The 60933-nt window shown below is 31.7% G+C and overlaps 6 protein-coding genes across 7 annotated transcripts; 1 reads left to right on the forward strand and 5 right to left on the reverse strand.

Annotated features, from left to right (window-relative positions):
* Positions 1-1707: 1707 nt before the first annotated feature.
* On the reverse strand, positions 1708-6496 carry LOC106777950 (crooked neck-like protein 1). Its single transcript, XM_014665792.2, has 7 exons — positions 5166-6496; positions 5005-5070; positions 4569-4713; positions 4266-4484; positions 2392-2584; positions 2083-2278; positions 1708-1983 (listed from the first exon to the last, which is right to left on the reverse strand). Exons 1-7 carry the CDS (start codon positions 6320-6322, stop codon positions 1872-1874), a joined length of 2088 nt encoding a protein of 695 aa, XP_014521278.1. The 5' UTR covers positions 6323-6496; the 3' UTR covers positions 1708-1871.
* Positions 6497-11888: 5392 nt separating this feature from the next.
* On the forward strand, positions 11889-22637 carry LOC106777613 (protein SPA1-RELATED 2). 2 transcript variants are annotated; one of them, XM_014665265.2, is made up of 8 exons: positions 11890-12105; positions 12440-14270; positions 14694-14851; positions 16006-16843; positions 18169-18315; positions 20604-20921; positions 21234-21293; positions 21644-22637. In XM_014665265.2, exons 2-8 carry the CDS (start codon positions 12534-12536, stop codon positions 21833-21835), a joined length of 3450 nt encoding a protein of 1149 aa, XP_014520751.1. In that variant the 5' UTR covers positions 11890-12105; positions 12440-12533; the 3' UTR covers positions 21836-22637. The 2 variants fall into 2 exon arrangements, with proteins under 2 accessions (XP_022631451.1, XP_014520751.1); XM_022775730.1 differs by lacking the exon at positions 21234-21293 and having other exon boundaries at positions 11889-12105.
* Positions 22638-23437: 800 nt separating this feature from the next.
* LOC106776526 (probable serine/threonine-protein kinase DDB_G0277165) lies at positions 23438-27326 on the reverse strand. The gene is made up of 3 exons (XM_014664007.2): positions 26957-27326; positions 24715-26692; positions 23438-24413 (listed from the first exon to the last, which is right to left on the reverse strand). Exons 2-3 carry the CDS (start codon positions 26675-26677, stop codon positions 23770-23772), a joined length of 2607 nt encoding a protein of 868 aa, XP_014519493.2. The 5' UTR covers positions 26678-26692; positions 26957-27326; the 3' UTR covers positions 23438-23769.
* A 10745-nt stretch (positions 27327-38071) lies between these two features.
* LOC106777252 (ethylene-responsive transcription factor CRF1-like) lies at positions 38072-40094 on the reverse strand. The gene has a single exon (XM_014664815.2). It carries the CDS (start codon positions 39282-39284, stop codon positions 38316-38318), a length of 969 nt encoding a protein of 322 aa, XP_014520301.1. The 5' UTR covers positions 39285-40094; the 3' UTR covers positions 38072-38315.
* A 7565-nt stretch (positions 40095-47659) lies between these two features.
* On the reverse strand, positions 47660-50765 carry LOC106776454 (probable inactive receptor kinase At4g23740). The gene is made up of 2 exons (XM_014663912.2): positions 49118-50765; positions 47660-48513 (listed from the first exon to the last, which is right to left on the reverse strand). The coding sequence occupies exons 1-2, from the start codon at positions 50235-50237 to the stop codon at positions 47906-47908; spliced, it is 1728 nt and encodes a 575-aa protein (XP_014519398.1). The 5' UTR covers positions 50238-50765; the 3' UTR covers positions 47660-47905.
* Positions 50766-53602: 2837 nt separating this feature from the next.
* On the reverse strand, positions 53603-58646 carry LOC106777026 (hydroxyproline O-galactosyltransferase HPGT1). Its single transcript, XM_014664524.2, has 12 exons — positions 58201-58646; positions 58013-58076; positions 57767-57816; positions 57492-57685; positions 56873-56936; positions 56737-56809; positions 56289-56412; positions 55860-55947; positions 55716-55766; positions 54785-54856; positions 54460-54572; positions 53603-54211 (listed from the first exon to the last, which is right to left on the reverse strand). Exons 1-12 carry the CDS (start codon positions 58311-58313, stop codon positions 54189-54191), a joined length of 1029 nt encoding a protein of 342 aa, XP_014520010.1. The 5' UTR covers positions 58314-58646; the 3' UTR covers positions 53603-54188.
* Positions 58647-60933: the final 2287 nt, after the last annotated feature.

Here is a 60933-nt window from a genome sequence, read left to right on the forward strand (position 1 = left end):
GACTCGCCATAGCCCGACTCTCATTTTAAAGTCCGGACGAGTCAAGTCTAGAATCTCACATGTTTAGGTTGTTTTCTATAAAATGTGTTTGCTATCCATGCACTCTCTTATGATCAAATGTTTAATCTGTTGCATGATGTTTATTTATATAATTAGCTCACCCTTGCCTTGTTTTTGTGTATGTTGTATGTTTCTCTTTTGCGATGATCATCCTTGTTGGATGTGAGCAGATGAGCATGAACCCACTTTGGAGGATGTTTTGGAAGACCAAGACAACACTGACGCTGCAGCTTAGTTTTTTTTTTGATTTATAATCTGTTGACCTTCTATTTGAATATATGTATCTATTTTGAAAAACTCTAGCATTTTCCCACGTGTTTTGTTTATTTAATTTCCTCTAGATTTCGGGATTTCTGTATTCACAACCTGATTAACTTTCCTACTCTTCAACTGCTCTCTTTTATTATCAATGTGGACATCTTGATTTTTAGACATGTATGGTATAAAATAGGGATGTCACACATATAATAATAGATAAGTTAGTACTTTTTTTTTTCATTTTATTAAAGATAAATAAGTGAATAAATTATAAATGCACAGCATTATAACATAAGAAAATAAAGATAATATCTACAAGTTTTATAAAAAATTCAGTGAATAAGTTACAAATCAACTTAGTTATAAGATAAAGATAGTACACATGAGATTATAATAATAATAATAATAATAATAATAATAATAATAATAATAATAATAATAATAATAATAAAAGATAAGGAAAATAAAATAAAGATTATCAAATAATTTCTTTTCACAATCTACTCAGTAATAGGAGATTGTTTGTATGAGCAGCTATTTGATAATAAATATAGGCAACGAGTTTTTGATAAGGCTCTAATATCATTCTCTAAGATATTTATAATACGTAAAACTACATGATAATGAGTTATGTAATTTTTTGAAAAAATTATGTAGTTAGTATTAATGTTAGCCTATGATAAAAAAAAAAGATAAAAGATAAAATTTTATCTAAACATGATAAGAATTTTTTTTTTTTACATTTTTAATAGTGAATCTAGCTAATGAATTTTTTAAAATTTTCTTTTAGATTTTGGTGTAAAGACTTATTGCCATACTTTCATATTGTTGAACCACCACAATCATTAGAGAAATTTTTTTAATTATAAATATAGTCAAAACTGCATTTAAGAATGAGATGAGAGTTAAATATTCGACCATTACATGGTAGTATACATTTAAAAAAAAATATCTGAAGAAAATAATATAGATTCGACTATAAATTATTTTGATAACCTACGAGAAATTTTTGGATTTTGAGATAAATAATTTAATTAGCGCTTAAAAACGTTAAGAAGATTTCAGATAAAGTTCACTTTTTTATTGTCTGCTATCGGTAAATCATTCAATTAATAAATTTATATAGTTAAAGACCATATTATATAATTCTTAAGGCAGTATAAATATTCGAAGAATAACAATTTCTTAATTTGTAATAAATTCGTCAGATTTAGAAATCTAACATGAGTTGATTGTTTTGGTTTCTAAATTAAAAATGAGTTGTAACTTGCAATTATTATTGTGTTTGTCAAGATTTTACCATAAATAAACTTTGTTGGCCCCATAGAAATTTTTCACACATGTTCCTCAAATGCACTTATCGGTCAAAACTTGAAAAGCTCAGGATTGCTACTGTCTGAGATCTCTATTTCTAAAATTACATTTCAAATCAAAGGGAATGGTCTAAGAATTTTATAATGTGAAGGTAGATGACACACTGTATTTGCTAGTTATACATGAACTAACTCTTCCCCAATATATATACACACTAAAAATATAACTACTATCATTTGTTAATCGTCGGAAGACAACTTTTGCTTCTTCCATTTGTAAGCAGCTTCCAAGATCTTGAGATTAGTTGTCTGGCTTTCTTCAGGGAACAAAAAGTCGATAAATTCTTCAATTCTGCAAAATTAAATTAACAGGAACGATGTTAGAAAACTGAATAGCTGTCACCATATAGAATGTGGGAACTATAGAAAGCATACAGAGATAGTTACATACCTAGTAGAACCATCTTCGGTGGCAACGTGCCTTCTCTTTTTGAGCTTCTTGGGCAGCTTAGACTGGACTAAGCTAACATCACCCAGCTCTCCAAATGTACTCTCCATGTTGAGCCATTTTTCCAATAACATTGCCCTTTCTTCTTTCAAATCTGGAGCCGATGATCTGAAGTAGTTGAGAGCCTTCTCAAACACCCCTGATACAGGCACAAACAAGATTACGACGGGATTCAGAAAACCATCTGACTTACGTTCAAAATAACTAAAAACAACCAATTAACAGCATAGGTATAGCACTGGAATCACATACTTCTAGCACGCTCAATGCATTGCTTCTTTTGTTCATGTTCCGACAAGTCTACATTGTCCACATCCATAGCTGTTGCCTCAAATTCAGCGTAGCTTATCCATACCTTCAAGTGCTTTGTTCTGTCAAGAAGCCTTTCATAAAGTGCTCTTGCTCTCTCAAATTCACCCTCAGCAGTCTCAAAGTCAATGAATGCCTGCTTTGTGTCAACAAAATTCATAGTTACATTATGACTAATGTGAATATAGTTATCGAGGTATGCAAAATGCAAGACATAAAACGAACAATAGAAGGCAAATAAGGAATGATGAAAAAAGAGGCTGTCACACCAGGGCAACCATGAGTGCAGCAGTTGCTAACATACAACTACTCAAATTTTTCAGTTGAAAAATATAATTAAATCAGCTACATTTATGAGATTTTAAATTGGCTAAAAACCTAATACAGCTACTTTTAAATCAGCTAAAAACCTAATGAAAGTTTAAGAGATTTTAAATTAATTTCTGTCGAACGCAAAGCACCTTTCGTCTCCTCTGTTCAGTCTGCTACATCATTCAACCACCAAGCTTGAACCACAATCTTAATTGCTGTCCTCACAGCAAATAATGTTTAAATCGAACCTCCATCTCTCTAAACCACTCATACCACCCAAAATGCGATTGCTACCCAAACCTCCACCATCAGTTGTGGGCACCTAATCGAGGTTATAATAAAGTTGGCACATCTCATCTAACCACTCGATGTGATCGTGAACAGGAAGGAGTCACTTCAAGAGGTTCCTAGACGGAGATTAACTATAAGTAAAGATAGAAAGTTCACGATAAAGTAGAAAATAGTTTTTCGTGCAATAAATCCTTGCTTGGACACAAGGACAGCTATAGTGTGTTTGACTACTCCTTCAGTAATTTAGCTTGTAGCTTTGTTCGGACAAAAGGGTGGACACTCCTTCCATGATCCTAAGGGGTGTGAAGAGTTAGTGGTCAATTTCCTCTCTTGCTTAGCTCAAGAGTTAGTGGTGCAAGAGGAACCTTTCCTCCCTTCGTTCTTGAGTCAAGAGAAACTATCAATCCAAAGACAAATCTCTTCTCCTAGTCTTCTTTCTTATTCTAATTCTTTCTTTTCCTTTGTGTGTTTCTTCTTCTTTCCTTCTTGGTTCTTCTTGGCCATACATAGGCCACCCACACACTTTACAACCACCACTCAAACCAACCCAAGCCAATGACATCACAAAGTCACATTTCTTAGATATTACCAAAATAAAAAATTATAAATCATTGACATCATAGTATTTTCATAGGTTTGAATACCTCTGTAATATATAGACCCATACACACACATATCGGTGAATTATCCTAGGGAATCAGTATCAAATACAATTCAGATACATGAAACTCAAAGGTCCAATCCCTTAAATTTGTTACAATTTTTCTAAAAATTATTTTTTTCCATAAATTCCAGGTAAAATAGTAAATTCTAGCATAAACACAACAAAATTGTGCACTTGTCACAGTTAATTTGCTGTGTTCTACATCGTCAATAATTCCTTTTCCCTTAATCATCAAATAATATCTACAAAGTACAAACATTACTTTCTTCTTTAGTAATTTCCCCATTTTTCATTCAACTTTTTACACGTCAAGGCATCATACAATTATAAAACAGAAAATAGTTTGCATATAAAGGCCTAAATTTTTACTTTTCTACCTGCTTTTTCAATGGTTTTAGTATAAGGCTCCTAAAAAAGCTACCCACCTATTTCCATAATTTCCCATTCCATTCAAATACGAAATTTAAATAAATCCTCATGCTGAATCGAGAATGATGTCAGACAAATAAATGTGAGTGTCTTGACATAGCACAAGAAATAAATTCTGTACCTTCCACAAGAGCTCTGGCATGTCCAACGCTGGTTGGGCAATTGCGAGCTCAAAAATTCCTCGTGCTCGTTCGGTCTCAGATAGCGATCTCTCCAACTCAGCATACTTGCTCCAAGCATAACAATTTTCTGGAGACCACTCCAGATATTTTTCATATAATTTTCTGCACCGGTCTATATTACCAAGTTGCAGTTCTATTTCTATATACTTCTTAAAAATCTGTTGTCAAAAGAGTAATAATGCGTTAAAAGTTAACCAGATTACAATTAAAAGAAGTTGTGTTCGTGTCCACGGATATATTACCTTATCTTTAGGAGCCTTTCCAATGGCATTTCCTAATATTTGTCGAGCAGCCTTGAGATTCAGTTGACGTATTTCAAATTGAGCTGCTAGAAGCCATATTTTTGCAAACGAAAACTTATTGTGAGGTATAAGGTTGAGGCACTCCCTGAACAAATGGAAGAAACAAAGAACATCAGCATGGCTAAGACTCAATAGCAGTACAGTAAATCTATGATACCAACAGTACAAAGAATTTGTCTTTTAAGTGATTTGGTAAAGGAAGATAATAAGCACAAGAAAATTGGTGAAAAAGTAAAAGCATAAATAGTAGTATGATTCATGAATCGTAACATTAATGAGTTGATGAACAAGATAGAAACTTAAACATGGTAGTGATTAGCAACATTCAAAGCAATATCAATACAGTTATATCCAAACTTTATAAACAGATGCATACCTGTATACATCCCTAGTTCGCTCAGCATCCCCAGCATCAAGCTCTTCATAGAGTGCATAATTAATCCTGAATTGCACATATACAATTAACAAACATTAGGAAAAAAAATTGTCAAAATAAGTGAATAAACAAAAAAGCAAAGAAATCTAAATCAAACATACCACAAATAAATATAGCGCTGCCAGTAGCGCTTCTCCTCCGCCGGGGGGACATTGGCTATGGCCCGCTCATAAACCTCCCTGATCCTTTCCTTATTCCCCACACTTTCCTCCAACCTTATGTAGTCAAACCAGGAATCATAATTCAACGGATTCTTCCTCACTTCGTCCTCATACTGAAACCTTCTCTTCCCAACGATGGCATCCTCTATCCCTTCCCTGTCCCCATACTGCTTCTCAAATGCCACAAATTTTCTATACAAATCTTCCGCCCTTCCCTTGGGAATATGATCCAGAGCAAACTTATAGATAGCTCTTGCACGCTCAGTCTCCTTACACCTTTCCTCAAACTCCGCAAAAGCAACAAATAACTGCTCTGCTTCCTCATCATCAGATAGCTTATCCACGGCTCTCTCGTACACGGTTCTAGCCTTCCCAACCTCGCCATTCTTCATCTCAAACTTGGCATAGCGTATCCAAGCCCCAACCCGAGGGTGGCAGTCAACAAATCGCTCGAAAATCCCTCTGGCGCGCTCAATTTCGTTGTACCTAAGCTCAAACTTTATGTAGGACAGCCATCCCTGCTGGTCCGGTGTCCATTTCATCCACCTCTCGAAAACCTGCCTCGCGCCGGCGACATTGCCTAGCATCTCCTCCATGTGAATGTACTTATACCACAGCTGATCCACCCTGGGCAGAAGCGTGACGGCGCGATCCCACACGTTGCGCGCGTGGTTTATGAACTTGTTCTTCATCTCGACCTCCGCGTACTTGAGCCAGAGCGTGTGATTCTTGTAATCCACCTCCAGCGCTCTCTCCCAAACGGAACGCGCGCGTTTGAAGTCCTTCTGCGATTCCTCCCACTGCGCATACTTGATCCACACGCCAATGTTCCATCGAACACGGCGGATAAGGTCCTCGAACTCTTTGCGCTTGCGAAGACGGTACTCGCCAAGCTCGGTGGAGTCGGTGATTTTCTGCTTAGGAGGGCGGATCTCCGCCTCTTGACGCTCCCGAGCCTCCCGGAGAATTTGCTCGGCGGTGATTTGGATTGGAGCGGGGGTTTTATTCTTGACCCTGGTTGGACGCGGAAGCTTCACCTCCGTGTCCTTCCGAGTGAGGTAACCCAGGGTTGGGTCCGCCTCTTTCGATGAAGACATCGTAGCAGGTCTTGATCAGCAACTTCTCTGGTGTAATGCAGCCCTGTGCCTGAACCCTAACCAGATGGGGAAGAACACTCTCTATCCTTCTTTTTTTTTCAGTTTACCTCGATTTGACCACTATTTGATTACACAAAGTATTAGGGTTTCCATGGCAGTTCCAAAAACGAGAGTATAAACTTTCAAAAATTTTCATGAAAAAAGCATGTTTAATCTTATTAATATTTTATGCTGTAATAATTTATTATCATATTTTATTATATTATGATAATTTAATATATTATTAAGATACTCTAACATGATAATTAATTATCTAATATATTTAAGACGTGTATAAATATTATAATATAATTATTTATTTAATATTTTTAAGATATAATTGTTTATTTAATATTTTTAAGATATAATAATTGATTATGTATGTTTATTTTTATTTATTTATGGTTTAAGAAATTTATAATCTTCTCAAAATTTGAAATTCTCTTATCAAGAAACAAAAACTTAGCTTTTGTTTTATACTTCATTTAAAGACTCCCCACTCCGGTAAAAATATTATTCTTTAACAAAAAATATTGAGGTTTATTTTAGCTATAATACTTTTTAAAAATATTATTTGCATGGAAAAAAAAAAATCTTCCAATGAAAGTAATACTGTTTTTGAAATGAGTATTTAATAAATTAATAAATCTCTACATTTTATACAAGAGAAGTTTCAATTAAAGGAAAAAAAGTTTAACCCGCTAATTTTATTTTTCTAATTTCAATTGAAGATGTAAAATAAGCATTTCAAAAATACATTTAATCTTATAGGTATTACTATCAAAATCTGCAACTATATTAACACAGATATTGGTATTAACAATTCTAATTATAATACTATTTTTAGTTTTTAAATCATTGAATACAAAAAGTACTCTTTTATATTATTTTTTTCTTTTAATTTTAATTAAAAAATTGTTTACGAGTCAATCTATTTTTCATCTCTAATAAGGTGAATCTATTTTGACCATTATCAAGAGTTTTTGTTATGATAAATTGACTGCATGTCAAAATACTGGGAATTCTAATATCTAAGGATTTGCAAGTGATGAAAGGAAATGTCGTTTGAGAGGAATAGTAATGAATTACGAAGATGGATTTGCAGGATGGAGGATGGAGAGGTTTCTCATCACTCGTACAAGGGAAGATATTTGAAAGGATTAGTAGTAAAATGTCAGTTTTGCCCTCGGTGTATTACAAAATTCCACTATGCAGAACCACTTCGAATAGCGTTGGCGATTAAAGGGTTTGGCGCGAGGAAGATGGCGACTCTGGAGCGACGACGGCGTCCGATTAAAGGGCAAGAGAGTATCAATGGAGCGAGGGCAACACCCGCCGTAACCCGCATCCTCAAAAGCGATTGGTTGAGCGGTGGCATTTTGCTGGTTCTGCGGTGGCGGCGTCCTCCATGATTGGTGATGGGCGGCGAATATGACGATGGTGGGGAATTGTTGGACTGCAAACAAAGTCCTACATTGAGTGAAAGAAGGACTGGTCAAGGGTTTATATACACATAGATATCTCCAATGGTAAGAGGCCTTTTGGAGTGGTACCAAAAGCAAACCCGTGAGAGCTTGGCCCAAAGCGGACAATGTCTTACCATGTGTGGAGTTCTATGTGTGTAAACCTTGCAGGTTTGGGAAGAAATAAAAAGATGGAAGCGTGATAGTTGACGATGGCTGGAAGGTGGTCCTTCGTGGAGGTGCTACATGCGGCTATCAACTTTTTAATATATATTTTTTAATTTTTTACTTTTTATAAACATTTTTATAATTAAATATAACATTAACAAATATCATTTTATATTATTTTAATATTTAAGGGTATTTTGGTAATCTTTAATTTCTATCAATTAAACAAATTTTTTAAAATTGTCATATCAAAATCATATTCTAATTCTCATAAACTTTACCTCTAAATTCACTCTCAATTACCTTCAAATCGATTCAAATAAACACACAAAAAATTATCCTTAAATTCTCTTAAATCCACTCAATCACTCTCCTCCAAATCATCTCCTCCAATTACTTCCAAGTGAGCACACCCTGAAGACAAAATATGTAAAGATGATTGTATTTTTTTTGGTCTCTTTGTAGCTCTACAATTAAATTGCAAGACATACATGAATTCTTTGAAAGGGCCTTTTAGGGAAAACACATACTTGAAAATTCTTAACCAGCAAGGTTTGTTCATCATTCTCTTGGGCTTAGATGTGTGTGACTCATTATCTTCCTTCTTAACAAGATATAGATTACGATAAGTAATTTAATTATATTCATGATAAAATTTATTTTTCAATAAAATAGGATGGTTGTATGTAGTCAATTTTGTATTATTGATTCTTAACACATACTAGAAAATTCCTCCTCTTATCCACAAGTGTATGATAGAAATTACAAGTTGTTAAAAACTATATTTGATCTTTTAATGACTTTTATATGGGCTATAACATAATTAATAGTTAAATTTTCTGAACAACAAAAAAAATAATGGAAGGAGAAAATATCCTGTTTTAAAAAGTTGCTTCGTATATATATACACACACACTAGATATTAAGAATCTGATACAAACGGATAAAAAACCGGGAATCCTTTTTGATATTTATTTTAACCAAATACATCGCCACAAGTTAATTGATAATTTTTTCTAACTTGAAAATGTTATTACAAAAAGAAATCACATTTACCAAAACCATATATATGATAAATTAGATAAATAATTTTACATTTTTCCATGTTTTCAATACTAATATTTAATATTTATTTATACCAAAGGTAATCCCATAATATGAATTATTATTACTTATATTTAATTAAAAAGTAAAAATTACAAAAGAAAGTTCACATGACTTGTATCATTTTCATAATTTAAAAAAGAAACTGCATGATTGCTTTTCCCTAGTTAAACCGCTTTATATGCTCAAATTGAACATTTTAACTTCTGATTTAACATTCAATTGAAGTAAACCAACAAAATTTGGAGACGAATTTTAGTACAAGGTTGGTGCTATTACTTTCCGTACCATGGAGTTACCATTTAGAAGAACCTTCACAAACATGTTCTTGACAAAGACAGAAAAATCGGAACCTTAAAACAGAAAATATCACAGATTAGTGGACGACGATGAACGCCCTTCTGTTTTGCACCTGTAGCACTATAAAGTGAGTGTACGTGGAACATCCATTGCCATTTGTCGTTTTTTTTTCTAAAGAGGAACCCTTGATGTGAATTTGATTTGATATTTTGTTTTTTCTATTTTTGTGTATAAAATTAATTTATTTAATCGTCAAATAAACCCAAAATGTACTTATAAAAATGGTGTTTTAAATTATTAAAAACATATTTAAAAAATATAACGAGACCAAATCAAAAACCCGATTGGATTAATCAGAATATCCGGAACACAAGGAATTAAAATTAACTATATATATTTTTTACAATTATAGTTTTATTCAGAATGATTTCATCACGTAGTATAGAAATTCAACGTTTCTTTGTATGCTAAATTTATCTGATAAAGTGAGAGTTATTATCTAATAATATTACAAATTTATTTTACACCGTAATTATACAAAACTAATTTATATAATATATAGATAAACATACATCATAATATTGAAGTGATTTTTAATTGATTAATATCATTCACTTACAATGATAGAATAAATCTAACCTAAGGATTCTCAAAATTTATCGCAAGCAGTTACAAGTATTCAAAGCTGATCAGAAAATATAATAAAATATATCCTTTTGATTACTAAAGAAACAAAATTGCAACTCAAAGTGTAAAGGTGTAAAGATATTTATTTCAATAAATTGCAATTTCTTTTTAAAAAAGAGACGACATGGAAATAAACAGAACCAATGAGAAAAAGAGAGTAAAAAAGTGAACCAAAACAATGATGAGTGTTGTTTTTTGTTTATAAAAATTCATAGAAATATTTTTACTATTTATTCTGAAAATTTAAAAATAAAAAACTATACACACACATAGAATTAAAGTAAAATGAAAAAAAAAATCTTTTAGAAAAACAATCAATTATATCTATTTTGTTGTAATTTTGAAATAAAAATTAGAACCGCCTAATAATCTGTATAATTTTGTCTTTAAATACTTTATATGAAATTTTAATTCATAACAAGTGCTACACTATTTATCCACATTAGCTCAAATGTATTTTGGTTTTACAAAAAGAAAACAATAATAGTGAGTAATAAAGAGAACAATAAATTAGTTAATATTAACAAATTACTAAAAATTCTAGATAGTTTCACCTTTAATTTTTCTTTTAATTGCATTTCAACTTTAAAAAAATACGTCAATTTTTTATATTTTTTATTTTAAAAAATAATTACTTTTGTAAATTACCTTTTGTCACGTGTCAAATTTTTTACGCCATATAACACTGTTAATATCACATGATAAAATTATATAATATTAGTTTTAATTTCAATTTATTTTTTATATATTTTTTAGTTAATTTAATTATATTTTTTAAAATAGAATAATATTTTCTTTTCCTAAATCGAAATCAATCAATTAATATTTTTATTAAAATTTACTTTTCAACGTCTTATATTATTACATATTATTACATATTATTAATTTATTTTTTTATAAGATTAAAACTAATATGTTATTAGTTTTTACTTTTTTTTATAAAAAAATTAACTAATATTATTTATACAAATAATAAATTTAGCATTCTTAAAGGGTTAAATATGTTTTTAGTCCTTATACTTTTGGGACGATTTTGGTTTTAGTCCCTTTTTCAAACTAAAATACAATTTAGTCATTCAACTTTAGAAAACTCTGGTTTTAATCCTTTTTACCAATTTTTTTTTTTAACTTTTTGCTTCAATGTTAACTGATAAACGCGTTTGAAACAGTTAAAAAATTTGGTAAAAAAAAGATTAAAACCAGAGTTTTCTGAAGGACTAAATTGTACCTCTTAGTTTGAAAGAGGACCAAAACCAAAATCGCCCTAGAGACTAAAAACATATTTAACCTTTCTTTTAATTAAGAAAAAATTTATTATTTATATAAATACTATATTAATATTTATATTAAAATTAATATATATATATATATATATATATATATATATATATGAGTTAATGATATATAATAATATGATTGTAAAAAATAATTCTTAATAAAAAATATCATAATAATATTTATATAATAATAAATTTAAGAGAAATAATATTGTTTTACTTTAAAAAAATTAAAACTAAATTAAATTCTTAATACACTTAGAAACAACATTATCTAACTACAACTATACTTTTATGTGTCCAACTAATAAATTTAGACGTGATAAAAGAAATTATTAAAAATAAAATAAAATTAAAATTAAAAAGTCACATATTTCGTGCCATTAACGTCCTCAAATTGAGATTTTTTTTCAAAAATTGAAACGAAATTAAAACAAAAAACAAAGCGAAACCAAGGAAAAATAAAACCGAAATAGTAATAATTATTTTATTTAATAACAATGGGAATGGGAGACTCGAAAGATGAACAGTTAGTCGGGTCGGGTGACTTGGTTCGGATTCAATAATGAAGCCGTGCACCGTTATCTTGAATTCACTTGTTCATTCATTCTTCATGATTCTATTGCTATTAGCCAATACTACTGGGTCTTTTTGTCAGAAGAGAACTTCTGCCTTTATTTCCTTCTTCTTTCCCTCTATAGTTTGGTACCACCGACTTTACCTCCAACCACAGAATCGCTTTTCTGTAAGTCCTCTTCTCTGCCACTCCCCTAGCTTCCACCCAACTTTTCCTTTCTCGCGCTTTTTTCTGCTCCTCAATTTAATTCCATTATTTACATGCTTATCTTTTTCACCTTCATCGTTTTTGGTATGTTTAATTTATTTATTATCTGTAATTGAAATGAGATTCACCTACGAGGTTATAATCATGTTCATTGTTCTCTTTATTTTTTTGAATTTCACTTTCCGAATCTGCAAATTTCATAGCATGTATTTTGTTCTTATTCTATTCTAATGGTAACTCTTATTGGTAATTAATACCTGTTTTAATAACGCGTTTTTTTAAATTTATTTGGCAGATTGGTCGATGTTGCTTATGAGCAGTTTTTGTTTATGTTTTAATGGATAAATTTTCTACTGTGGATATGTGATTGTTGAACTTAAAACTACATCATGGATGAAGAATTGGTCGATGAGGCAACCCAATTGGTGGTTGCTGAGGATTCACAGCGCCAGAACAAAGATTCACCACACACGGAATGCCGAAAAATCTTACAATCTCAAGAAGCCCGTATTCCTGTTAAGCATGACTACTCGCAGTTACCACCTCGGGAATATGATGGCGTTCTACATGGTAAAAGTATAGTTGAAGGTATTGACCACGCAGATACATCACAGCATCCTGGTGTAAGCCTTTTTATGGATGACGGTGATGCTATGGTTGAAGAATTAACAGTAAAAAGTTACAATGGCTCAAGCTTGGATATTGGTACATCAAACAACCGAGGGCAAATGTATGCTTGGCAGAACCATAGGCAGAATTTTTATCAGGTTGCAAGTAATTCCGGAATTGTAAATTCACTAAGTGATATCGGAACTAGAAATAGTGTCCAGGCCACATCCAGTGCTCGGGAGGATATCGGATCCTCATCTTTCCCGGAGATACTGGCTAGAAAATCTCTCAGCGATGGCCAGAGCAATGTCATGGAGCACTTGGCAGCTGCTGAAAATAAAGAGGGTGCAGGTGATGTTCGTCAAGGAATACGGACAAAAATTATATCCCAATCAGGATTTGCGGAGTTTTTCATAAAAAATACACTGAAGGGTAAGGGTATTGTCTATAGAGGTCCGTCGTATGATGCCTTCTGTGCTCAGTCCAGAGAGCAAAACCGGATGAAGACTAACATTGGCACTGAACAGAATCAGATGAGGACCAGCATTGGCATAGAGCAGAATCAGATGAGAACCAGCATTGGCACAGAGCAGAATCAGATGAGGAGAAGCATTGGCACCGAGAAGAATCAGATGAGGAGCAGCATTGACACTGATCAGAATCAAACTAGGACCAGCATTAGCATAGATCAGAATCAGATAAAGATTGGCGTTGGCACAGATCAGAACCAGACGAAGACTAGCATTGGCACAGATCAGAATCAGATGAAGAATAACACCGGTACTGATCAGAAACAGACGAAGACTGGTATTGTTACTCACTTGAACTCTAATCAATCTGTGGGCTATGGTTCGAAAACCACAAAGTTTTCTTCTTATTTTGGTGCTATGGCTAGATCTGGCAAGTCTGAATGTAATGGTGTGACTTTGAGAGAATGGCTGAAACATGGGCACCACAAAACTAGCAAAGTGGAAAGTTTGAATATATTTAGGAAGATTGTGGATTTGGTGGACAACTCTCACTCTCAGGGAGTTGCATTGCATAACCTATGTCCATCTAATATTAAATTGTCGCCATCAAACCAAGTCATGTACCTTGGTTTGCCTGTTCAAAAACGAATGGTGGATGGTGTTATAAATTCTGAAGTTGTCCACGTAGATAGTTCTGTTATTAGAAAAAGGCAGTCAGAGCAAGTAACATCTTCCTCTCATGAAATGGGGTCAAAGAAGCAAAGGCTTAATGAGAATTTGAGGGTTACTGGTGGTGACTTGGGTCTTGAAACTGCAAGTGATAGGAAACTTCATAGCGGATCACAGGATATTTACAATGAATATGAGGAAGATACCCAATTTTCTAAATATAACATTGGAAGAATGTCTAGCATTCCTCATGTATCTAATGCCGGTCAAATTCCATTGACTTCTTGTGAAAAATTTGAAAATAAATGGTACACAAGTCCCGAGGGAGGTTACACAACATCATCAAATATATACTGTCTTGGTGTCCTCCTTTTTGAGGTGTGTCAAGTTCATGATGCTTCCGTACATGATGCAATTTTCATGCATTCTTTTATAATGTTTATTCCTCAAATTGAAACATGTTTCTATGTATGTACTTGTGAAGTACACACTGAAATAAGCTTTTGTCTGTATACATTAGCTCAACATGGTTTCTTGCATTAGTATTGATTTGGAAACTTATTGGTTTTTCTCTCCTTTTTTTTCCACTTAATTGATATCTTCTTAGCAAGGTCCAAACCCAGATACTAAAGGTCATTATTTCTTAGCAAAGTGGTTGCCTCATTTCAGGCTGAATAAAAACTAGTGCGGGAGTTTTTGTGAAATTCTTTCCGGTCACTAAAATTAAGTTATTGGTATAATTGGAAGCAATTTGATGCATAGTACGTTCAGCAGCTGATTTTACTTGGGTCAATTTTTCAGTTACTTGGTCATTTTGAGTCTGAAAGAACGCATATTGCAGCAATGTCTGATCTTCGACATAGGATTCTTCCTCCAATTTTCCTATCAGAAAACCCTAAGGAAGCTGGCTTTTGTCTTTGGCTGCTGCATCCAGAACCGTCATCACGTCCAACAACAAGGTAGTATTGAAATATTGTCTATCATTGTTAATGTCAAATTTAATGAAATTATCATATGAAAAAAGGATTTCACAAACATCTGATGTACGTATCTCACTTTTTTTCCATTGCTTTTTCCATTTCACAAAACATGCCATTCCGTTTATGTTGTTGTTCCAGGAGGTATAAGCATATGCATAACATTTTCCATTATTAGGCTCATGCATTATATCTCATGTGATTATTTGTGTTATCACTCATCATAAGACCTTTGTTCAAATCTCCTCCCCCCTACCGGCAGGTTAATTTGGATGTTGTACTATGTTCTCCAACATCATGTTGGTGCCATAGGCCTCATTGACTAAATGTTTGAGCTAACTAACTAGATGATAGCCGTGAAGGAACTTACTTTATAAGTCAATAGTAAAAATATAATTCCCATATAACTAGATAATGGCAGCCACATTTTTTTCCATATTATTTATAAAAAAGTGTCTCTGAAGTTATTATAGACAGACTTGAAATATTTGTTCTGAGATTTCATCTCTATCCCTTCAATTGCAAACTTAATAAACATGTTTGATTCTAAATTGCATCTGCTTTGAAATTTGAAACATAGGAGGTTGCATTGAATGTACCAAGGTGAAGGGGAATAAATGGTCTAATCTTTTGATCATTTTAGTCAAACAGAAGCATTTGGAAAATTTACCGGAGGAAGAGGAACATGTTTTTGTAGAAGGCATATACGTGAAGTGAAAGAGGGAGAGAGGAACTTCTGATTTATTTGGGAGGGAACTTGGGTAAGGGAATCAGAATATGGAAGGAATTTTTGGCATCTGGTTTGTGTCCTAAGCTCTGCGAGCTATGGAATAATTTTTTTTAGAGTCGTTTTCTTTTTCTGGGTTTTAGATACATTTTAGTGTTCCACTATTAATTTGTGTCCTCTGCAATATTCAGTGAATGTTGCCTTTATGAGTTACTAGTTTTCTATTCATCAAAATTATTCAGAGAATTTTAAAATTTGATATTCTTCTCTTTCTGTCCTTGAATATATATTTATTATTGTTTTAGTTAACTATGCTGTTAGTTCTTAAATTATGGACTTCAAACCCCAGTTATACTCTATTGATATGATTTTCTAAAGTTATAACTTATTAACTTCTATTGCATAACAGGGAAATTCTTCAGTCTGAATTGATTAATGGATTGCAAGAGTTCTTTAGTGAGGAATTGTCATCAAGTATTGACCAAGAGGATGCAGAATCGGAATTGTTATTACATTTCCTTGTTTTGCTAAAAGAGCAGAAGCAGAACAATGCTTTCAAACTGGCAGAGGAAATCAAGTGCTTGGAATCAGATATAGGAGAGGTGGAGAGGAGGCACGACTCGAGAAATTCCTTGGTTTCCTCTGGCTTGCAGAATGATTACTCTTGTCAGAAAGAGATTATGCCTCTTAAGAAGGAATCTTCAAGTTTAGAAATGCTGCCCTCAATATCCCCAAACTCTAATTCAAATGAAGTGAGATTGATGAGAAATATATGCCATCTTGAAAGTGCTTATTTTTCCATGAGATCCAAACTTCAGCTTTCTGAAACAGATGCCTCAACTCACCCTGATAAAGATGTACTAAGAAATCGTGAGAACTGGAACGTGGCCCAAAAAAGTGAGGAACAACCTAAAAGGAGAGATACTTTAGGGACATTCTTTGATGGTTTGTGCAAGTATGCACGGTATTCCAGATTTGAAGTGCGTGGTGTACTAAGAAATGCTGATTTTAACAATCCTGCAAATGTCATTTGCTCTTTAAGCTTTGATCGGGATGCAGATTACTTTGCCTCGGCTGGGATATCTAAGAAAATAAAAATTTTTGAGTTTAGTGCACTTTGCAATGACTCTGTTGATATCCATTATCCTGTGGTTGAGATGTCAAACAGATCAAAACTCAGCTGTGTTTGCTGGAATAACTATATTAAAAACTATCTTGCATCTACAGATTATGACGGCATAGTGAAGGTATGTTTTAGAGAAGACTCTGTTTGAACCATTATTTGATTATTGGAAGATGTTCTTTGCTGTATTCATCCATTACTCCTATGTAATTGATGCTTTTCTGGTTCAAACTGAAATGCTCTGCCTTAAAAGGTTTACACACTTTTTCCCTAGATTATTCAGGTTAAAACTCTTCCCCTAAATAGATAGTTATTTTCTCAAGATTGATGGTCGTGTTTGGGTTCTAACGTCTATGTTTTTAGTTAGTTTTGTCATGACATGACTCAAACCTAAAGTTTACACTAGTAACAGAACAATAATGAATGATTTTATATAACATTTATATCTCTAACGAACCCACTTATCCAGAGTCCTTTGGGCTTAAATCATAGATAATGCACAAGCTCACCTACTTTCTGCTGAAATTCACATTTTATTAAAAAAAATTGGACAAGGATCAAACTCTAGACCACTTTGTCATATAGACTCTAATGCAATGTCATTAACTAATTGTCCTTAGAGCATAAGCTGTTAGGTAAAGACGAATGAACCATTTCTTATTATATCTCTATCTATTTAATTAGTTACATGTTAATGCCTTGATTTTATTTTAGCTGCTTCCCTGACTTTTGAAGTTGCATATACAGTATATTTTAAATCTGAAGTTTCTAGGGATGTCTTTATCCAAGCAATCTGGTTTCATAACTCCTAAAAGTTTACCTTGTGGAATTAGAATCTAGAGATGAATATTTATAATACATAGTCATGGATAGAGGAATTTAGAATACTTGGGATACTTTTGTTTTATTATTAAATACTATGAATTCATAGAAAGTTATAATTTGAAGGTAAAAACATGTGTGGTTATGGACATACTGATACCTTTATCCTCATAAAGTTTCCAGTATTGCACTAGCAAAACCGTAGGTACTACGATTTTGCATTTGTGGATTTTAAAAAAAGATGAAAGAATAAATAGTTTTCTTGATGGCTATTTTGGATCTTTTCTTCTATGATGTTCTCAAATAATGTTATTTTTTGCCGTGACTTTGTGCTACTGTTCCAACACTTCCTGAATCATACTCATTAGGAGGAACGTACCCACTTTTTCGAAGTACGTGGTTGTACATAGCATATGGTTTAGCATTACAATAGAGGCATCATTATTTACTTAAATATAGTATGGCATCCATTCACTTGATTGTAAACAGCTGGACCCATTATCATTGGGAAATGAGTTATTTTAGGGTTGGGGTGGCGGTTGAGAGAGTGTTACCATTTTTTTGACAGCTGTCATACTTTGACTTCCTGCGTTAGTCATGGCATTTTGTTATTTGATGCATTTTCAGTTATGGGATGCAAGTACGGGTCAAGAATTTTCTCAATTCACTGAACATGAGAAAAGGGCGTGGTCTGTTGACTTCTCTGTAGTATGCCCCACGAAATTTGCCAGTGGAAGTGATGATTGCACTGTCAAGCTATGGAGCATCAGTGAGGTAAACCCCCTTTTTATTTGCAAACACACACATACACAGTGCATATGCATGTAAGCATGTGCATGCGCAGATTTTGCTTGACTTCAAATGGTAACGAAGAAGCAAACTAGAACGTTGTTTCTTTTTGAGCTTTACTTGTATTTATGACCTAAAACATAACATGAATATTGTAACTTTTGATAGTCACTGTTCATTTGGGTTGATCATGAATTGGTTGACCTTTGTTAAAAAATTTCAGCTGGGGTTGGGTTCATTAGTTGATTTGGTTTGAAAATAGATAAACTCCTAGCAATTGGTTGGGTAATAGATTTCGAAAATTTTCAAATCTGACCTGAGCCGAACCTTTTCACAAAGTTTGAATCAATGTTATTAGAATTGTATGATTCAGTGCAATTCGGCTAGCTGTCTATTCATATCATAAGATAAATCTCAAATGACTTTGAATCCCATGTTCTATGAATGAGTTGGTGCAATTTCGTTTCATCAATGTTTAGTAAGAATTGTACAATTTAGCAATTCATTATTTCTTCTTTTATACTTTTCATTTACCAATTCTCGTGAAAAAAGTTGTAAAGTCATATAAACTTAAATGGTTAAATGAAAAGGATTTGAAAGAGTACATACGAAGTTATTGATCGATTTCTTTAGTATAGGAATCTATCTCACTCGCATTAAGCACTCACACGCACAACAAACTGGACAACAAAATTGTATATTATTCTTGTAATCAAAGAATAAAGATGTACAACACCAAACACTCAAGGAAACACCTTCCTTCCACAGGAACAACCTCCTGTCTATATAAAGAATATCAAAAGCTCCCCTTCACACAAGACTTCCCTCATTATAAAGGCCCCCCAACTAACAACTAATTCCTAATTTGTTTCCTTCCGTCCTGCACCCATTATATCTTATCATATTATATCCTATCATTAATTTGATAGATTTCTTCAGTCAAGTAATCAATCTATCACTTCCCACAGCTCTCACTCACACACAGATGAAAGAAAACGTTTGTATATTACTTCTGTAATCAAGACTACAATGTACACATCCCACACTCACAAGGGAGGACTCTCCCTCCACAGGATACAGAGGTCCTGTCTATACAAATGAATTAACCAAAAGCTCCCCCTCACACAAGACCTCCCTCCTTCTTATAAAGGCCCCCAACCAACTAACCAAACTAACAACTAATTCCTAATCAGTTATCCTATTTTACCATTCCTCTATGATATTTGTGACTTATTCATTCAATGCACGGACTCTATTTTCTGTTTCATTTCTTTGTTTTCATTCTTTCAAAATAGAGACTTTCACAGGCTCAGATATAACTAATTTTGTTTTATGGTTTATTTAATTTTAAATTGTTACATTGAACTCCATGCATTGGCTATATGATATATTTGAAATTATTTCCAGTTGTCTTCAAAGCCTATTATTTGATTATTATAAAACTTAGCTTGACCATTTTTTTCATCTGAATATTGATTTGATACCCTTGGTTTGGGTCCAAGATTTCCTCAACCTGACATAAAATCCTTGATCACCAAATGAGCCTTCTGTATTCGTATCAAGAAGATGAATCTAAGAATATCTTTTTGGCCTAACCAATTGTATGGACAAAGGTTTCTGTTAAATTGTTTTATCTTGTTTTAAATACAATTTTAATTTTAGTCGCTACATATAAGGCCATGTTAGATTTTAGACACTAGATATGATAATTTCTTTTTGGTTCCTCATCGATGGTAATGCACGAATATGATACAGTACAAGGCGTATGCGGTATGATATGCTTATTTGAAAAATAGAGGATGTTCGTCTTGACATATGCGTGATTAAAAATGTATAAAATTATTAAAACATGATAACGTATAATTGCAATTGTGCAGACTTAAATTAAAATTATATTTCTTGGACATTGTCAAAATAAAAAAAAAAATTGTAAATCATTATCATCATAAAAGTATTTGTTCTTCATGGGTTTGGATATTTCTTAGATACGTATTGAAGTATCCATACATGAAACAAGTTGAAGTATCAAAGCAACATATATAGTAATATGTGGCCCTTATTAGGAGATGGTATTTTTTTGGGACTAAAATAGTATTAAACACTTCTATCTTTATTTTTCAAAATAAATAGTGTGGCAGTTGAGACCTGTAGCCCGTAATGGATAGATTTTGCTTCACATTGTCTTTCCAAAAGTACAGGATGCTGTAAAAGAGTGAACTATAATTTCTTCCCATTAATTTATCGAGAGCTAATGCAATATAACTTTTTTCCAGAGGAACTGTTTAGGCACAATCAGGAATGTTGCTAATGTCTGCTGTGTTCAATTCTCTGCTCATTCCTCCCATTTGCTGGCCTTTGGATCTGCGGATTACTCAACATATTGCTATGATCTTCGCAATCTTAGAAGTCCCTGGTGTATATTGGCTGGCCATCGTAAGGCCGTGAGCTATGTCAAATTCTTGGACTCTGAAACACTTGTTTCTGCCTCTACTGATAATACATTGAAGATCTGGGATCTCAATAAAACCTCTCCTGTGGGTGCATCCACTAATGCTTGCAGCCTAACCCTGTCAGGACACACCAACGAAAAGGTTTGGTTTTAAATTTAATAGCACTTCGTATGAAGTGTCTTTAAAGCCTGTTTGTTACTCTTTCAAATTCCTTTGAAAATTTTACTTTTTGGGGGATTAAATGGAGCCTTAGATTATGGTTGATGTGATCTGAATATCAAAATCAATTATGAGATCCAGATTGGTTTTGACCAAAATGATTTGTTCAGTGCTGGTGACTATTCAACTACTATACCTGCATGTCAGGAATTAGATATGTTTTTGTCATTAAACTGGCCCATGTTTATGTTTACCTGATTGGTTAGCTGAAATCTTCTACCCCCTTCTTGACAGAATTTTGTGGGTCTGTCAGTGGCTGATGGATATATAGCATGTGGTTCAGAAACAAATGAGGTATATAACCCCTTCACTCTCCTTGAGATTTCATCCAACTTCTCATGATACCCTCCTTTTTTACCCCCACACTAATCTTCCTTAATTGTTTGAAAAACAGTATATATTACACGAACTCTTTTAGATGTTTGAAAAATATTATAACGTGTTTTCTTATAAGAGATGCTTCTATAATGGCAAAACAAAAACTAAAGAATTGTGTCCTCAAGAAATTTTACAATGTCAGTGTAATTTATTGTATTCGTAATTTATTTAAGGGCTAATATAGAAAACCGAATGGGACTGAATTTGTTATTATCTAGAAGAAAGTTATGTGTGTGTGCAGGCATCACAATTGTGTTTTTTTGCAGGTTTATTCCTACTATAGATCGCTTCCCATGCCAATCACTTCCCACAAATTTGGGTCCATTGATCCCATTTCTGGTAAAGACACAGAGGATGACAATGGACAGTTTGTTTCAAGTGTGTGCTGGAGAGGGAATTCCGACATGCTTATTGCAGCCAATTCAAGTGGATGTGTGAAAGTGTTACAGATGGTTTGAAGGAAAGGCTCCCCATGGCTGACTTTCTTACAGTTTTGCGAGTTCCTGGAGTGTCCTTGTCACTCAGGCACTCGGCCCTATCCCATGAACATGTTGGGAGCGTATAAAAATTCTTTTGACATCTTGAGCTATGGCTTTATAATTTGAAGTAGAAGGGCTTCAACTCGGCCATAATTGAATGGAGAAATAGTTCTGCAATCTAAATCCTCATCTTTTGTGGTAGTTGGATTCATCATCACGTGCAACTCGGACTCCAAACCGGAATTTCACATTGTCATATGTAGAAAAGGCTTGTTATACTCAAATATCGCTGGGGTGAATCCGAGAAGCAGATTGAATACGATACTAATTAGGTCCAATTTAAAGAAACTTCTCAACAAACATTAATTGGAGAAGAAAACGAATCAAATTTCTCGTATGAGTTAAAATCAATTTATGTACATCGGTTCTTTTAAAATTTCCTCATTTAATATTTTTAAAACTGATGTGCGTAATTTAATTTTAACTTTTAGTAGAAGTTTGATTCGAATCTCTATTTCTTATTGATAGAATGATCTAAATTGGGCTTAAGATTTTAGAGTTGAAAGCGTTTGTGCCAAGTTGGTTCTTAGCTCAAGAATGTAATCATGTATCTATGCAAAGGTTATCTGTGCCATTGTAAATTCAATTGCGGTCCTTTTCAGATTATTTTTTATTTATGAAGGACTAACAACTGTACGGTTTATAGGAAAAGTGATTGTTTATCATGTGATGAATCAATCTCTTAACATGAATGGAAAGCATATAACTTCAGGTTTATACAGATCCTTTTCTTTCTCTCTTCCTTTATTCCTTTTTGTCTTTCTATCTTTCTTTCTCTCTCTTTCTTTATCTGTCTGTTTCTTTCTATCTTTTTTTCTTTCTCTCTCTCTATCTCTCTCTAGGCTACGCTTCATCTCCAAGGATTGTGTATGCTATACATCCCCGTGGTAAAGTCCAAGTATATTTCACTTTATCATTTGTTCAGTGATATACACTTGCAATAAAAGCTTTCTATTGTCAAATGGGTAGAGAACAGTGGAACATATATCTATATTAATATTTTTACACTTATTAAGTTTTAAATTAAACAAAATGTGTTCGTTTATATAAATTTTCGTAATTGAGGCTATTTATTATTAGAGAGAACATTTAATTGTTAATCATTTATAGGTTATTTTTGGTTAAGTCCATGTCAGATCGTAATCAGATTAAGCTTAAACTTTAAAAAATATGATATTATAAAAAAAAATTATCACAAAATCGAAACAACTAAACCCGATAATTTTAAGTTCAATATCTATGTATACAGTTGCATTAAACATATATTTCAGCTCATGCAAAATTTCCCTTCTTGTAGATTAAATATGGTGTAAAAAGGTATTAATATATAAACGTGTTTTTGTCTTAAATTTGTAAATAAAAATTAATTAGAGTTGAAAAAGGATTTAATAAAATAACTTCACAAATATTTATTTGTTTAAGAATAGGAGTTGTTTTAATTTTATAAATACAATTGTTTAATCAAATAATTTAGATTGATTTGAATATTATTAGCCTTACGATCATTTCAAGGAGATGATTTGAAATCCTAATTGATTTGAGAAGATCGAAACAAAAGGGATGGTGAATTGGAGAGGCAACCTCCAATAATTCATACATACATATATCTCCCCTCCACCGAAAGAAACACGAGAAACCTCCAAAAGATTGCCAATAATACAACTATGCATGAAACTATGTTTCTAAACTTCCCTTAAAAAGCTACATTTTGAGTTTCCATATATGCCTGTGTTAAGGAGGAGCATATATAAACGTGAGGAAGATTTGCATGACGCAGAAACAGTCAAAAGACCAGAAAGGTAACTAATCAAAATGAGAACCTTTCACCTCAAGTAGTGAAAGTGAAAAGGGCCTTAATCCGAGACATGGCCACAAGTTGCGAACGGTGACATGCTTCCTCTTTTCTTCACAAAACTGCTTTCGTAGTCAGAGAGATGACAGGTTGCTTTATTTGTTCTTAAATGGGGGCTTTGGGGACTCAATGCCCACGGCGAAAACCCACCTGTTGTCATCCTTGAACCGCTGTCCGAAACCGAGACATTACCACCTTTTCTGCTCCTTGTGGATAATCTTGGAGTGCTCAGTAGATTGGTTCGCGTGAGCCCCTTCAAATCGGTCTCAGTGTTGGCACGTCTCATTCTTCCCACGCTCAAAGATTGGTTCGACGTCATTTGTGACTTCTTCATCCTTGAGCTATCTGTCATGCTGCCATATCTAGGTAATGTTGACTGATCCATTTTTTTCAACCTTACACTTGTCTTAGTATCCGACAAATTGCCATCGTGTTTTTTCCTTGAAGGAATGGGTAGTGATGGTGATGCTGGTGGTGACGCTGATCGATTCCCTTTGGAGTTGCCATCCGATTGAGACCCCAGCAAAGATCTACTTGGACTCAAATTGCTTGGTGGAAATGATGATGTATTCACCTTTCTCGTCCTTGAAACTCGATTCGATAAAGACGGTCGAAATGATTTTGTCGCCCGCATTATTTGTTTTTCTGTTTAAATCAATTTAATATGCATTAAGTTTCTTTCAATCAAACACAGCAAAATATATATTATGCTACTAAACATGATATCTGCAATCTAAAATTGTGTTCACATTTATCTCTTTTCTTTCTCTTGTTGGTATATATTAGCATAAGGCGTGCATAGAGGATTTTTTTAACACGTAAAGAAGATGAAAGTTCATTCCCAACACTACCAGTTATGCCGAGAGCGGTAGAAAGAAACCGTGACCGAAACTTAGAATAAAAGCCCTTGAATACATAGAATGCAAATTTAAACAAGTGAACTGACCTTGTTCATTCTTTGCCTTCACATGTGTTTGGTTCTTTATTCTAACCGTTTTCTTGTAGGGGACTTCAGAGGAAACAAACTGTGCGTCACTGCAAATAGATGTAGGATGGGTTGTTTGAGGGAGCGAATCTGTCACTATGGAGGCGTTATCACTATCGCACTCTGCACTTGGGTCGTCACTTTCACTCCTACACCCATCCTTTTGGTGGTGCTCGCAGCACTCATCTTTGGTAGTACTGTTGTTAGGATTCATTTTCGCTTTCTCCTCAACCTTATAAGCAAACATTTCATAGGGTATCTGGGACACAGCGGACACACAAGATGACCTCTCGGTTGAAGAGCTCTTTAGGAACGTTGTCTCTATCTCAAAGAAATCCACAGGTGGAACCTCAAGAAAGTTGAGCTCAGGGTTGATGAGTTGGGACTCTGAATTCATGGCAAGGAACTTTTTGGTGTACCGCAAAATCCTACATATGGACGAGAAGCTGGGACGCTGAGCAGGGTCAGTTTGCCAGCACTTCTTGATCAAATTCACAAGGTATTTCGGGGAACGGTAAGGAAACAAAGGTCTCTCGCCGACCTTTATGTTTTGTCTAATTCTGTCTCCTTGAAGGTGGTTATCTTCAAAAGGCACTTTTCCTGTCAACAACTGGAAGCATATCATCCCAAAGCTGTAGGCATCGGCTTCCTTAGAAGAAGAAGCACCACCATTCTTTTGTTCCAACCGGGACAAAACTTCAGGAGCATACCAGGTTAAAGGGTTAAAGTCTTGGATGGCAGTATCGTTAGTACTAGCATTGTTGACAGAAGACAAGGCAAAGCCTGCAACCTTTGCCTGAAAATAATCCTCTTGGGAATTCATTTTCTTGAGGTAAATATTACAAGGGTTAAGGTGTCCATGGCAAATGTTTTGGGAATGCAGGTACTCCATTCCTCTGGCCATCTGAAGCATGAGATCCACCACAACAGGGATAGAGAATAGAATCTGCCTCCTAGGACCACAATTCTCTTTCATGTAAGTCCACAGATCCTTGTTCATTAACTCCATCACAAGAGAGAACTCTTTCTTCTCCTCGTCGTAAAACCCGCAAAGGTATTGCAATATGTTGGGGTGTGAAAGCGAGAGAATAGAGGAGACCTCAGTCTGGTGTGCTTCTCTGTCCCCTTGAAAGTTCCTCATCGCGAAACTTTGCCCCAACCATTGGATTTCCTTTAAGTCCTTCCGGTGACCCAACCTCCGTCTCACCTGGAAATCTTTGGACCCAACAAGCAGCGCAATTGGGCCGATCTCCGACCCATTGAGAAGCTTTTTGAGGAGCATAACAGCGAGGCCATGCTCGCTCTCCCTAAACACAGCTGAACCACCTTCCTTCGCAGTCTTGTCCTTGATGGCCTCGATGAGCCTCCACCTGTCCTCTCTCCAGGCATTCTCCAAGTTCTTGCAAATCCCGCGCGGGACCAGGTACTGCTTCCCGAACCTCCATTGGAACAGCTCTGGGTCCTTCCATTCCACGTCATACTTCCGACCCAGTATCACCTTCTTCTTTGCCTTCTCCTCCGGATCTAAACCCGTAATCTCCCCTGCAATTTCGATCGCCTCGATCACCGCCGGGAAATAGCAGAGAAGGTTGTGGATGTGGAATTCCACGCAGTCTCGGTGGTGAGAGAGGGTAATGGCTTTCCCCAACCAATGTTTGGAATCCAAACACTGCTTTATGTAATGCTCTCCCTCCTTGAAAACCCTGCACAACTCTGTCAGAGGAGATTCCAGAGCCTTCCATTTGCCGTTCCTCTCTTCCAGCTTCAGGTTCTGCCGCATCTCCTCTGCGATCGTATCCATCGCCAAACTGAATATGTCCAGGATCAAACAGCATTGCCGTTGGTTGATTTGGATTTCATCGCGCAGAACCATAAGCGCTTTCAGACTCCCAACCACCTCTCCGATATGCCGGAACTGTTCCATTCCGGCACTCAAAATCTACAAAACAACAATCCAACAATTAGAATTGCGAAGAACGAATCATGCACCGTGTGATTGCGTGTAGCCTGGTTCAAAATTACAACAACATCATACAGAGAACCAAATATGATTTAGACAAAAGGTTTGTTTGATGGCGGGCGTATAAAAGTTTGCAACCACGATTATGACCGCGTGTTTGAACAAAAGAAAGAAGAGGAAGAAAAAAGAACAGAGATAACGAAATCGCATAATACTAACACAAAAAAGATGACAAAGTCTTACTCTTGGCAAAGCACAAAACGAAGAAGAAGGACGGAGAGGGTTTTGTTTGCGGGGGCAAGCGTTTAGGAATTTGTTTGCAGGGTGGCATGATGATTAGTTAAGTAATAATGTAATAGGAAACAGAAAAAATAACTGACGACGAAGAGAAGAAGAAACGGAAAGTGTAAGGCCGGTTGGAAACAGGAGGGTATGTTACTAGTAAGAGTGTTTCTGTGGTGTTATCGTTGAATACCTCGGATTTTCGTTAAGAATACAAATGTCCGATGTTGGCGGGAGACATCCAAACTCATTAACTATTTTTTTAAATTAATAGGATTTCCCCTCCTATTATATCACATATAAACAAATTTGAAGAGCAAGCGTATTAACATGAGAGAAAAATCAATTTTGAAAAAAAAGAGAATCGATTCTCCTTCTTTTTTTTATATGCTTCAAAATGGATTCTAACTTTTTCAAATCATCTACAATCAATTTTATAGCTAACCCAATCAATTATAGGCAATCATAAATATTCTCGTAATTGTTTCTAATATTTTTTTATTCATCCAAAATCGATTCTAGTATTTTGAAAATATAACAATATTGATTCAGGTTTTCTTCTTCCAGCAAAATCAATTATACGAAAGACAAAATCGATTCCATCCATTTTTCTTATTCTTCCTAAAACTTGTGCCTATTAAGGTAATATGATTTTTTATTCCACATAAATAGTAAATCATCTTAGATCTTCTTAATACGTAAAAATGAAAATTTCGTATTTCTCCATAAATCATAGCATGTAATCATCTTCAAATACTTGAAAATAAACATGTTACTTATACATTACATGGACAAAAGCAAACACACTCTTAAAAATGGTTATATGAATGTATTTCTTGAGTGATTTGATTGTAGATTGTTAGCACTCTCATTCATCTAATTTCATTATTACCCCTCCGGTTAAGGTAACGACTTCAGGCATGGCCAGCTCCCATAGTGTGATGGGTGGAGTTTTTCTTTTCTTTTAAATATGATATGTTTTAACAACCAACTTCATTTTTTCAACAATATCAAATGTCTTATATATGGCATAGTTTATTTTATTATTTTACTTATTATATGTTTATCTCTTTTAATATATATCGTTTTTATTTTAGTTTCTAATATTTTTTACAAAATAATCATGTATCACAAAATAAATAAAAAAATTACAAATCTAAAAAATATTTAACAAATTAAAATAAAATTTTATTAAGAATTTGAGTTATCACACGTACTTATATATAAAATGATTATCCTTTTCAGTGTCAATTTGTTTTTCAATTTTTTTCTTTAAATAATATTTTTAAACTAAATTAATTATTTTTTTAACTTTATTCTTCAAATATATTTTTTAAAAATTCAACTGTTTCTATTTACTTAACTACTTTTTTAATTATTAAACTACCTACAAAATAAATAAAAAAATATTTACATTTATAATAAAATTACAAAAAGTTTTTTTATCATCATAAAAAGAATGAAGGGCCGCGTACAAGCAATTGTGTTTTACTATATATAATGTTAATATAAAAATTTTAGTTGTACGAAAACAAAAAATTTTAGTATTTATCGTGCTTATGAGCTAAGATACTAAATATTCAACTAAAAAAAGAAATTATAAAATTTCACAAAGAAAATAAGGATTAAATATATTTTTAGTCCCTATACTTTGGGACGATTTTTGTTTTATTTCCTCTTTCAGACTGAGGTAAAATTTAGTCTTTTAACTTTATTTATTGTTTCAAACACTTTTCTAAGTTAATATTGAAGTAAAAATGTGTCAGTGTAAACAATCCAAATGCTATAATGAAACGTGCTTGAAACAGCAAACAAAGTTAAAAGAAATTGGTAAAAAGGACTAAAATCAGAGTTGAAGGACTAAATTGTACCTTAGTTTAAAAGAAAAACTAAAACCAAAATTGCTCTAAAGCATAGGAACTAAAAACATATTTAACTCTAAAATAAATATAATAAAATAAGAGATAATAAAAAACATTAAATTATAAAATAATGTGAAATAGTTTATTTGATATAATAACAAATAAATAAGATTCTAAAAATAAAATTTGAAAAGGAAAGTTAGAAAAAGTATATGGCGCCAAAAGGTAACAGAGTGTCAGCGTTGTGTTGGAATCCAAACTGAAAGGGGGCAATCACATGGGCTCGCCAAGCTCATAACATGCGGGTGGGCCCACCACTGTATTGGATACCGGCTTCACCGGTTACCTGTCTTCGCTTTATTTTATATTTGCTTCTCCTTTGTATCGTAAGGGCTTTAGTCTGTTAAAACCCTCTCTTTCTTCTCATATCATCGCATTTTACAAACTTAGAGAGAGAGAGAAAGAGTGTGAAAGTGTGCCCAAACGATAAACATGGCCACTTTCAGATTTTCTTTCGGTTTCGGATTGCTGGCTCTGCTTCTCTCTCTTATCTTTGCTCTTTACGTTCCTCTCTCTGCCAATGCTCAATCTCTGCCTCCGGCGCCTCCTCCCACCAGCGACGGTAACTATTCTTTTTCCAGATCTGATTCCTAAATTCAACAATATATATATTCACTGGATCTGAAAACGTGCTTCCTCTACTCGCATTCATTTGTTTTTGTGCATATACAGGAACGTCCATAGATCAAGGTATTGCGTATGTGTTGATGATGTTGGCTTTGGCACTCACTTATCTCATCCACTCCTCTTCCATCTTCTGAATATTTCAATTCAAACGAAGGGAGGTGTTATATTTATTATGGATACAGCTGTTAGCATTAACATTAGGTTTTGATTATTTCACAGGGAAAATTACCCCTGCGCCAATTCAACCTTGTTTTTTCGGTTTTTCCTTGTATGTGTTTTCTTACTGGCTTCTTGTTGCTAGCTGCTATTGTTCAGTTTATTTAGTGATGCCATTGTTCATCTTCTTTTGGACATATTAGGTCGTTTGATTTGTGCTAAATTGTCTTTTTAACCGTTTTAATTGCTCAAAAAATTAACTTAATCAATTACTCGTGGAGTCATTGTAGGGGTAACCTTTATAATTAACATCGAAATTTATTCGATAATTGAAACGTGCTAAAATTGGTGAAATTGTTAGCATTGTTTATTTATTTTTATGATGAATTCAGTTCAAATAAAATTTAAAATTAATATGACTCGAATTTATTTATTTTTTACTGCAACATCTATTTATTTTCTTAGTGAATGATTTTTCAGTTAAAACAAAATTTAAATTTAATTAAAAACTAAAAAGTATATTTTACAGCACACATCTTATTGACGGAATGAATACTAATTAAAATAAAATTCAATTGAAAAATACCTATATATAATTAAGTTTTGTATCATATTCTTATACAAAATAAATTTCATTATTCATTTTACGATCTATAATTTTGTAATCCTTCATAATTTTAACAAAAATCTCAATATATTATTGAAATTTGTAAATCGAAATTGAGTATGCGTTTTATACACTACTGAGATTAAAAAAAAAAAGTAGTATTGTTACCATAATTTCCCTTTTGCAATTCCCATCATAAATTTTTATTATAATTGTTAGCATCATATCATAATATAAATAATAATTTTTATTATTCTTGAAATTTGTAAATCCAAATTGAGTATGTGTTTTGTATATTACTGAGATAAAAAGAAAAAATGAAAAAAAAAGGGTAGCATTTGTTACCATAATAAATTTCTGTTATAATAGTTACCAAATAATATAAGTTGAAAAAGGATTAAAAGTACAGCTTTAACAAATAAAAAATGAGTGTTTTTATCATGTTACTTAACGTGACTATTACGTCATTAGTCAATATTAGTGAATTAAAACTTTTAATAGAAGGTTATACAGAACTAAATATTCTAAAATGTTTGGAAGAAAGTTTAGAGGCAAAATATTCAGTATCTAGTCAAAAACTCGTTTTGACTCATCGTGCCAATAATCAACATTTTAAAACGATGTTGATTTCACGAACATCCAATGGTTTGTCACTTTTGGATTAGAATGTAATAATATCAAGTACAATGATAATTTAACATTTTTTTATAATAATTTAATATTTTTATTTGATCTATATTATTGTTTATAATTATTATTATTAATTATAAAATAATTTTAAACCAATCACAAAATGATATGATAATAAAATATTAAAATATAAAAAATATTGTTAGAGTATTATTATACTAATATCAATACCGATTCATTTACATACAAAAGAATTCTTTTTATTGATTTGAACACTTTTTTTTTTCAATTTCAATTTATTCGGTGGCATCTATATGAAAGTGGTTTATTGGTTTTTTGTATTTGAATTTCAATTTTCTGAGTTGCATGTGTACTCGTGCAAGACCTAAAGGGTATTGAGTTTGATTTCTGTAAGTAAAGTCTATAAAGATTTAGATCATTCTAATGAGCCGATTAACATGTGTATTGAAGGCGTTCAACTAATTTTACCATTCATTCCTGTTTTTAACAAATTTTAAAACTTATTGAAAATTTTGATAGATTTCAAAATTCATTAAATCTATAAACGATTGTTAAAGTTTTTGGAAAATTTTTTAACCGTATTTCGAAATTTGTTGAAATATAAAAAGTAAAAGTATACTTTTTTTTTTTAGTTGCAGAGATAAAAGCTTTAACAAAAATTACTTTAAGTTAATTTTTTTTATAAAGAATAGTTTTAAGATTATAAAAATATTGTGGAGGTGCATGAAGAAATGATTGAGGTGCAGGAGAAGCTTCCGGGGCCTTTTATATAGAGAAGCCCAGTCCCTGGTCCTTTAATTAAAGCTCAAAGGTCCATCGTTGTTCGGCTTTGTAGTCGAAATGACCTGTCAAAAATTGACTGGGCCCAAATAAAAATAAAAATTGATAAAAGCCCAAAACGGGTTCTCCCAGAAGTTGGCGTGGCTTTGTGAAAACATTTTAGTGTTTGCTTATGTGAATAATACGAATACTTGGGCTAATAAAAACTTCACTCCACTAAGATTTTGAAAATGAAAATAATTAAAGGTATCTACTAGTATACTAGTTGGTATATACTTTATTTAAATAAAATATTTCTGTTATCTTTTAAATGTTATAGTTCAGAGTTTCTACTACAGTTTTAAATCTTGAAAGTATTTGCTTCATAAATATTTCATTTAAATTCAGTTTTAAAAGAATTAAAACGTATTATGAATTTTAATATAAGTGAATAATATCTATCGAATGATCGTTCTATGGATAGAGTTATTTTTGTTTTTTTTTTCACTTTCATTATAGTTTTTAATTTTATCGTACTGTATACATAATACTATAAAAATGAAAATAAAGAGTTATCACAAAAAGTAAAAAAAATATAATAAAATAAGATAAGAATATCGAGAATCTTCTTTTACTTAAACTTATCTATTTTTCAAATATTTTTCATTTAAAAAAAATTGAAGAAATTATATTTCTTTTTATATAATATCTTAATATAATATATAATATCTTAATTAAATTGTATATAATGATAAATAAATTTAGTTATATATCTAAGTGAAATAATTGATGAACTGATCGATTCACAAATAAGATTAAAGGTTAAATATGTTTTTCGTCCCCCAACTATTGATCGTTTTTGTGTTTAGTTCCTCTTTCAAACTATACTACAATTTAGTCCTTCAACTTTAGAAAACTCTGGTTTTAGTCTTTTTTACCAAATTTTTTTAACTTTATTTGTTGTTTTAAACGAGTTTCTCAGTTAACATTGAAGCAAAAATGTGTCAAACAGTATAAACAATCCAAATGTTAATGTAACGTGCTTGAAACAACAAATAAAGTTTAAAAAATTTGGTAAAAAAGACTAAAACCATAGTTTTCTAAAGTTGAAGGACTAAATTGTACTATAGTTTGAAAGAAAGACTAAACACAAAAACGGCCAATAGTTGGGAGACGAAAAACATATTTAACCCTAAGATTAATTATAAAAAATAATTAAATTAACTTTAAATCAGATTATTAATATATGAATAATAATTGAGTTAGTCCTAAACATAAGTTTATAAAAAAATTATAAATAAAAATTTAATATTTAGATAATTAATTATTTTTATTATATATTTATTGTCAAATTATCTAGAAAAACATTAAAGTGATCGTGTTTTCTAAAAGTTACATTCAATTGAAATTATCGGTGAAAAAAAATTATAAGCAAATTGTAATCTTGAAGTAAAAAAATAATGTGTAGAAAAACTTAACAAAGCGAAATAATTTATAATTTTAATTTAGAGTTTAAGTAATGAGAAGTATTGAATAGAGAAATATTAATAAGTACTTAGATTAAGATGAGAATCACGTGGTGGAGGAAATAACAGTGATTGAGGTTGACGAGACGTGTGATGCGGGGACCATGGGACGTTGGGACCAAATGATCCCCAGATGCACGTACACTTGCACAAAAGGAGGTCAAAAGCCGTTGGATTGATTATGTGTAAGGCTGCGATTGAGAGTGTAGGGGCCGCAGAATAACATGGAAGATACGCTGTATTTTTCTGATTCTGAATGGTGAGTCCATATAAGGGAAGCGCTTTTGGCATTTCACGGTTCTTCTGTTTCTTTCCATACAATAACTTATCCCTTAACCTCTCGCCTCTTCCACGTTATCTTTTCTGCCTTCTTCAAACATAAATACAAAATATTTTTCTTTTACATTATAACTTATTTTTAGAAATATTTTAATTATTACAGAAAAACTTTTTAATATGAAAATGCAAAGAGTGGGGGTCCAAATGTGATTGTGAGTGTGAATAGGGTACAGTAAGCAGCAGCAAGTGGGCTTGGTGAGATTAAAAAAATCCCAGTTGTAGTAGATAAGACAAATCTATTACAGGCCTTTATAACAACACAATCTATGCTTATAAATTATTTCCACAACATCATTAAATAATATCACATGATGCTCTTTTTCTCAAACTTCCTCCTACGTTCATTCATCAAACCTTATAGTAATAAATAAACATGTCTCTGGAAGATCGAAAGAGACGTTCCTTCAACACTATCAATAGCATGTTTGTCACTTTGACTTTTAAACCATTCATTTCCTTCTACCTTTTAACTTCTTCTTCTGGGTTTTCCTGCAACATATATCTATATATATATAACACATGCATATTTTCTTCTTTCTGCTCAGAGGACAAGTTATAACAATATTCAAATCAAGATCTTGGTTTCAAACTAACGTGCTTCTGCATAAAATTTAATGCATCATAAGCAATAATGCAGAATGCGTTTCTCATAAATGATGTTCAACGCGAAACATTAAAGTTACTGATAAAAGTAAACTGTGGAATAACACTGAAAGGAAACGTGCTTCTTCATAAATGCCAAATGTTTTAACCAGAAACATTAATGTAACTACGATAAATAAATAGAAAAATGTTTAAAAGTTTAATCTTTGATCAAACGATGTGGTCCAAATGAAATTGGTGGCATGAAAAGTATACAAGTGTTGTGCCACTTGCAACCTTCTGCTTCTGTCAGATATCGCGTTCAATCCAAAGGCCAAAACGCATTTTCATGTTGCCTTCAATCGTAAATCTGATTTTTTCTTTTGCTTTTATTTGGAAGTTGAAACGCAAAATGAACTTGCGTTTTGGCTTTTGAGGGGGCCCAAAAGTCTTCTTCTTTTATCTTAATTGCTTTCTCTACAAACAAAACGTTGCACATGTTAAAGGAAGATACGCATTCTTCTAAGTCACATGATATATTCATGCGCATTTCACCTAAATTATCTTCATATTTATAAGAGAATTCATGGCCATGCAACTCCCAAGTCTATATTTTCACAAAATAATCTCTCTAGTGCAAGATTTCCTGTACTAGAAAATATTATTTTATCCTTTAAGTTTGTTAATCCTTACATTTTTTTCAGCAAAAAAAAAAAACATAAAATATTCTAAATTTATTATAATCAAATTTAATGTTTTTTGAGTTTATTAGGTCACCTGTTATCATACCGATCGATAAAAAAAAAAATTATACAAAAATTTACTAAGTTAATTATCTATTTCTATATATAAATTATCTATTTTTATATATTAAGGGGTTTCATTTTTTTTCATGTACACGTTTTTTTTTTTATTTTGTCCTTTAATTAACTTTTATTTTGATTTAAAATGATTATATTCTTATTTTTACTCATTTAATTGTTTTATAAATTAAAAAATATATTTTATTATTCTTTTCTTTTAATAACTACCTTTTCAAATTCAAATAATTATTTATAATGAAAAACCATTTAATAATAACAAAATGTATAAATTATTTATTTTGATAATTACTTTTAGTAAAAAATATTTTATAGTTTAATAAATAGTTGTCAAAAAAATGGATACATGGGCTTCCCATTAAACCAATATACACAATCTTTTTTAAACAAAAATATTGAACATTAAAACAGTCAAATTTATAGTGGTTTTTGAAATTACTTAAACAAGACAACATTTTCCTCATAATTTTTCAAGTAATTAATACAGAATTTCAATAAAGAAAATATCAATTTTAATACCTCTTTCAATATTTGTAAATCTTCAAATCCTGTCCAAATCTAACTATTTTCTGTAGCCCTTTCTAATTAGTTTAACAGTAGAAGTGAAAATTAAATAATATTTTAAATTAAGATAATTAAAAACATTTAACAAACAATTTATGTAATATATTATTATTTAGTATAAATAAGATTATATGTATAATTTTTAGTTTTCGGCCAATAATTAATTTACTTTTAAAAATATAACTTTATTTTATATAAATTATGATTTACTTATAAATTTTTATTTATTTCTATATTAGTTTTGATACCATAATTCTGAATGATTGTAAAATCATATATGTTCTATTACATGATAATATGGCTGCCTACCTCTAAATACAAAAGTAGCCGCATGTTTTTTATGGTTAAAATTTTACAAAGAGAATATATTAAAATTATATGTAATATTAAAATAGTATTGCTCTTATTTATTTATTTACATGTAATATTAAAAGTGATATAAAATAATTTTATTCGTAATACATTGATTTATTTTTTCTGTAATTATTCTTTATATATAAAATGATAGTCTTATAATTATAAAGTAAAATCTTGTATAATCATTTTCATTTACTGATAGTTTGCAAATAAAAACTAAATTATTTCTTGAAAAGTAATATAAAGTCACAGATGATAATATGTTTAGAATAAGATTATTTTAGTCATAAAAATTTAAAGCAAGTTACTTAATTGAATAATGCACTTAAAATTTATATAATTATTTTAGTTAACATTTTAAATTTCTTTTATTAAATTGATTATAGTTAATAATGAAAACTAAAAAATACTAAAAAAAATTAAAATTGTTATACTTAATATTAACAAAATACAAACAAAATGTTATGTAAAAAAAATTAGAAATATTAAAACAATATGTTATGTATATATACTTAAAGCATATTTATGTCAATATATTTTATGTTAATGTTAATTTTAAATTGTGTAAATCTATAAAAGGAAAAGGCAATAATTACTTTTTAATGTTATATACTTTTTAATACGTTATTGTCTTTATGATAAATTCTTTCCTTACTATATTTAAAACAATACTTTATAAGAATTCAATATTATAATATCACAATTAATATTGAGAAAATAATTCAATAGCTTTAATTAAAATATAACTACTTAAAAACAACATAATATTTGAATTAAACTGGAATATATATATATATATATATATATATATATATATATATATATATATATATATATATATATATATATATAAGAAACTACATTACGTTTTTACAATTTAGAGATACTTTTTTTCAGTTTTTTCTTCTCAGTGTTTGAAAAGTGAGCGCATATAAAAAGTTATTTGATATTTAAGTAAGTGTACATGGATAACAGTTAATAAAATTATATCGTAAAGATAATGATATTTAGACAACAATTTTTTGCCAACATTTCAACATTGATTACGTGTCAATCTGTGTAAATATATTGGAATTGTTGTCATTATCCTAAGATAATAATAATAATATCAGTGTAAAATATATTGGAATTGTTATCTAATCATATTATTTCTTCATGGAATTTTACCTAAACGAATATTGGGATGAACACATTTCATTCATCTTTTATTTATTACTCGTTTAGTCAAAACGATTAATTTTAAATGGTTATTATTATTTTATTAAATACGTAAATGCATAAGCGATTTTGTTGAGATGTTTTGATTAATTTTAAATGGTTATAATAAGATAAGTATTTTTCGACTTTGTTTGGTATTTTGCAGGCTGGTTTAACATTTCTTGACGAGATTATTTACGTCTTAGTATTTATGTACAAAACGATTATTTTTTATAACCTTGTTTGATATTTCTCATCAAGTTATATTTATAGATTGATATTTCTAAATCTTGAAACATATTTTAAGATAAGACTATATATTTTTATTTTCTATGTTAATAACCTACTTAATATTCCGTGAAAGCCTTATTATTATGCATATTTAGTGAGATAGACTGACAAAATACTTATCAACTTAAAAGAAAAAAAAAGAAGGGAATCAGAAATGAAGTAAACACGTTTGATCGACAATTACATCTCAACTTTTAAAGAATATTGATAAAATTTATACTAAAATAATATTTGATTTATAAATGACATTTACAAAAATGAAAATACTTATATATATATATATATATATATATATATATATATATATATATATATATATATATATATGCCCGAGGTTATGGTATCTGTACCAAGGAAGATTAAAATTAAATTATTTGTGCATCTTGTGGTCGGGGCTCACGTGGGGATTAGTCCCATAATACAAACAGCATCAAACAAAATGCTAAAATAATAACCAAAAAATAATACTCATTTTTGTCGGTTTCTTTTCAAACATAGTTTAAACCTGTCACGGAAATACAAATAATTATACATTTTAATAAAATGATTTCTAAATTACTTTTGTTCACAAGTTAACTGATTAAAGATTATACGAAAAAGTATAAATGAGAAGAGAATAATTAATGTCATGTTAATCTTACATAAAAATAGAATTCCTTTAAATATAAAAAAACAAATAGTTTAAATTAATTAATTAGTATAATAAACTGAAAAGCTCCAACCTTTGAAGGATGAAACACAGTCACTACTACATCACTGTTACAATTTTAGAACGGGCGACAAGAAGAATAACAGGAAAAAAAGTGACAAAAAAAACTATTAGTTATTACATTGCTATGATTTCCCGCCGGTACAAAATTTGCCGATTTGGAGGGCACGACAAGGACGGGAATCTGTGTGTTATATAAGAAACTCATAATTTCAAAGAGCAAGAAGAGGATCGGAGACGAATAAATCGTCGATATCTTGGAAAAAGTCATGATTTCTGTCTGCATGCCAACTTTTTAATCCGAAATCATCACAAGCAGTGAGAAACACCCCAGGCCAGTCATCGTCGGAGAACAACACACTCTCAGCCGCCGCAGCGCTGTCCAAATCGCCGTACACGTCCGGCGCCGCCAAACAGTCTTCGAAGTCAAATTTTAGTTCGCTCGGAATCGGAACCGGAAACAGTGACTCAGCTTTTGCCTTGGAACTCTCAGACACGGAGGAGAAGTCATCGTCTTTGCCGGTCACGGATTCTGCTTCCTCAGACAAAGAGCAAGAATGAAGTACGGAGGTAGGAGAAAACAGGTTTTTGTTCTGAGTTTCCTCAATGGAGGCGTAACCGTTGGAAACCGGCATCTGGTCTTTGTTGTGCCACGTGGCAGGTGGCGTTATGAAATTGGTGAGCGCGTCGGGTCCACGCAGCTTAATGGCCGCGTTGTCGTACACTAAGGCGGCTTCCTCGGCAGTGTCGTAGGTACCCAACCATAACCTCACGCGTCGAGACGGGTCTCGTATCTCCGCAGCCCATTTTCCCCATGGCCTCTGTCTCACTCCGCGGAATTTCTTTCCGGTCGACCCGCCCGGAGTCTCTGCAACTCTACCTTTGCCCACCACGCTCCGTCTCCGAACTCTCTTCCCGGAAAATACGGCGTCGTTCTCGGCGGCGCAGGGCTCGATGGAAATCTCGTTGATGAATTTGGTATGGCGTTGGCGTTGGCGCTTGGAAGAGTGGCGGTTGGAAGAGTGAAAGGTTTGTTCTTCGTCGCTGGAGGAGTCGGTGGCGTCAGTGTCTGTGACGGTTATTCTGACAAGTCTGGGACATGGGTTTTTTGGTGGGTGGTGAGTGAGTGTGAGTAGTTTGGTGTGGTGAGTGTGAGTGTACTTGGTGGGTGGCGTAGTCATGTTGGAGAAGAGTAGCAATAGCAAAGCATTGAGTAAGGGAAACGGTGGAGAGAAAGAAAGAAAGAAGATGTGAAGAAGTGAAGAGGGAAAAGGGAAAAGGGAAAAGGGTGTGTTAGAGAGAGAGAGATATTCCTTTGGGAGAAGAGAATAAATAAAGGTAGAAGGGAGAGGGGACACGTTTTAGAAGAGTGAGAAAATGTAGGGTGAATTTATGAATTGAATTGAATAGATATGGTTGAGAGAGTAATTGAAGGGGGAGTGTAGTAATTTGAAGAAGAAGAAGAAAAGATAACAGCTTGAAATTAAGAAAGAAGGTGGTGCAGAACAAGTTGGGTGAAGGAGCTGAAAGAAGGAGACAGAAGGTACGAAAAAAGTGTAGCCTCAGCCTGTGAACTCTGTGGGGCTAAACTAAAACATAACCATTAAATATTACAAATAAAGCTACATTTTAAATCTTAAACACTGTCTTCTCCGGAAAAGATAAAGGAAGCCTGCAGCTGGCGCTGTGTTACGTTGCCCAAATTGCGACCTATGCACTGCACTCCTCTGCCCTCCCCTGCCCTGCCCTGCCGAACAAGTCCCTGTGCTTGCGTACTTTGTGTTGTATGGTTTTGAAATAGTAAACTAACGGAACCCTGATTCTTGCAGCAAATATCACAGCAAGTTGTGTGTACTACACAGATATCAAATCATGATACCAAGAAAAAGAAAATGATCTGTTAGCAATTCAAATGAAAATAAGAGATTTTGGCAAAGGTACTACTACTACTACTTCTACTTCAACAACACTCTCACCACCTCCATACAATGATAATGTCTATGTACTCTTCTTTCTCTTCCCAAACCTATTTTATAGCTTCCATAACCTATTCACCAAAATATACAATATTTTCCACTTAAATACAAACCACCTAATGTCTCTACCTTTTTTAAAAACATTTATCACCTTTCTTTCTTTACCAACAAAATGTTAACGTTACACTTTTAATATTCACAATATTATTTCACTTTACTCATCTCGATTTTCAAATATTTTGTATGTTTTAATTTAATTCCATCTCATTATACTGACGAAATCTTTCACGTATTAATTTGAAATTAAGTTATTCTTGCATATTTCTTAAGTTAGTAGTAGTATTTTTGCTAACCTTAATTGAAGAAATAATTAGCATTTAAAAACCACTGGTTTCTGTGTACCTATTGAGCAATTTAAAAAAGACACGTGGACCATGACAAAAGCCCGTCCAATCACGTGAGATGAGACACTTTGAAACCCTACCGGTCACCCTTTGACGGAAATAATATAAGGAGCAGCGACTTATCATGATGTTTTAATAGGATTCAATTATTAAAAACTTCGACTATATATTATAAAATATCATAGTTCAAAAGATACTCTAAATATCTTCAGTAGTCTTCTGACAGTGCTAATTAGCATTTACTTTAATATATAAATGCTAACGAGATAACATTTTAAATAATAAACTTATTTAATTTTTTTTTTTACAAAAACTAAACAACACGTAACAATTAGTTTAAATTCTATGCTTACTATATAGAATTTCTTTTTAACCATTGATTTATTTTCTATTTTTATTATATAAAACATAGTCTAATTGAAAGAAAGACTGGTCTCTTGATATGCTTAATCTATTAAAGCATTTAGCTTTTTTTTTAATAAAAAAATATATGTCGTTTATAATGTTTTATTTCAAAGTTTGAATAGGTTATTTTGGTTCCAAACTTACATTATTTACCATTTGTTTATCATTGTAGAAAATTTTGAATAACGTTATAGTTATATATTGATATTATCTCGTTTAAATTTATCATAAAAAGTTTGAGAAAACGTCAAAGAACGTATAAGCTTGTAACCTACTTCAACAATCTTATTAAAAAAATATATCAAACAAGACTTAGGTCTTTTAATAGTTGTTAGAGGTGATTAGTAATACTTTAACATGCAAATATATGAACTTTTAATTTTGAATATTTTTATAAATGCCTTTTAGTTCAAGTATGAAAAAAACTTAAAAGGCTAAATGATTTTTTTTTTTTTTAAAAACCCGAATTAGTCAACAATCCACTTACATCATAACAATTTCTTAACTTCTAAATCAAATATTATTATATTTTTCTTATCTATTGCACATTGTATTGTGAACATAGAAAAAGAATAATCAAAAGTTGAAATAATAAATTATAAAGAGATTTTGTTATATACAACATTGATGGGTTCAAATTATTTAGAATAGACTATAAAATCAATTTAGGAAGTTGTCATAAATAATTTAAAATATATTAAGAAATTTTGACATAATTAATAAACAGTTAAAATATTTTAGAATTAATATATTGGTAATTATGTGAACATTAAGAACCATAGCTAAGTTTTTAACTACTTTTCCTATACTGACATTTATACTTATTTTTCTAATGTTCTAAATGTGAATTAAATTATATTTTACAAGATATAAAAATTTGTACAATATTATGGAATATAATGATCAAAGGATAATACATATATAATTTAAGAATACACTTGGCTTTTAAAATTTGACCTGTAAAAGAATAAGAGATTTATTAAAACGATAGTATGACATGATTAAATGATATTTTTAAATTAAAAAAGGTTAATGTTAATATTTGATATAACACAGAAGATTTTCATTTTATACTCATGTGAGTTTGGAAGAGCGCTTTCCACGCACAAAAAATATCTACTTCGAGATGCAATGCCAGAATGCTGGCATTTTTAGTTGCCTGAACTGTCTGAATCACAAGAATAAAGCATGTGAAACACATGTGTATTTAGCTTCACCATAATATGCTATAAACTAAAACAAAAAAAAATAATAAAAGAACATAATAACAATAAACTTTTAAGTAGTGTAAAAGAAACATATGCATTAATTATCACACTCTAAAACTACTCTTAACATCCATGGTAACAGTATTACTCATTTCAAACTTAACAAAAACAAAAAATAAATAAAAATAAATTTAACTTTTTATGTTATTAAATAATTTTTCATGTGCAGAGGATATTTAAACAATATTCTGCATTACAAAAGATGAGAATATTATAAAAACAATAAAAATATATTCTTAAAGCTGCTAATATTTGAATGAGATTAAAGAAATAATTAAGTAATATTCACTTTGACCAAAAAGAAGTATATTAATTGATGACTTTCTGATTTCATAGCTACTTCCACGCCATGAAAAGGTGTTGGAGAACTTTAAGATAAAAATTATCGAAAATTGTAACATTTAGCAGGAGTGCAAGATTTTTTAACGAAGACGGCACTTCTCTCATGTCCCTCCACTTGTTAAACAAATAGAAATAAATATTTTTTTATAAATTATTATTTATAATATATTTAAAAAATAATAATAAGTGATATTATTATTAAAAATATTAAAAAGTGAATTTTAAATTAAAGTTGATTTTATAAAATAAAATTTATATATTTGAAATAATGTTGAGTAGTTATATAGAAAGAATGGTGGTTGGGAATTGAGTAGATATTACGGTTAGAGAAAAAGAGTTATAGGGAGTTGATGCATGCATTGAGCCACAAAATGCAGAGAAGCTCCGGTACTTGTTCTTGTTTTGGAATTTTACCACACTCATATCAAACTCAGTGGCACTGTGACCGATATGTCCTTTTGTTTTTACCTATTATCATTACACTATCATAACATGATCTGTCATACTACTCATTCCAGTCAATATTTACCATTTTTAATATAATTTATATTTTCAATTTAAATCTTTCTAAATAATTACTTGCTTTGTTTTCTTGTGTAACTTTATTTTTCCTAAAAAAAAAACATTAATAGTTTTTTAATAGAGGAAGTCATTATTTTGTAAAAAAAAAGAATATTTCCTTTCAAAAAAAATGTCATTAATTATGAACATTTTTATAAGTTGAATTGTTTTTAAGTGAAATACACTAACATATTGAATTTGTCAGAAACACTTATAAAAAATTAGTTTAAAACCCTTTTTTCAGGCTACTTATATGCATATTAATAAACTGTTAAATTATTTTATCCTTGTTTAAATATCTATATGCGGTTATAGTATTTTAATTTTTAAAAAATTTACAGTTTTTGTCCAATATTCTTAGTTTCTTATCTTAAATAAATGTGTGAAGACAAAAGTTGAATTACTTTGAAATTAAAAAAATAAAACGTTTTCTAGATTAAATATTTGACAAAAACGGATAATTTTATAATATAGAAATTTAAATATGATAAAAAAGCAAGTAAAATAAAATAGTGGGTCTAGAATTAAAGAAAATGAAATTTGTAACTTGTCCTAAAATTAAAATTAATAAATATATCAATTATAAGAAATTACAAAAATTAAAATTAATAAAAAGATTTCAAAATTTTCTTCTTCAATTAAATTTATAAATCTCAATAAGCTGACTGAATAAAGTAAAAAATTATAAAGTTAGTTAACAACGTCTAGTATGATTCAAAATAAACAAATCACACATATACAGAAAAATATATCATATGTATTAGCCATATTGTAAAACGAACTACTATTATAATGTTGTATTCAGTGTAGGATTGACAAACTTATTCTTTAATCAAAATCAAAGTACATGTTATCATGCAAAAATAACTTTTTTATTGTCCAGGATTTTTATCAAAAACATACATCCTACATTATTTATCTATGAAATTTTTTTTTTTGGTGTATATATATTTTTCTTTAATAAGTAATTATATATTTTTAATTAAAATAATTATTTTATTATTTGTATTATTTATATGATTGTTTTTTCAACTTATTTACTTTTTCTATTTTATGTTTTTTTTTTAATTTAACCATTTTTAAAACTATAAAATACATATCCCAAAAAAAGTTACCTAAAAAGTAAATAAAAAGTATCTTTTATTAAAAAATATTTATATTTACTTTTATAATTATAATTTTTATTATTATTTAAAAAAATTCAACATACATGTATACGTATTTTCATCTCGTGCTAATATATGAAATATGTACGGAAGAAAACTATGTAAAATATAAAATAAAATGAGCAGTGAAATTAAAATAGTTATACAAATATTATTTTAAATACATCATAAATAAAATCAAAGATTAAATATGTTTTTAGTTTCTTAAATATCACTTTATTTTGGTTTTAGTTCTTACTAAAAACATCGATGGTTTATGTTTATCATTATTTTAAAACTCTCACTTTTGGTCCTTAAAATTATACGGCAGTATTTTTTAGTATACGTGGCAAACGGCGAATCCATGACAATGCCAACTTCCCTCTTCACTGTCCTCCACGTTGCTTTTGATTTTAGTGATCAGATTAATGATTGCCATGTGTTTTGATTGAAATTGGATTAACACAATTAGGGTTATCATTTTTCAATTGGGAAAAAAAATTTACTGGAAGCTTTTTACTCGAAGCTTTAGGCGTCTCATTCTTCATTGGATATGAATGCATCTTTAGCATAAAGGCCAAGTGCTACAATGGCCACAACCGCATAAATCAACACAATCCATTTCACAATTTTCTTGCACTTGTCATTCCTTGCATCGCTCTAGCCACTTCATCATCAACATGATTTCCAGAACCCGGTGCAAAATCTACAAGCCTAGTTTTGGTTCTGAAAATAGGCCTAGTTTTAGGGGCTAGCGTTTCTTCTTTTGTCTCACTTGAGCCACTAGTTTTGGTTTCCTCCTTTCGAGGCGTCTTTTGCACTACTTCAGAGACCTCATCACCATTGCTCTTTGTTTCTACTTTTGGGGTATCTTCTTTCTGCTGTTCAACCTTTTGTGATGGTGGAGTTGTTGCTGTTTCAGTGGACTTATTGAGTGAGCATTTTCAAAATCTGATCGATAAAGTGGAACCCTCAAATGTTGAATGACCTTTCCAAACTAAGAATGCTTCCACCCGATCGATGGAGTAAAAAGTTTCGAATAAATCTTTTTTTTCCCAATTGAAAACTAAGAATCCTAATTGTGCTAATTTGATTTCAATCAAAACACGTGACAATTACTAATCTGATCACTAGAATCAAAAGCAATATGGAGGATAGTGAAGAGGGAAGTTGACATTGTCATGGATTCGCCATTTGCCACATGTACTAAAAGATAACGCCATCCAATTTTAAAGACCAAAAGTAAAGTTTCAAAACAATGAGGACTAAAAACCATCGATGTTTTGAGCAGGGACTAAAACTAAAATCGAATGATACTTAAGGGACTAAAAACATATTTAATCCTAAAATCAATATGCAAAGAAAAGTAATTAATGTTTAACTACTAACAAAAATTATAAAATAAATATATTAAATATGGTTTACTTTATTAAACATATTAATTTCATAGTATAAAAACCAAAACATCACTAACAAACAATAAAATTGATTTATAATAAAAGTGAACTTAACACATGCAAAGTTGATTGCATTCCAAAAAATGGATCATGGAAAAAAAAATATCATACCTACCAGTGAGAGTGTAACATGTAGTGTAAACGTGATTAAATAAATTAAATTATATATTTTAGGACCAATGAAAGTGTTTATTTTTTATCAGCAATAAATAAACATAATATAAATTTATAAAAAAAATATGGTATTTGATGATTGAAATCCCGCTAAATGCATGCTAGAGAAGTCTATGTTATTAAATAAGGATTCGAGGAACATGTGGTGAATCGGGTACATCTTTTCTAACTGTTTTTTCCTTTGTCTTCACTTCACCACAATAATTATGCTGTTTCTTTTTACCATTTTCAAACTCAATTTTACATGAAATTTTCAACTTAGTTGTTTAATTATTATTTAATAGAGATAATCGTATTTATTTTTCATGCCATTATCAAACATTAAACAAATATTTTTAAAATTAACTTATCCCATAATCAAAAATAAAAAAATATAAAAAAAAAGGAGCACGTGACGAGTGGGGACGACATAAGGTGTCCATTAGCAAACCAACTTAATAAATGTTTGTGATGCGGTGCGGTGCGGGACCATGTGCACCTTCTGCTACTCTACTGCATCGTACGTTTCTACCAAACACACTAACTTGGAGCTGCAATGCTGTGCCACCACATTCATTTCTATACTTTAGATTAAAATTCATCTCCAATGTCTAATTGCCAAATTAGATTTTAATATAAGCCCATTTTATCTTCATTTTAATATACATATTACTAAGATTTAAAAGATTCATAAATGATAACTGAATATATAAGTTAGAGCTGAATATATGAGTTAAACTTTTTTATTTTAAGATGATTTTGAATTTTGATTAACCTTATATGAATGTAACTTATATATTCAGCGTATTAATCTTTTTATATTGTTAATTTTTAAATACTATATGATATATGAAGTATTTCAATTAGTTATACAATTCTTTGGAGGATTGCGTTTCTGTGTGGATTTCCGTTTTGTTGAACATTATTTTCAACTCTAAATATGAAAGTAACAGGCAAAAAGAGTTGTAATTACGTTCAAGTTGTTGTTTTTATTTAAGAATTAATTTGGCATTTTAAATTGAAATTAAGTTGTGAAGTTTTGCATATTAATTTTTTTGTCTTTACACATTTTAGAAATTGAATTATTTTTTTTTTCAAAGACTAGACTGCTACCAATTTACTTATTAAATGATTATTTATATAAAAAAAATATGTTTAATAGACTATGTATAAACAAATTTTAACGAATTCAACCATGTTAAGAAACTCTTACATGTAAATGAATATGGGCACTTTCTCAAAAAATATACAATGGGGTCATTTAAAAAAAATATAGTTCTTTATTTTTAAATGAGGAAAAAACTTTCAAAGAAAATTTCTATTAAGTGTAGAGTTAAATAATTTTGTCAATATTATATACTATTCCACCTAAACAAAAAATTAAATGACCATTTGGTTAGTAACTTTTTCATTCGAGGCTTTCTTTCGGTGGCCTCAGTTTTGTGGTACGGTACAGAATTTAAAAAAAAACGAAACTTTTCTTCTTTGGGCCTTGAGAGACAGCAAAAACACTGGACTCCGAGGTAGGCCCAATTGAGAAGTTTACGGTCCATTACTTTCTTCTGTTTGAAACTTGTCAGTTGGTGAACACATCACCTTTAAAGAAAGAATTACGTTCTTGCACACGCAAATGGGCACTTTTGAAGCCTTCACAAATGGAAAAAGGTTCATCAAGTGATACAATGTCAAAATGAAAAATTACAGATAAATAGACGAAAATGGGACTGAAGAATCAAACAAAGAAGAGCAGTTTCCATACATGAAGCTAAAACACAAGCACAACAAAACAAATGAAATGTTTCATATCAGTTATCATCTGGTGCTTCTTCCCCCCAAACATTAAAATTAAGATCATAAAGAAATCAGTTAAATTAGTTTGGCTTTTGTCTGATAGAAGCAAATGTGCTGAGCAATAATTACTAGGGTTGTTCAGAATTTGGAACAAAACATTTTCAAATACACTCAAATCAACTAGAAGCAGATAATTGATTTCTTTTTTTATGTAGAGATAGAAAAGGAGTAAATTGTCAAAATATCACGCAGAGGGAATCGATTCTAAGTGGTTAAAGGGGTTTGTGTTGCACATTTGGCTTAGTTCTCAGATGATGGTTGCTGAGTCATGGTGGCTATATCAATCTGCCTCACATTTTCTATCATTTTTACAATTTCCAACATCTTAGGCCTCTGATCAGGAACCCTCACCACGCAAGACATGGCTATCTGTAACATTTCAACCATCTCTTCCTCTATGTTGGGATATCTGATCAGCTCCAAGTCGAACACTTCTGCTGTCCACTCCTCTCTGACAACCGAATGAACCCATCTCACCAAGTGCACAATCTCGTCGCCACCAGTGGTGTATACAGGGGATTTCCCAGTGAGAATCTCCAGCAACACCACACCAAAACTGTAAACATCAGCAGGCTGCGTTGCTTTTCTAGTGTCTGTGACTTCTGGTGCTCTGTAACCAGCGGCTCGTGAGATGGGTATGGCAACTGAACTCATGATGGTTGCCAGGCCAAGATCAGATATGCAACCATATTGTGTAGTATTCACAAAGATATTTGAGGATCTGATGTTGCCATGCACAAGCTTCCCCCCATTCTCGCAATGGATGCGAGTAAGGCCTCGTGCAGCACCCAGAGCAATTTTCATTCTACTCTCCCAATCTAAAGGCACCCTATCCTCTCCTCTTTTACCTGAAAAACTCAGAAAGCACTATTTGTCAGTCATAGTAAATGTTTCAATAGTTTGGTTGTGCTGTATGTAACATAAAATTTCAGAACAAGGCACATGTTTCAAATATAAATAGTTCATATAGAAAGAAACACTGGACTTAAGCATACAATACCAACTTTAAGAAATTATTACATGACAATCCAACTAATGTTGATTGTCATATAACTAAGATTTTCAATTTACAACAAGGAAGAATTAACAATAATGTGGAAGTGGATTTGGGCAGGACCAATGTGACATGGACAATATAATAATTTCTCCACTGTAAGTGAACGCCAAGATCTGTTTGTCTTTAGAACACGAGTGCAATCAAAAGCTATATTTCAAACTTATACTATCCATTCAATTTTGCAATGTATGTAGCTGAGTTGAGAGTCGGATCAAGCTTATCCAGAGACAAAATTTTAACATCTTTAACATACCAAATATGCTGGGAGCCTCTCCTCCGAATAAAAATCTAAGATACAACAACGATATCCAGGTACCCAGAAAGCGAAAGATTCTAAAACAAGAGCGCATGGACATTAACATGAAAACGAAGGAAAACAAAATTAAGGTACATACCATGCAACAAAGTAGAGAGGCTCCCTTGAGTGTAGTAATCATAGACCATGAGTTTCTCATCTTTGGAATAGTAATACCCCTTTAGCTGAACCACATTCTCATGTTTGAGATTCCCCACAACCTCCATGTGCTGCTCAAAGTCCCTCTTTCCAACAGCCACTTCCTTCAGCCTCTTCACAACAACAGTGGTAGCATCCTCCAACGCAGCCTTATATGCAGCACCAAACGTCCCCTTCCCAAGTACCTCAGCAGAAGCCCTCAACAAATCCTCCAAGTCAAACGCATAGCTACACCCCTCAAAGAAAAAGATCTTATTATTCGCATCAAGGTCCCTGGAAACTACTTTTTCCGGAGACATATCTCCCTTCAGCATCTTCCGAGTAAAGGAATCTCCTTTCTTCTTTCTGGACCAGCACACAAAGATAAAAACAAAGAAAGCTGCAAGAGCAACAGAAGCAGCAGCAATAACAACCCAAAACAGCGCAGTTTCACCGTGTTTCGCAGATTTGGAATGTGAAACTGTCTGGAGAGAGACATTGTTTCCCACGAAAGCCGAGTCTGGAAACCTGTGGAGAGAAAGAGGGATTTGGCCAGAAAGCGAGTTGTTGGCGAGATTGATGGCAGTTAGGTGAGTCAAATTGGAGAGGGAGAGAGGAACGGTGCCGGTGAAACAGTTATTGGACAGGTCGACAACAGAGAGGTTACTCCAGACAGAGAAGTCAGGTAAGGGACCAGAGAAATTGTTGAACTGAAGGTAGAGAAAGGAAAGGTCTGAGAGGTTGGAGAGATCAGAAGGGAGAGGACCGGTTATGGAGTTAGATCTGAGACTGAGTGTCTGCAAGCACGTAACACGGCTTAACGTATTGGGAGGAATGGTTCCGTGAAAGCCAAAGCCTGGCAAGTGAATGGCTATAACTCGTGAGTGGTCAGAGTTGCAGGTTACACCGGTCCAAGAGGTACAAGGAGAAGAGGTTGCGTTCCAATTGAGGGGTCTTGAAGGAGCCAACTTTTCCACTAAATGAAGCAGTGCTTGCTTGTCTTCTGTGGGTTCTGCATTGGGTCGGGACAGAAAGAGGAAAAACAGAGAAAACAGAGACACCAAACAGAAAATGCGTTGCATCTTCCAGCAGAGAACCAGGTGGTGGTGAAATTCTGACGCTCAGACCAACCACTACAGGGGTGCTTTTGGCAGACAAAGACACCAACAGCTTACCTCCAATGTCTTAGAAAAAAAGAGAGGGAAAAGAACTAAATCAGAAGCGGACACTGAGAAACTTGCACTGAAAAATGTGCCTGCAGATACTGCCAGGTTCTATTCGGTTAAGTCAAATGAGGTGGTCCATAATATGTTCAGCTGTAAATTTTGATGTTTTTTTTCTTTGTGAATGACAGAAAGGGAGAAAGGGTTACTATTATTATTTTAAAACGAAAATAGTAATATTGATTAGAATGGAAAGGAAGTAGGAGGCAGTATTATGTTTACTTTCTGTTTTGTCATATTGTTCCTCAAAAGTCATCCTTTAGAGGCATTGGCATTTCCAAAAGGGGTGTACCGAAAATGAGAGAAAGAAAGAAAAAACGTAGCAGTGATGATTCGTGATTGGTAAAAGGTGCAGCATCCAATGCAGAGCTCACAGTGAAAGCAATGGAAATCACATTGCCATTTTTGGCAGAGACTATTTCTGTGAAAAGATGCAAAACAAAACTGTCCTAGAGATGAATGTTGTTTTTAACTGTTCTGTTGCAAGTCTAAGTTGCTCTATTTACTAATATCTCATAGAAAATAAATTACCCTTTCTAAACTATTTTTATTTATTTATATATGCTCTTCTAATTCACACTTGAAGATATTTTTATAATAATAACATTAATTCAAATTTTTCTGATATTATATATATAATATTTTGCTTAAATATAGTAAAAGAGGTGCATTAGTAGGAGTTTAGGAGTTTAGGATTGTATTTTACCTATAACGCGTACTTGGATATAACTATTCGAATTGATCCTAATTATCATATTTTGATTTTTAGTCTGCACATAAAATCACATCACACGATCAAGAAGATAGAAGAATTGACAGTTCTAAGCAGCCTTGAAATCACCTGAAAGGTGTGGAGGATTTTCTTCGATAACCCAGATCCTGTTTCTCTGTTTTTGAACTACACAAAAATCACACCAACTTTTATTTTATGCACAAGTAAATGTAACATTTTACAGTATTAATTAAAATTTAGAAGAAATTATTCATACTTCTGGAAAACAGATTGGAATTCCTCCTCTCACAGCATTGGGAGGATTAAAGATTGCCTATAAAAATAAAAAAGAATTAACAAATAGAAGAATTCAAAAATAAATTCAAGAATCTTAAAATATGAAAAACATATGACTAAAACAGAGATGAGATAAGTACTATTAAATCTTATAATTCAAGAATCTTAAAAATGAATTCAAAAATAAATTCAATAAATTTTGTAATTATTTTTCTAGAAAACTATATTTTTATTATAATAAAGTAAAATAAATTAATTTCAATTTTTTTATTTTATAAGAAGTGTTGTTTAAAACTATATCTTTTCTGAGATTTTATTATATATTTTTATTTTAATTTAAAATTTATCAACTTTTAAATCATAATTTTTAAAATACTTTTATGATTAATTATTTTCCTGAATTATAAACATTATATTTAGAAACAAACTGATTAAAAAATAATCAAAAGTCGATATCAGGTTTAAATCGTTTTTATTTTAATTTTCAGTTTAACATTTTAAATCGATTCACTTATTTAATTATTGTTACATTATTTATTATTTCACTTTATTTAGAAGAGGCACAAATATAAGGGAAAGTGTAATATATTTGATTTGGTTGAGGTTGCAATACTATTCTAAAGAAAAAACAAATATTAAAATATTAAAATAGGATAGAAACATTTCAGTAAAATAATAAGAGTGAGTAATTTTCATATTTTTATTTTGAATTATATGTAATATTGCTAGGATGACAAAAATGATTAAGTTTGATAGGTTAGCCCAAAAAATGTAAATCGAGATAGCATTTTTTATCTTGAAATTTAAATCAACTCGGTTTCTCAAATCTAAAAGTTAGTCTCGTAAGTCAATTGAGCCAACTTCATCAAAAAAATTGAATTAGTTTGCATAATGGTCCATCTCAGCCCTTCCAATTCAACCATCCGTCGATAGTACGTTTTCATGTAAAAAATAAAAGAATTTAATCTGTTTCCACTTCATATTAAACTATCAATAATAGAAAAAAAAAAATGAATAAGATCTTCAACCGATGGTTACAAAATTCAATTCATTTTCAATTGACAGTTCAACCCAACTCAATTTTTGTAGAAGTTGAGTTAATCCATTTTATTGTAAAAACATGAATAGCCATTGTGCTTTATATTTTATTCTAGTTAATTTTAAAAAAATGTTAATAAAGACAAACAAATTATAAAAAAACAAAATATTTACTAATAGTCTAATGAATATTTAAAATTTTCAATAAAATGGCATAATTAATCTAAACAAAATTACATTAATCACTTTGGTCTAGTTTAACTTTTATTTATTTTCATGCGAACCATAATTTTTATAATTTTTGTTGGTTTGAATTTTTTTTGTCTAAAAACCGAATTAAAGATCCTCATACAAAATAATAACTTATTATTTTATAAGTACATCATTTGACTAATAAATAAAACAAATTATTTGAATCGAACTCAAATGATAAATATTTTGCAACATTATTTATTTTTTATCATAAGCATAGTTTAGTTTTTTTCTACAAACTTAAGTTAAATATATTTTTATAACATTTATCTCATAATTTAATTATATTTATTGGTTATTGTTAACAATACATTTTGTAAAGAAATTTGATTCAACAAATCTTATCCAATATATTGTTAACTTCTTGATGAGTTTAAATAAATAAAAACTTCAAAGTTTCTAATAAAAAATAAACAACTTTTAAATAATAATAAATTTAGCACATAAATTAACTTATAGTATTATGCAAAATAATTACAATAAATATAAAGTGCAGGTGTTCAACAATTAAAGACATGGGATTAGATAATGAATGAGTGATATCGTGAAGGTGTCAAAACATAAGGCAATTACTATATTGTATGCCCTAAAGGATGTACTTTCTCGTCTATATTTAATTGCAAAAGTAATCATTTTCTTTTATAATCAATATTCATTGAGTGAGAGTGTAATATTTTTTACTCTGAGTAAGTGTATATCAAGTTAATCTATCTCCACTCAATCCAAGTCTAAGCATAAATAATGTTCATCCAACCCACGCCTAGTTTTGTAAGTTATTTTTTCAAAAAGAAAAAATCACAAAATAGGCACAAAATGTTTCAGCTTGAGACGATGCAAGATAATTCGGTGGTTGACTAGACTATTCTCTTATTGTTTGTAGATAGTACACACACTACATGCATAAAAGGAGTACTGCTTTAAATAGTAAGGTATAAAAGGAATAATAAGTTCAACAATAATTTACATCGTATATCAATTATACATAAAACCGAAAAGGAACATGACAATGTCTAAAATAATATAACATATTGTTCAAAGAAAAAATAAATGAACTAGGCAAGAGGCATGAATGCATGATGCTGTATATATGCAGCATAAATTGTCTAATCTACTTACTACTACCAACCCTAAAATCAAGTGTTGATTCAACATGTATGTCTCAAGTATAATTAAAAAAAATCTTACAATTAAGTTGCTATACTTTCTTTCATTTTTCCCATATGGTGTGTTAAGTTTAACAGGGATGGACAAGAGCTATTTATATTACACGATTAAATGGAGAAGGAACAGTTTCTCAAAATAAAACAAACATGGCCAATTTCTCAATACCTTAGACCATTATGAAGAGCATGCTGGTACCTCATGTCCCAGGCATACTACAAATAACCAGTCCCTCATTCAAATGGAAGAATCAACAGCTGCTTGAAATTATCATAATGAAATCACCTGAGACAAAAATGATGATAGAGGATGGAACAGCTATAGACACTCTATCTGTCAGTGGGAAGTCGTCATACTACCACACAAATTGCCCCTGAAAGATGGGAAGAAAACAATAAACAATAGTTAAATCCATCATCACATTTTTTGTGTGCACTTATGTTAAATCTCCTTTTTTTAAGAAAAAAGAATACACTGTTTGTAACACTTATTATCCCGTCCACCTTAAAAGCCCGCTACTTATGATAAAGCCTGGAACAACTAGACCAATTTGTGTAATATTGCTCGTTATTGATACTATACGATGTCTATGTATGAGACAAAGGGTAGCAAGAAATTTACCAGGGGACCAGGTGGAGCAGCAAAGTTTTGTTTCATCAATGTGCTGTACATCAAGCCCAATAAACCAAGATCCAATGCTTACATCATCATGTACATATGTACGGAGCATAAAACTGCGAAGTAAACATCCCAAATTGATACAACATTCTTACTTCATATTTGGATATCGACCAGACTAAAATCATATCCAAAAATTGAAAATCTGGAACAAACTATTTGCTGATTTGGCTTTCAACTTGAAAATTTGAATTAATCATGAAAGAATTGAATCTAATTCAAAGACGCACCCAAGTAATTATTACAGACACACAAATGAAAACTATACCTGTTTATTGAAATAAACTGAGCCAATGATTTTGAAATGACATAGACCTCACCTGAAGCATGTCTAAAGTATCTGAATCAAACAAACATGGATATCAATTTCAACAAAGAAAGTACAAGAAAAGGATGAGAGAAAAACAATTTATGGATCTAATACCATGATTTGGACAGTACATTTTACCAGTAATCTTGGATAAGTTTTTAAAGGAACTATTTTCTGTCATTTTTTCTTATAAAAGCTGAGGAAAGTTCTTCGACAGGTTTTTATGGTTTTCTTTTTTCTAAAAAAAAATGTAATCATTATAACTATTTTACTTATATCTCTTTTTTCTGGTCATGAGTTTCTTCTGACTGAGCAGACCAAAGTCTAATCCTTTTTGCAACACTGTAATTGTTACTCGTCCAACGAGTTTTAACACATGGTGGAAATCTAATATGGTTTCCTTGCGACATATCATGTGAACGCAGAGTGTCCAATCACTAAACTAATTCATTAGGTTATTCTACTTATATTTTAAATATACAAAACTATGTCGAGGAAAATCTTTAAGAAAATTCCATTCATACAACTGACGCATGGATGTTGGAGGGTTGTTTGAAACTTACATGCATCATTCTCAGTGGAAATTGTCAATGCCTAATTTCCATACATAAAAAACCAGTTTATTTATCATTATTGATCAAAATTCTACTGCTGCATAAGCTCAGAATCCTTATCACTGGTAAACATCTTTTGATAAGGTATCAGTAGATAGATTAAATATTTCTGAAAAGAAAAAGCGATAGCATTATATAGACAGGAACTAAGAACAACTGGCAATTTCTTCCAAAAACCATAATATCGTACAAAGAACTTTTAGCCTTGTGTCAAAATCAATATCTCGTAAGAAAAGGAAATAAATAAAACTAACACATAAGTATGTATTACTCACGATTTTCCATCACCAAATTTCCACCAGTCTGGCTCATGCCATTTATGTGTCCTATAAAACATGATTCAGAGAGAATGACAAAAGGGAAGAAATTCTAATACCATAATAAACTGCTCTTATTTTCGAATGAAGCATTATACTCACTGCTCAGAGAAAACTTTGCCTGATTTCATGCAACCAATATACACACGGGGCTTGTCCAAATGAGAAGCTAGCACTCCTCCAAGGGAATCTGTAAAAGAAATTATTTCACACAGTGACACAGCAAAGAACCTACAACAGCTAAAAATACTAAATCCAATTGGCTTTATCACTTCTGAATCTTCACAACTATCTAGGAATTCAAGAAATTTATATAACTACACCGGTGGGGTTTCCGCTCATCATCAAATTATCAGTACCAATATTTTCTGTAGTTTGATTTTCATGAATGGTAAGTTCTGCAAGGGAGCTATAGCGCAAACTGTAGAATATTGTATTTGATATATTCTAATTATTAAAAACAGCTTTTTATGTGTGTGCACGCATATGTATTATATTTTTCATTGCCAGACAGAATTAAGGACTACATACCGAGATTAACATAGACATCATCATCGACCTTAGCATAAAATTCAGCATCCCATTTGCCTACTGCATAAATGAAGAATGATTTTATCTTTTTTGCTTTTTCTTCAGGGGCCTCCACTTGATTATCCTGTGAAGTAAATAAAGCTATATGACATAATCATATTTACTTGTCACGTGTATTAAATTATATGTATATCACGTCATGCCTCAATAGTCCACAAACAAGGAGTAAGAACAAAAGTTGGCCAAAGACTTTGTTAACTATACTTCAAAATTTTGAATTTAAAAGAAGTTTGAAGCCATAGTTTTACACCAAGCCCTTTACAATACAAAGTATATCTAAAGTGCATGTGCCAGATGCGCGCATTCAGTAACACCGGGAAAGTTATAATATCTGTAATTTTCATCAAATATTGCTCGAATGAAATTATCATCATGAAAGGTAACATACAAGAATGACGAAATCATTGGTGTGACTGCTTTCTGCTTTAATATCTTTGTCCAAACTGTCTCCGTCGTTTGCACTGCATCAAAATGTTAAAACTCAATCATTTGCAAAAATTGAATTTGAACCACCAAATATGTACCTTCTTCCTATTACAAATCGGACAACGATTCCTTTCTTATCAACCAGTTCTCTCCTAGCTATACCTGCAGCAAATAGGGTATCGATGAGCTTTGGCAAGGCTTTCACACACTACATTAATATAATTTGAAAGATTAAAAACAGAGCCATAGTTATAGTAGAGAATTAAAAAAACAAAAAAAAAAACAAATTATTAATGTGACTGCCTGAGCAAGGATCCAAACATGCTGACATTTATGAACCAAAATAAATTATAAAACCACAGAAGTGATAAAAATAGGTTGTTAGAGAATAGTATATTGCTTGAAACTGAAAAGTGATCAACACCTGCTGTCAAACTTTGGAGTTCTGGCTTCATAAGTTATTTATTTTTCCCAGTTGAATGTCATATGACTCATATTGCATTCAGTAATAATATTGGAAATGATAAAACTGAAGAAAGACCAAAAGCAATAAGAGCATGCCTGATATTCAGCAGTAGCTCATGATCATAGGATGCGGAAACCAAACTACAAAAATTGAAGTCTACAATGAATTTGTTTGGCACACAGAGTGTTCCACGGAATAAAGCTGAGAATGCCAATATGCAGAATCATGTAAAAGGAAATCAAAACAACAACCTGCTGGCATCCAAGCCTTACGGATTGCATCTCGGTTTTTTCTCCGACCAAAGGTTGTCATCACTCCAACTACTAAAAGTACTTTCTTTGTAGGATGCTTCTCATTATTTCCTTGCAAGCGCTTTGGAACAAAACCTTCCTGTCTAGCCGCAGCTAGTTCGGTCTCAAGGACAGACAACTTCTTACTTTGTTCCCTAAAAATAAGGGAACAGCAGTCTCAGGGAGAGATTATTGGTAGCCAAATTCAAATTCAATAACCAAAATAAGAAAATTACCTGCAGGCTATAACTTTCAGTGTATCATCAAGAGAAACGGCAGATTGACCCTGAAATCGGATGAACTATACAGCCTCATTGATATCCTAAGACGACAACTAAAAATTAAAAAAGAGAAACACCACCAATCGCATCCACACACAGAAAAAGGCATGGTACAGCACACACTTAATCATAAAAGAACATTCCAGTGTAAAATGTACGACAGGCCTTTGCAAACTTCAACGAAGAAAACTAACACCAAACCTGACCAGTTCTTTTTTCCAGCTCTTCGATTAAATAAGCCCTACTTTCCGCCTCCTGAAATAGCCTGCGTATCGCTCAATACATCAAAAACTCGAAACGCAATCCACAATAGAGGTTTAAAAGACAGATGATGAATAAGGAGAAGAAAACTTAAAATAACAATTATAAAAACTTACTAACTAACTAACCTGGCGGCAACGTAAATGGTAGCCATGGTAGCAATCATGGCTAGCATGAGCGCAGAAACACGTGATTCAAAAGAGTTACCAGAAAGCCGGTTCTGCGATCCCCGGCTACGCATTTCTTGTTTGTTGAAATTATCATCCAAATGTCAGATCCAGGGAGAGAGAATATAAATCAGTGTTTAAGAAACGAATGTAACCGTTTGGTTGGGGCTTGATCTTTCGAGTTTGAAATGTGAAAACGACGTTATAACCGCTTCTAATTTCAGGGTTTATGCAATGAAACTGTTCTTTTGGTTTCAGGTCTGGGAGGAGGTATCAAAATGCCGCTGGATTCAATGTGACCAATACAAGGGGGAAAATACAGTCTAATGTAACCTCAGTAACCTCACTTGTTGATTATCAAACTCTTGTTTTCATCTCGGTTCTGTTCTGTGTGTCCAAACCAAATCCACTTGTTGATTATCTTAAGCAATGAGAATGTTAAATTGAGTTAAAAAAAAAGTGAGTTCGCTTAATCACAGACCATTTAATCCAAACAAATATTTAACAGGCTTAAATTTAAAGTACTTATTTCTCAATTAATAAAATTATATTTAATACACATTATATAAAAGATATTCTTCTTTTAATTAAATGATTTTATCTTTCTAATAAATAAAAAATATTTATTTGATAAGACAATTAATTAAACAACTTTTTTCTACTTCAAAGTAACTAAAATACTTATATAATAATAATAATATTATAGGTTTAATGTTTTTAAGGATTTTGTTTATACAAAAATGTCTCAAACAGGTCTTTCTGTTCTCTTTTTTTTTTTTTATTTATTTCAAAAAGGTTTTTATTTGTGTAAAATTGATTTTGTCATTAATTTAAGTTAATAACGTTAAGAATGTAGTTAGGGGTATTCTGACTTTGTAAATATGAATCATGGGACACATTGATGGTATTTATAGCCTGAGTTTTATAATTTTGAAATGAATTAAATCCCTAATTTGGGAAAGGGTGCCTAATTTCGAAAAAGATAAACAAAAAGTTCTATTCTTATCATTCTTACTTCAAATTCCTTATGTTGCTAAATTATTTGTTTATCTCCTTTATACTAACTATTACACCAAAACCTTCCACAATCAAGAAAACAAAGCCTAGCGAGACACATTTATTTCTTTTATTTATAAAAATTTAACTTTTATTACATTACTCTAATGTACCATAGAGTCTGTCTTGGTATCACGCACAACCTAGGTCATCCACTCAGGTTGTCCTCTCAGATCTTCCATCCAAGTTGTCCTCCCAAGATTGTCCTTCCAGAGTCATCTATCCAAGGTTGTCCACCCAGACCGTCCTTCTAAGGTTGTCCACCCAGACCGTCCTCCTAAGGTTGTCCACCTAGGGTTGTCCTCCCAAGGCATCCTCCTAGGTTGTCCACCCAAGTCGTCCTCCCAGGCCATCCTCCAGGCTGCCCTCTCAGGTCGTCCTCCCAGGGCGCCTACTTAGGTCATGCCCAATGGTAATAACTCGTTAAGTACCTAATGCAGATTAAGATGTGATAGGGTCATCATTAGGCCAACGAAAGGCAAAGGTCCATCACAACTAGTGTAAATAAAGGTTTCAAGTATGACTTTAAGTGAACTATGCACAATATATGCATCACTTGTAGTGTCAACCGTCTGGTTACATTGCTAACTTGAGCGTCGGAGTGTCGTACCTACCCACGTGGTCTGGACAAGGAGTAGGGAGAACAAACAACCTAATTTAGAGGATGGAGGACCACTAAGGATCCCGTCCGATCTTCAAGACAACTTGAAGTAGTTTGATTAAGGGACTTTAACTATGTACCCGAAACAATTACCATTTCTTACAATGATTTATTAATAGATTCGTATCCAACCGATAATTTATTGTTGAGCTTTTATCATGTTTATTTTCTAGTTTAAACTATTAAATAACTTTAATCATATGTACTTTTTTTTTGTTTTTTTTCTTTCATATTTCTTATTTTTATTATATGTATTATTTGATTTCCAATATATTTTTACTATATTTTTTTAAAAATTTTAAAAAGACGCAAAACTAATTTATCGGAATCTAAAATTTACGGTGTAACCATAAATATATCATACTTAATTTCCTTTTCCCACGAAAAAAACTATTTAATTAAATTTTAAATACATAGGATACATTTGAATATTTTTAACAACTCTTTGTTAATTTTTTAAAAATATTGAGTATTTAAAATAATTTTCAAGTTACCAACTCTTTTCACTAAATAACATGATTGTCATCTTGTAAATAATCTCTCCATGTTTTTTTTTATTAATATCAAATTACGTATTTTATGGTTAAACAACATTTACTTTTTATTATTAAACAAAAACAAAAACGAAATAAAGAACAAAACAAAAAATAAATAGAAATACAATATTGGACAATTGTAGAAGTTCCCCCAAAAAAAATTATACTATATTGTTACCAAAAGATTTTTTTTTACTCTTATGTTTATATAGAAATCAAAGTCATTGTTTGCATAATTTTATGCGAAGTTACGAATAAATAATTTTTCTTCGAGATTATTGCAATTTATTTTGTCAGTTGAAGTTTGTAACTTTAATAAATAGCATTCTCACGAGAAATTTGAATTACTTTTGAATTTCTCATTAAATTTTGAATATCTCATGAGAATTTGAATTTCTCATTAGATGAGAATTTGAATTTCTCACGAGATGAGAATTTGAA

Source organism: Vigna radiata, chromosome 11 (genome assembly GCF_000741045.1).
Source record: "Vigna radiata var. radiata cultivar VC1973A chromosome 11, Vradiata_ver6, whole genome shotgun sequence".
Taxonomy (NCBI): Eukaryota; Viridiplantae; Streptophyta; class Magnoliopsida; order Fabales; family Fabaceae; genus Vigna; species Vigna radiata.

Coding starts and splice junctions, on each gene's coding strand:
- LOC106777252 (XM_014664815.2), bottom strand. CDS start 39,284: ATGACTACGCCACCCACCAAGTACACTCACACTCACCACACCAAACTA.
- LOC106777950 (XM_014665792.2), bottom strand. CDS start 6,322: ATGTCTTCATCGAAAGAGGCGGACCCAACCCTGGGTTACCTCACTCGG. Junction 5,071..5,165: donor CAGCGCTATATTTATTTGTG/GTATGTTTGATT, acceptor TGTGCAATTCAG/GATTAATTATGCACTCTATG. Junction 4,485..4,568: donor GAAAGGCTCCTAAAGATAAG/GTAATATATCCG, acceptor TTTTGACAACAG/ATTTTTAAGAAGTATATAGA.
- LOC106776454 (XM_014663912.2), bottom strand. CDS start 50,237: ATGCAACGCATTTTCTGTTTGGTGTCTCTGTTTTCTCTGTTTTTCCTC. Junction 48,514..49,117: donor CCTCTCTACTTTGTTGCATG/GTATGTACCTTA, acceptor TGAGTTTTTCAG/GTAAAAGAGGAGAGGATAGG.
- LOC106777026 (XM_014664524.2), bottom strand. CDS start 58,313: ATGCGTAGCCGGGGATCGCAGAACCGGCTTTCTGGTAACTCTTTTGAA. Junction 55,767..55,859: donor GGCAAAGTTTTCTCTGAGCA/GTGAGTATAATG, acceptor CATGTTTTATAG/GACACATAAATGGCATGAGC. Junction 54,573..54,784: donor CAGTTTATTTCAATAAACAG/GTATAGTTTTCA, acceptor TTTACTTCGCAG/TTTTATGCTCCGTACATATG.
- LOC106777613 (XM_014665265.2), top strand. CDS start 12,534: ATGGATGAAGAATTGGTCGATGAGGCAACCCAATTGGTGGTTGCTGAG. Junction 16,844..18,168: donor ATTATGACGGCATAGTGAAG/GTATGTTTTAGA, acceptor ATGCATTTTCAG/TTATGGGATGCAAGTACGGG. Junction 21,294..21,643: donor GTGGTTCAGAAACAAATGAG/GTATATAACCCC, acceptor GTTTTTTTGCAG/GTTTATTCCTACTATAGATC.
- LOC106776526 (XM_014664007.2), bottom strand. CDS start 26,677: ATGGAACAGTTCCGGCATATCGGAGAGGTGGTTGGGAGTCTGAAAGCG. Junction 24,414..24,714: donor GAAGGCAAAGAATGAACAAG/GTCAGTTCACTT, acceptor TGATTTAAACAG/AAAAACAAATAATGCGGGCG.